Source organism: Humulus lupulus, chromosome 2 (genome assembly GCF_963169125.1).
Source record: "Humulus lupulus chromosome 2, drHumLupu1.1, whole genome shotgun sequence".
Lineage (NCBI taxonomy): Eukaryota > Viridiplantae > Streptophyta > Magnoliopsida > Rosales > Cannabaceae > Humulus > Humulus lupulus.
The window spans coordinates 132734025-132806113 of NC_084794.1; the positions used below are offsets into that span (position 1 = coordinate 132734025).

The 72089-nt window shown below is 42.1% G+C and overlaps 1 protein-coding gene across 1 annotated transcript; it reads left to right on the plus strand.

Moving 5' to 3' along the window:
- Nucleotides 1-1564: 1564 nt before the first annotated feature.
- LOC133814739 (LEAF RUST 10 DISEASE-RESISTANCE LOCUS RECEPTOR-LIKE PROTEIN KINASE-like 2.4) lies at nt 1565-1975 on the plus strand. The gene has a single exon (XM_062247663.1). It carries the CDS (start codon nt 1565-1567, stop codon nt 1973-1975), a length of 411 nt encoding a protein of 136 aa, XP_062103647.1.
- Nucleotides 1976-72089: the final 70114 nt, after the last annotated feature.

Consider the following 72089-nt stretch of genomic DNA (forward strand, 5'->3'; position numbering starts at 1 on the left):
CACCTTGGTCCGAGGAGAAGGCAAGAAGAGGATGCCTCGGACTACCTTGGTCCGAGGAGAAGGCCACAAGGTCCGATCGGACCTTGGTTGGAGGAGGTAGGCTCAGACCTTCCCGAGGTGAAAGGCCAAGGGAGTTGACTCGGACCACCTTGGTCCGAGGAGAGCCAAGCATGCATGGCTTGGGTCCGAGGAGAGCCATGCATGCATCACTTTGAGCCAAGGAAAGCTTGAAGGAGTAACCAACATGCATGTGAGACTACGTCAAAATTCCAGGAACGACTTTAGCAAGAATTGGTCTAGGCACCCGGGAATCTCTCATTCCTCACTCAAATTGAGGAATTAGTTGTATTTTAAACATTTATTGTAATATAAATATAAGATGAATAATAAAATATCCCTATTGAAAGGGGATGTCAGTTGAGGATCCCAGGCCTATAAATGGAGGGCTTATGGGATGAGAGGGGGGCTTCTTCTGCTTCTTCTTTCTAGAGAGAGAAAATTGGGTCTGAGTATTCTAGAGAGAGAAAATGCTGAAATAAGAGAGAATTCTTGTATTTTTGCAATCTGTACTGAAGAAACTCAGTTGGCTCAGTCCATCTGATCTTGAGTACGGATCTATAAATCACAACTCTAAGTGGATTAGGCTATTACCGACAATCGGGGCTGAACCACTATAAAAATCTCCTGTGTTATTTACTTTTCTTGTTTAAACCGTGTGTGTCGTTTTTATTTCTCTTGAAGGCTTGTCGTATTTGACGTTCTCACGTCGTTGGTTAAAAACGCAGTCAACAAAATTAAAATACAAATTTTTAGGATATGCAACACAATATTAGTTATTTTCTTCTTTGCACAGGTTCTTCTCCTAAACACAAAAGGATAACAAGTATGATGATGACATTTTGAGTTAATTTTAGTATAAATTAAGTATCAATTTTCTTGAACTATTTTACCGGCTAGGATGGATGTACTTATGAATAATCCTTAAAAAGTAAATAAATAACAAAGCTATAAAGACTTTGAAAGACATAAAAGATTTTAATTAATATAATTGATATGAATTTTCTCGCTATAAACACCTGGCTTTAAGAATTTACTATAATGCACAAGGATATTGGTGGCACTGTGTAGCTTGATCATAATATCATCTGTGATTGTGTTTTCTTATAAAAGAGGATATTTGTCAAGTAAATTTTTTTGGAAGAAAGACCAACTAAACGATTTTGACGTGGAAATATTTATAAGAAGTTATGAGTCATTTTCCCCTAAGAGATATATAGTTATTCAGACTTGAAGAAAATGACGAATTTATTTGCTGAAAAAATTGGCAGAGGAGGATATGGTTCAGTATATAAAGGAATCCTTCTTGATTAAAATGGAAAGTACTATATGAAATTGCAGTTGGTATTGCACGTGGGCTGGAGTACTTACACCGAGGTTGTAAAACGAGGATTTTATATTTGGATATAAAACCTCATAACATTCTTTTGGATAACAACTTTTCTCATAAATATCAGATTTTGGCCTTGCAAAACTTTGGATGAATAAAGAGAGTAGTATGTCGATGATGGAAACACGTGGTACAATTGGGTACATTGCACCTGAATTCTTCAATAGGACTTTTGGCGGAGTGTCCCACAAATTAGACGTGTATAGTTATGGCATGTTAATTCTTGAAATGGTTGGAGGAAGAAAGAATTTTGATTCCGGTGTCTCTCGTGCTAGTAAATTGTATTATCCAAATTGGATTTATAAGAATAGCAAATTGGACAATATTGATTTTGGTATAATGGGAGTCACAACAGAGGATGAAAAAGAAATATCAGTGAACATGATATTAGTAGCGATTTGGTATATTCAAACGAGTCAGTTAGATTGTCCCTCGATGAGTAAGGTGGTTGAGATGTTGAATGCAAGTCTTCAGTCCTTGGAGATTCCACCAAAGCCATTCTTGGTTTCTCCTACCACGTCTCCTTAACATTCTACGTCACGTAAGGAAGTGTTGTATTATACATATGTTGGTTTTGAATTTTGATAGACATAAATTATGTACACAAGTACATAATGAGCTATGAAAATAAGTTGCTTTTTCAAGATATTTCAATTCCTTTTTAAGTGCCTACTTAAGCTAGTATTTCTTTTTTCTTCAAGAGATTCTTCATTTTGAGATTGATTTAATGCATAACACGCAACACGATCTTCTTATTTTGAAAAAAACTAACTTTACTTTGTCATTATGAGAAACACTTTATGATCATGATACTTTATTGCTTTCCTTTGATATTGCATTAGATGAAATTTAATGGATGGCAGCTCCAAATAGTTACCTAGTCTTTCCTCTACTGGTGGTCGTTTCTGCAATGTTAGAGAATTTGTTTTGGGTTGTTTTTCAGCACTTATTTTCTTTTAAAGCATAATTGATAACAGGTAGTGTTGCTATTGAGGTGGCAGCTCCTCATGATTGGAATTATCGATCTCTGAATTGAATCAGACTCCTATGTTGTGGTTATCCTCTCCACACGTGCTTAGGCAATTCTTTGAAATCTGTTGAGCCATCAGTTAAATTATCTTTGCTTTTTATAGGCAATGAACTTTCAAATTTTCACACATATATATATCCACCGTTAATGCAATCAGGAATAACTTTTTAAAGTAAATTATGCTTCATTGAAATTATGTGATGCTCTCAATGTTTTTAATTTTTGTCACCTCTTGTATCCACATATGTTTTTGGTCCAAGTTAGTTATTTTCATTTAAGATGAGTTATACATCTTGGTTTTGAATTTTGAAAATTTGATAGGAAATTGCTTCCAAAACACTTTTTTCTATTTTCTCTTTTTTTCACATTGTTTCTAAAACACTTTTTCTATTTTATCTTTTTTTCACATTTTTTTCTTCTATTTTAAATTTAAGATTATTAATTAATAACGGAAGAAAACTGATTATAAAATTTATAGTAGAAGTAAATTAATTTTAGCAATTATAATTATTCAAAAAAATATTTTATTTTATTTTTTATATTAAATACTAATGATAATAATAATTTAAAAAAACGTGTAAATCACTTTTTAAATTAATTAATAATATTAATAATACTAATAATATCATTAATTAATAATATAAAAAACGATAAGAGCAAAAAAAAATTAAAAATATATTTATGATTAATTAATAATTAAAAAAAAACAAAAAATATCCATCTAATTTTTTATAATTAATAATTAAAGAAAAAACACAAAATATCTATCTAATTTTTTTATGAAAAAAATTATAAAAACTTTTGTACCTGAATAACACGAGCTGATGTATCATGTTCGTGGTACAGTTGGCACGCATTTAATGAAGATTATTCATAGTCCCGAGAGCATGGTACAAATTCCCAAATAGGTAGCTCGAGTCAAGCATAGGTCGACAAGACATCAAGGAGATCGTCTAACCTGATCTTCAGGTCGCATAAGAACAGCTCGAGCATCTCAATGTTCAGATTAGTCAAACATAGAATCCTCAAGCTCACGTAGAGTGCATTTAGCTCGACGTCGACAGCTATAATACGAAGACTTGAATTCCTGAAGGCTCCGGAACTCTATATGCATAATTAATATATTGTAACTCTTGCCCAATAAACATATGATATCATGCAATCAATGTATTTAATGTATTTATTTGTACATTGTGAAATATACCCAAGCTCATATGTTACAAAATGTTAAACCGCTACCCAAATATGTTGATTGAACCCCTATCAATAGAGAGATAATGGATACAAAAAGGGATCGAAGCTTTGTATGCCAAAGCTCTACAAAAATTGTCATAAACAATTTTCTAAGAGATAAACAAGAAATAATATAAACTCTTGGACTATGTGGATTTTAACCACTGAACCACGTAAAGTTCTTGGTGTTTTCTTTATACGGTTTGACTAAAGCCTAATTTCAACCTCAATTTTCTTAATTCACTGTTGGTGAACAACTGTGTCAACAGATTGGTACTTTCATTGAGAGGCTAATTAGGCTTGCAAATTTTCATCTCTGAAACATTCCCTGCAACCATGGTGGTAACCCAAAAGTCAGTATGTGAAGGTGAGTCAGAAAAGGATGGAGACCAAAGGGAGTTTCGAGCGATTAGCCCAGTTGAAGAAGGCACCTCGGTGCCCAGGCATCCTGGAAAACATCACCAGGCTCAGACGGGTTAGGATACAGGCAGTTCATCATCACGTCCCCACCCTAAAATTCCACATTTTGCCTATTGTTATGATTGGTTAACTACATGGTGAAATTGGTTAGGCACGAAGAGATGCAAAAATCATAATGATTTCACAAAATTCAACATGTAAGAATTGACTTTCTGTATAGGCATTTATAAATCATCTTTTTGGGTCCAAAGTATTTCTTTGGAGTATATGAGAGTGCCCAAAAAGTTTTGGAGCATTTGGGGATACTTTGAGACAAATTTTGGAGTGCCAAGTCAGAGGCATCATCGATCTGTTTCCTCTAGGAAGCGACGCGTCGCTCGTTTGTGAAACAAGCACCCAGGCGGCATGTCGCCTGGCATCGCCTGGTGCCAAGCAATGTGTTGCCTGGGCTGTCCGTACGAGTCCATACAGTGACGTGCTTTTTGCTCCAAAATTAAAATTAAAATGTTATGATCTCATTGTTTGAGTCTAATGAGATTCCTATACAATTTAAAGGGTTCATTCGAGTTAATTGGTGACTGATCACTTATCTCTCTCTCTAGCATTCAAGATTAGTAGTGTTGACGTGGTTCTTCGCCAACAGGTAATTAAGAGAATAAGAGAGTGATCAGTGCTTAACAATGAACCGAAATAGATAAATGATTTTTAAATGGACTGATGACCCAACTACGTTTTTAGGTGGTTCAAAGGTTAAAATCCTTCTACTCCACCAGCCAATATTATTGCTATATTTCTGGTATTCTTTACAGGGTATTTCATTACATAATAGAATCCAACCCTTTGCAACTCCCAAGGTCTCCATATTTATAGGAGAGGGCACCTGGGAGTTGGTAAAGGGGGGTCATCCCGTGACCCCCTTACCCATCATGTTACTCCTGTGACATTCATGATTAATTCCTAAAACCTGACACATGAAGTGTGGTCTAATCAATAGGAAAGGGGGATAATGGGCCACACGGCCCAACCCAGTCGTGGGTGCCTGAATACGCACGTTCATGCTGCGTGTCCAAGAATTTAGGGATATATCAAACACGTGATGTCTGATATATCCACGTTTACATTGCGTGGTTGACTTTATAAAAGGTCATAGCTTCCAACTCCAGATCGTATCCCGAACTGGATGCCTTATCGACCTGTGGCCTTCAAAGTCCTGACTCAGCCCTTAAGTAATCTTTGGCTACCTCGAGCTAAAGAGGTAGGACCTGAAGACAGCAGCTCCGGTCATGGGAGTATCCACGTGGCTGATATAATTAGGCCATATCTCAGCTCGCTAATAGCTCGTTGGAAAATCAGGGCGTACATTTTCCCCCCAAGCCCTTGCTCGTGGTACACGGCATCGTGTAGGGCCACAGTAGGGGCTTTTAGGCTTCTCCATGGACTCTCCATATTCCACCTTTTACGCAGACGCCAAATACGTGGAACATCGAGGTTGGTGACGGTACGTCTTCCGAGAATCGCATTAAATGGCCTAGCCTATACTCAGCTGTCGTTTCACCTTTCGAGTGGGGAGCCTCGGATCCCACATCAGGGCAATCCAACGGACCTCCTCACGTGGCCCTTCACGTATATAAAATGGGTGGCCACCTTACGCATGGGCCACCCGTTTATTCAAAAAATTTCTAAATTTCCCATCTTCTTCTCTCTTCTCACCCTCAAAAAACCCTCTTTTTCTCCCGGTCACCGTTCCCAGCACTCCAGAAGATCAGGTGCAAGGACTCCTTTGAGGTCTTGGAACCAGTCATTCCGGCGAGGACACAACTCAGACAACCCCTTCATCTCCCCCACAGCAAAACACTTTGTAAGTTCTCTGACTGTGCACGCTTTAAATTTTCTTTTCACTGTAGCTTAGGTAAATAGTTCTTATAGCTGCATGCAATATTCTGTTGGTTTTCGTGGGTATGAAAGGCGTAGGTTTTTATTTTAGGGCATCGATTGTAGAAGAAAACCATTTAGGAGCATGGTTCAGTAGGGTGCGTTTTCTGGGGAAATCTTCTGGGTAGATTTTTGGGTATGCTTGTTCAAAATATCCAGTACTTTGGGTGCAAAATCGGGTAACTTAGGGGACACGCTTCACCGGCGGTTTCACACCTCTTGCCTACTGAAACTTTCCTTCCAAGGAAAACTTTTACCCTGACCCCCCTGACACACGAATTCCGAGTAATCGGGGATCTGTTGGGAGCACATGCGCATGTTCATAGAACCACGTGGTCTCACTCTCCACGGGCTGAGATTACCTCAGCCCGTGCAAAGGAAACACTTCTCTTTAGATTCTCCCTTATGTTTAGGTCGCCCTTTTTAAAATTACTTCTTTTGTTCGCTAGGCAACCAGATGGGACCCAAGAAGAACGCTCCTAAGAGGATCGCAGGCAGCTCGTCATCCCAACAATCCAAAGGAAAGGAGGTGATGACAGACTCCCCAATCCCCGTCTTCGGGCCGGCCTTGGAGCAGGAGCTCGAGGTGGTGCCCAATGCTTTTTTCGAGGCCGAGAGGATCGTCTCGAAGATCACTGATCAGGGGAAAGTGAATAGAATATTCCTTTCCCACAACATGGAGCTGGGGAGGGGTGCCCTGGTCGCCCAACCTCCCGCAGAAGGTGAGCGGAGCTGCGCGCCGCTCGACGAAGAGTATGCAGCTTGGAGTGACGAGCACTTCAAGACTGGGGTCTTCCTCCCGCTGGACCAATACTTCGCCGACTTCCTCAATTACGTGAAGTTTTCCCCTTTCCAGTTCCCCCCCCCCCCCAACTCCTACTGTTTGTTGGCGGGGTTGAGATACCTGTTCCTGAAACAGGAATGGGAGGTCCCCACTCCGGCGGATATCTTGTACTTTTTCTACCTCAAGGCCAGCCCGGAGCAGCGGGGGCGAGGCGATGGGTTCTATTACTTGACCCGATTTACAAATACGACTGCGGTCATCGAGCTGCCCAGCCACCCCAACGACTTCAAAGACCAGTTATTTATGTCCAAGGGGTTTCGCAACTGCGAACTGCACTACTTCAACCGTCCTCGTAAGTACCTTTTATTCTTAGCTCGTAAGTTAAGTATTGGTTAGCTCCCCCCTTTTATCCATTCCTGACTTAGAATAATTCTGCAGCCATTTTCGCAAGGACAGACAAGTCTGTGATCCTCGGGAGTCAGTACGAGACACTGGCTGGCTTGCCCCCCAGTGAAAAGGACTATCGCCAGCTCGTGACAGACGAGACGATGTTGGCGTGCAAACTGATCTCTCCGGGCCAGACTTTGGCCCTGAGGAGACCCCGGGGGCTTCCCCCAGCTCGCGAGATGAGGCCCATCCCCAAGGAAGAGGCCGCGGGGGAAGGAGAGGATGAGGACGAGGAGGACGAGGTGCCCCTCATAAGGACGAGGAAGCGGGCGCTGGAGGTCGCCCAAAGAACGGACGAGTAGAGGATCCTGTCTGGAGCAGCCGCAGGTCCCTCTGGACAAGGTAATCCTTACATGTTCAGGGGCTTAGATAGGGCCACCGCCGATCCTCGATTAGCTAGGTTTAATCCTAACCAGCCCATCCAACGCCATCGAAACAACCTCGACCTCGACGTAACCCTACTCTAGTGTGTCGACCGGCTCGTGCTGGATTATGAGAGTAGTCGCCCTAGGGGTACTATATTCGTAGACAACATCTTAGCCTTTATGTCGGCCTTATTCGAGGAGTATAGAACCAACCTTCGGTCATGGCCCTCTCCCTGGGAGGGTACCGTAGCTCCAGGTCTTAGGCAGTACGTAGAAGAGTCTAGTCCTGAGCCTGTTTCGGACCCAGAACCCGTGCCAGCCCGCGAAGTCATTGTCTTAGATTCCCCCGCAGAAGCTCCGGGGCCGATGGTCATGACCATAGATTCCTCTTTTAGCTCGGGGGGTAGGATCCCTTATGATATATGTTTTTGAATTATGTTTTCTCTTTATTCTTGTTGTTCTTGCATAAATGTTAACTTGTATACTAATGTTGCCTTTGTTTTGCCAGAAGAGATGTCTCAGCCCGGGAACAAGGATTTGTGAGCTAGGTTCACCGGAGGGAACTCCTCCGCCGGGACCTCCGGGCCCATGGTGAAGAAGCTTCGGGTGGCAAAGAAGGCCACTGGGACACCAACCAAGTACCCTACAAAGGGGAAAGACCAGACCCCAGCTGCCCTGGCCAATGTACCTCCACCTCCTACAGCAATGGAGAAGATGCACCCGCCCCCTCCCCGAGCTCCCACCTTCGTTCGGGACAGGAGACAGAGCTCGGGACTTTGGCAGCTGCCGCCACCGAGGTGCGCATTCCGGTAGACCCCCAGGCCCTGGAGAAGATTCTTGACGTCTTTCGGGGGATGGTGTACGAGATGGCGACCTACACCGTTGACCACTACTACGGGGCCACCGAAAGGGACATGCGGGCAATCGAGACAAGGAGCCCGGAGAGCGTGATGGAGTCTTCACTGGGAATGGCTTTAACGGTAAGCTGGCTTTGCTCTTTTATATTTTGGTTACCATGATCTATCTTGTCTCTTTCTTTTTCTAAGGTAGTTGCCTCTTTGCTTTGCAGGGTGCCTTAGCTCTTCATCGGAGCATATCCAGGTCCAAGGCTCGCCTCGAGGACCCTGCAAAGCAAAGAGGCACCCTGCAAAGAATATGGGGCCTAGGGCATTTCTTTGTTGAACACTTTTATTATTATTTTTTTTGTAACTTTTGTATGAGGTTTTTCCACCTCGAGATAATTGGCTTTATCCATTTTTGCTTCTATACACTTTTCTTTTTGTTGGTGCTATGATTGATGCTTTTATGCTTTTCTTAGAGAACATGTTAACCAATCTTGACCCAACTTCTAAGATAAGTCCCGGTTGCACTCCGGACATCGCATTAAAAACTTAGTTCGCGTTAACCTCTTATTGGTATCTCGTGCTTTTTGAGAAAAACAACGATTAATCAATTTGAATTAACTTCTAAGTTTTATGACCTGGTTATGTCCAGGACGTTAGTTTGAAAACTTAGTTCGCGTTAATTTTTATCAATATCTTGTGCTTTTTAAGAAAAACAACGATCAATCAATTTGAATTAACTTCTAAGTTTTATGACCTGGTTATGTCCAGGACGTTAGTTTGAAAACTTAGTTCGTGTTAATTCTTGACTAATATCTTGTGCTTTTTAAGAAAAACACCGATTAATCAATTTGAATCAACTTCTAAGTTTTGAGCCGACCTGGTTATATCCAGGGTAGGACTTAGTTCGCGTTAATCCTTTATCAATATCTCGTGTCTTTTAAGAAAAACAACGATCAATCAATTTGAATAAACTTCTAAGCCTTTAAGGCGACCTGGTTATATCCAGGATATGACTTAGTTCGCATTAATCCTTTATTAATATCTCGTGTTTTTTAAGAAAAACAACGATCAATCAATTTGAATCAACTTCTAATCCTTTAAGGCGACCTGGTTATATCCAGGCACCATATGCCCCCCAAGTAACTAGGAAAGGGTCTTTCGTGGTTACTTGAGATTACACCCACAAATATACACAATAATAAACAAAGATTTAATTCTCATTGCTTAAAAAAAAAAGTGGCCTTTAAGCCTTACAAGGGTGCTACTGATAATATTTCTTCAAATGGATGGCGTTCCAAGTTCGTGGGACTGCCCCTCCATTAAGCCGAGCTATTTTATAAGTTCCTTCCTTAATGACCTCGGTGATTTGATATGGCCCTTCCCAGTTCGGTCCCAATACTCCATCTTTGGGATCCTTACTGGCCAAGAAGACTCTTCTGAGGACCAGGTCGCCAATGCTAAAGGCGCGTTTTTTGACCTTCGATTTGAAATAACAAGTGATTTTTTGTTGGTAATGCGCGAGCTGAAGCTGCAAATCTTCTCGTCTTTCATTAACCAGGTCGAGGGAGGCGCGAAGTAGTTCGTGGTTGCGGTCCTGGTCATATGCCTGGACTCGATGCGAAGATACCTTAACCTCGACAGGGAGGACTGCCTCACTCCCAAAAGTCAGTGAGAAAGGAGTATGACCCGTAGGAGTCCAATGCGCGGTCCGGTATGCCCACAGAACCTGGGGGAGCTGTTCTGGCCAGACCCCCTTGGCTTCGTCTAGTCTTTTCTTAAGGCTCGCCTTTAGCGTCTTATTGACAGCCTCGACCTGGCCATTTTCCTGGGGATAGGCTACGGACGAGAAGCTTTTCACAATTCCGTACCTTTCACAAAATTCGGTGAAGAGGTCGCTGTCGAACTGAGTCCCATTTTCGGATACGATTTTCTTTGGCAGCCCGAACCGGCAGATAATGCTCTTGACCACAAAGTCGAGGACTTTCTTGGAAGTGATTGTTGCCAAAGGTTCTGCCTCAGCCCACTTCGTGAAGTATTTGATGGCCACCACAGCGTAGCAGACCCCGCCCTTTCCAGTAGGGAGGGCGCCAACAAAGTCGATTCCCCAGACTGCAAATGGCCATGGGGAGGAGATCATCTTCAGCTCGACTGGGGGAGCTCGAGCAACTGTGGCAAATCGCTGGCACTTGTCGCACTTCTTAACATACGAGATTGAGTCCTTTGACAGAGTGGGCCAGTAATGTCCTTGCCTTAAGACTTTTAGGGCTAGGCTTTGCCCCCTAGTGTGATCCCCGCAAAATCCTTCGTGCACTTCCTGCAGGATGGCCTTTGCTTCGCCTGGTAGAACACATCGTAGGAGAGGTAGGGAATGCCCACGTCGGTACAACATCCCATCTATCACCGTATACCTTGGGGCCTGGTACAGTACCCGCCATGCATCATTACGTCCTTCGGGTAACTTTCCTTCGGTGAGGTACTCGAGGATGGGAGTCATCCAGGTCGGTCTGGCGTCAATCATCTCGACCTCTGCCCTGACCTCTTCTATACTTGGTTTTTCCAGGAATTCCATTAGTACTAACCCCAGCGTCTCCGTCTCCCCGGAGGTAGCGAGCTTGGCGAGGGCGTCTACGTTAGCATTATGCTCTCGAGGAATCTGCTTGATTGTGCCTCGTTCAAATGCGGATAGCTCGGCTTTTACCTTAGCCAGGTAAGCAGCCATCCTGGCTCCTCGTTCTTGATACTTGCCTAGCACCTGGTTTACCACGAGCTGGGAATCGCTGAAGCATTGAACGAAACTGGCCTTCAGCTCCTGGGCTACCCTCAGTCCGACCAGCAAAGCTTCGTATTCGGCCTCGTTGTTGGAGGCCTTGAATCCGAATCTCAAAGCCGAGTGGAATCTATGCCCTTCAAGGGATATTAAAATGATTCCAGCCCCAAAGTCGTTCTCATTGGATGAGCCATCCACAGAGATCTTCCAAGACGTCTGGGCCGAGGTGACCTGGGGTGAGTATTCCACAGGATCCTCCCTGAATCCTATGCACTCTGCCACAAAATCGGCTAGGGCCAGACTTTTTATAGAAGTTCGTGTGGTGTACAAAACCTTGAACTGATTGAGTTCGATGGCCCACTTTAACAGGCGTCCCGATGCCTCAGGTTTTTGCAAAACCTGCCTTAAAGGCTGATTGGTCATGACGTGTATTGAGTGGGATTGGAAATACTGCCTGAGCTTTTGGGAGGCCGTGATAAGACAGAACGCCAATTTTTCCATCAGCGGGTATCGAGATTCAGCCCCGAGAAGTCTCTTGCTGATGTAGTAGACCGGTTTCTGAACCCGGTCTTCTTCTCGGACCAATACGGCACTAGCTGCATCCTTTGTGACAGCTAGGTAGAGGAAAAGGGGCTCTCCTGCCTTTGGTTTGGACAATACGGGCGGCTCGGCCAGATGTGCCTTCAGGTCGAGGAAAGCACTCTCGCACTCCTCTATCCATTCGAATTTCTTATTTCCTCGGAGCAGGTTGTAGGACGGCAGGCACTTGTTGGTGGATTTTGAAATAAACCGATTAAGGGCTGCCACCCTTCCTGTCAGGCCTTGAATGTCTTTACACGTCCTGGGTGAGGGAAGCTCGAGCAATGACCTGATCTTATCGGGGTTCGCCTCGATTCCTCTAGTGTTGACAATGAAACCCAGGAATTTTCCAGACGCGACCCCGAAAGTGCACTTCTGAGGGTTAAGCCTCATGACGTATTCTCTTAGTATCTTGAAGCATTCTTCCAGGTCGGAAACATGGTTATCGACAATCTTTGACTTGACCAGCATTTCATCAATGTACACTTCCATGTTCTTCCTGATCTGTTTAGCGAACATTCTATTCATTAATCTCTGGTATGTAGCACCGGCGTTCTTCAACCCGAATGGCATGACCTTGTAACAATAGACGTTAGTCGGGGTCATGAAGCTGGTGTGCTCCTGGTCCGCCGGATTCATGGCGATCTGATTATAGCCCGAGTACGCGTCCATAAAGGACATGAGCTCGTGCCCCACCGTGGCATCCACCAATTGATCAATCCTTGGCAAGGGAAAACAATCTTTGGGGCAGGCTTTATTCAGGTCGGAGAAGTCGATGCAGGTCTGCCATTTCCCGTTGGGCTTCGGGACTAGCATGGGGTTGGCGACCCAAACTGGAAACTTGGCTTCATGGATAAAGCCACATTTCTTGAGCCGGGCTACTTCTTCTTCTAAGGCCTCAGCCCGAGTTGCTCCCAGGCGCCTCTGCTTCTGGGACTTTGCAGGAACGCTCTTATCCAAATGAAGGGTGTGCATGATGACATTTGGACGGATTTCCACCATGTACTCGTGTGACCATGCAAACACATCTAGGTTATCCTGCAGAAACTTGATCAGCTCTGCTTTCCTCTTGCCACAGAGGTTTTTCCCGAGCTTGACCGTCCGTGAAGGATTTTGTGGACCGATGTTTACTTCCTCGAGCTCTTCAATAGCTTGGAGCTCGGACTTGTCTTCGCCTATTCGGGGGTCAATATCCTCACTTAGGATGATACTTTCCCCCTCGGCGCTCTGAGGTTTTTCAATCTCAGGATTAGTCAAAGGTTCCTGAGATTCCTCTCCTCCACCTTGGATGGCCATCGTTAGCTGCCCGGGTTTCGAATTTCCCTTCATGGAAATGCTGTAGCATTCCCTGGCAGTGAGCTGATCACCACGGACCGTGCATATTCCCGTGGAAGAAGGGAATTTTAGCGTGAGGTGGCGAACGGAGGTGATGGCTTCAAAAGCTATGAGTGTGGGTCGGCCCAAAATAGCATTGTATGCGGCGGGGCAGTCGATGACCATGAACTTAAGGAGCTTTGAGACTGTCTGAGATCCCTCTCCTAAGGTGATCACGAGCTCGATCATCCCTATAGCCGCTGATCCTTCTCCCAAAAAACCATACAACATCATGGAGGTCGCCTTCAGCTCGGCGACAGTCAAACCCATCTTCTCCAGCGTGGACCGGAATAGAAGGTTTACCGAGCTCCCATTATCGATCAGCAGTCTCCTAACCCTCCGATTAGTGAGCTGCACTGCTACGACCAGAGGGTCATTATGAGGGAATTGAACATGGGCAGCATCTTCCTCCGTAAAAATGATTGGTTGCCTCTCCAATCGCTGTTGCTTTGGCAGATGCTGCTCCGGGATGAACTCTACTCCATTATGCGCCTTGAGTTCGTTTACGTACCTCTTTTGGGCACCCCTGCTCGTGCCAGCCAAATGCGGACCTCCTGAGATTGTGGATATCTCTCCTCCTATCACTGGAGGAGGGACGTCTTGATCGACCCGAGACCCGGGCTGATTGACAGGGACTTCCGGAGCAGGTTCCGCGCGTACTGAGCCAAGGGGCCGACTCTGATGAGAGTTTCGATTTCATCTTTCAAATGCCTACAATCATCAGTATTGTGGCCAACGTCGTTATGGAAACGGCAAAACTTGGAGGTGTCTCTCTTCCCCTTCTGGTGCTTTAACGGCTCCGACTTCTTCCAGGGGAGGCGAGTAGAGTTCGCTAGGAAGATGTTCTCCCTAGAGTGGGTGAGCTCTGTATAAGTCGCGTAGACTGGCTTAAATTTTTCTATAGACTTATTCTTCTTTGGGCTGTGCTGGTTGCCCTCGTCGTTCCCCTTTCTTTTGCCTCCACCGAACTGGTTATTCTGCGTAACGTTCTGGGTCGCTGCCACAACCTCCGTTCCCACTCCAGTGGGCTGCTCAGGGACCTGGCTGGTTCCTGCAGCTGAGGCTTGGGCCTCCTCCAAGTTGATCCACCCTTGGGCCCTATTTAGGAATTTGTTTACTGAGCTGACTCCCTTCCTTTGTATTTCATTCCAGAGTCCCCCTCCGACGAGGATTCCAGTTCTCAAAGCCATGAGCTTGGAGCTGTCATCTGCGTCTCTGGCCCGAGCAGCGACGTTCGCGAACCTGCTCAGGTAAGCCTTCAAAGGCTTGTCAGGTTGTTGCCTCACGTTAGCAGGGAGTCGGCCTTGACGCGGGCAGCCTGGGAAGCTCGGAATGCCCTTTTGAAGTCAGCAGAGAAAGTTTTCCAGGAGCTGATTGATTGTTTCTTACTTTGTTTGAACCACTGTTTGGCTGGTCCAGTCAGTGTGGAGGGAAATATCAAACACCTCAGCTCAGGGCCAATGTTGTGGGCCATCATCAGGGTATTGAAAATCCCAGATGATCCGACGGATCTCCATCTCCGTTGAATTTGGATAGGTGCGGCATACGGAAACCGGGTGGGTATGCCGTTGCTGCTATGCTGGGGGCGAAGAGCTCAAGCTCGTCCCCCGAATCGTATTCGTCTTTCTCTTTCTCCGATAGGAGCTTCCTCATTAGCTCCTCCATCTGAGCCAGGCGCTCAAGGGTTTTGTCCTGATTTCCTTGGTTATTCCGGGGCTGTTCAACAGCTCCGGATCCATTGTATACGTGTGGTGGGTTATTTCCCCTCCTCTCTTGAGATAGGTTATTTGGGACATTCCCGCCGTTACGTACCTCGGACAGGTCCCCCCGTGAGCGAGCATGGCTGCCACCTCCTACCGGGTCCCCCCTGTGAGAGTTGAGGCGATCTCGTAGGTCGCCCCTTGGGGTGGCTCGAGGACTCTGCGCCGAGCTTAAGCGTTGACGCAGGTCTCCGCCAGAAAGGTCACTCCAGCGACTGCCGGTCCAGTAGATCCCGATAGAGAAGCTCAGAGTTCGCCTCTGGGGGTGAGGATCCGGGCTCCCTCTGGGCGCCCTGCTACGACGGGAAGGTCCTGCAGATGGCGGGTTTCTCCTACTGCTTCCATAAACTGGAATATCTCGGATAGGCCGAGGAGGAGACATATATCTTATTGGTGACGGAGGATGTCTGACCGGGGATGCGATCCTGGTTCCATCTGGGCGGATCAAGTTTGGTGGGGGCCTTTCGGCCCTGCCAACTTGCGGGCCTTGCGCCTGGCGATCTGGACGAGGCGCAGGACGGTTGGCCGGGACGGGCTGGTGTTGTGAGCCCTCCCCAGATCTCCTTCTAGAATTCCCTCGAGCCCTCCTGGGCGCGCTCGAGGCTGGCTGTGAGCTGGGAGTTGAAGTTCAGACCGAGCGGCTATACTGTTGTTCGGCTCTAGGTATTTCTTCGAAGTTTGCCTCTCAACGGTGCGATGAGGGCGTAGAGTTGGACGTCGAAGGTCTGACCGAGCGCCTGGGCCTGGACTGATTACCCCGGCGGGACTTACGAGTCTCGCCTTGCCTCTTTCCGATGCTAGCGTCGGTTGTAAGAGGGGGTAGCCGGGCCAACACCTCCTTAATCTGCTGACTAGCTTTCGCCAGTTGACTCCTTAGCTGAGCGTTCTCCATCTCTACCGCCGTGTAAAAATCTGGGTTTGGATTAGGTGGCCGGGGTGCCGAACTTCCAGTGTCATCCTGGCCTACCGGCTGCTTGCCTGGCCACTGCTGGACTTCAAGATTCTGCTCACCGGAGATGTCAGCGTGATGAGCCTCCTGCCCATCATGTTGTTCCGCCTCGTTACCGTGTCTTAACCGAGTGGTCACCATAGTTGGATATTCGCGATAGCACCATTCTAACAAGCTCTCAATGAAAGCACCAAACTGTTGACGCAGTTCTTCGCCAACAGGTAATTAAGAGAATAAGAGAGAGATCAGTGCTTAACAATGAACCGAAATAGATAAATGATTTTTAAATGGATTGATGACCCAACTACGTTTTTAGGTGGTTCAAAGGTTAAAATCCTTCTACTCCACCAGCCAATATTATTGCTATATTTCAAGTATTCTTTACAGGGTATTTCATTACATAATAGAATCCAACCCTTTGCAACTCCCAGGGTATCCATATTTATAGGAGAGGGCACCTGGGAGGTTGTAAAGGGGAGTCATCCCATGACCCCCTTACCCATCATGTTACTCCTGTGACATTCATGATTAATTCCTAAAACCTGACACATGAAGTGTGATCTAATCAACAGGGAAGGGGGATAATGGGTCGCACGGCCCAACCCAGTCGTGGGTGCCTGAATACGCACGTTCATGCTGCGTGTCCGAGAATTCAGGGATATATCAGACACGTGATGTCTGATATATCCACGTTTACATTGCGTGGTTGACTTTATAAAAGGTCATAGCTTCCAACTCCAGATCGTATCCCGAGCTGGATGCCTTCTCGACCTGCGGCCTTCAAAGTCCTGACTCGTCCCTTAAGTAATCTTTGGCGAACCTTTGGCTACCTTGAGCTAAAGAGGTAGGACCTGACGACAGCAGCTTCGGTCATGGGGGTATCCACGTGGCTGATATAATTAGGCCATATCTCAGCTCGCTAATAGCCCGTTGGAAAATCGGGGCGTACAAGTAGTTTTCTCCAAGATCTACATCAAGAAAGCTTGACTTGTATGAAGATTCAAGGCTTGTGAATCCCAAACACATTCCATTGTTGTAGCTTCAAGAAATTCTAAGGAGAAGGCTAGGAATAGAGACTTTTTGACAACAAATCTTCATTTGAGTCAAGAAAGGTTCTTTAAGAAAGGTGTACTCTGCACTTTGTTTTTTGTGTTTATGTACTTTGTGATTATCTTCCATTAGAATTTAGATTTCTTGTGATTATTGCTTTGAATTGTAATACAAAACTAAGGTTATAAGCCTCTAACCCCCAACACATATTATATAGGATTGGTCGAGTAGGATAATGATGAGCTCAGGAGTCAGCTCAGCCACACCAACAAGCGTATTGAAAAGATCCTATCCCAACTGCCACCTCCTGTAACCGATCCAAATTTCGGAAGGAGGGCAAGTGGGTCTCAAGGGAATAGATTGCATAGGCGTAGTCACGCCAATGTAATTCGTTCAGTTCGAACTACAACTCCAAACACTGTCCCATCGGGACAAGTTCCTAGAAATGGTCGATTTGCGCTCACTCACAGATATGAGTGACTTGCTCATGTCCATATAAATGAGCAAACTTCTCATGTATCTAAGAAGCAGCTTGATCAACCAGGACAAGCTGGTGCCAAATAAAGGCAAATTAGCAGAAATAGGATTCCCCCGAATCCACCAACTCAGGTTCCTATTAATAACCAGGGTCAGGGACATGGGCAACCACTAGAAAGGGAGATCGGGGTAGATGTTGGGAGACCTCAGGTAGCATGCCCAGATGGACGGCAGGTGGCTTCCCCAATAAGGCATCCATCATCACCAATATGCCATCCATGACCCCCATGAGCTCGAGGGAATAAGTGCCTTTGAGGAAATGACCGAAGGAACTCTGTTCACAGAGAGGTCACCTTCATCACTTGGTCTCACAATACAAGTATTCGAGTCCGCGTTAACAACCAGACTCACCGATCTCATCAACGGATGGTGAGTTGTGCTGAAGAAAGTTATTGGATGGAAAGTCGTCATGAAGACCAGTCAAAGAGTGTTCACAATAGTCACTCTCGAAGGCACAAGCCTGACCTAAGAGACCATCAAAACTCTGCTCATAGTCTCGCACTAATCTTCAGACCGACTTGCGTGAGCACTTAAACTCACACTAGATACAGCAAAGTTGGGACAACGAAATGAGTTACACTCTGCCAAGGGAAAACCCTCTTATGAGGCATGATGATGGGAACGTCCCAATGAATGGAGCTCAAGCTTGGAGGGACAGCAACCCAGATAACGTGCAACCATGGTTGAGAGCTAATAATCAGCTCCCAAACAATTCGGTAGTAAGAGATCCAACCCTAGAACAACTTGCCATGATGGAGGAACAGATGAGGCTTCTTCTGTCACAAAGAAACAAGGATTATTGTGACTTCGATGAGGAGTGAGCCCTTTACTTCTTATATTTTCGCAACTCCATATCCACAGGGCTTCAAAATGCCACATATGGCGACCTATGATGGAACTACCAATCCGTCAATTCACATTGGGACTTTCAACACTTTGATGAGGGCCCATAACATGAACGTCGACCTGCAATGTGTTCTATTCCCAGCCACTTTGACTGGTGCGGCCAAAATGTGGCTCAACAAGTTCAAGAGGCATGCAATCACTTCCTAGAATCAGCTATCATTAGATTTCAAGAAGCAGTTTCGAGCTGCCAAGGAGATACAAGTTGTAACACCCTGGATAGCCAAGACCGCTACACTGTGTACTTATAAAGGTGCAGGACTTGTTGATCAAGTCATTTAGTGAAAAATGTGATACAGAAACCACTAATGAACTAGGGTTAAAAGGTTTTGGTCTCAAAAGGAGAATTTTATATAACTAAATATTTTTACATATGGGATCCCAAAAAGGAACAACGTTCAAAAGCTAGTTTACAAAATTTCCGGAGTTCAAACAACCATTAGCCACTCTAAGGGCAAAACAGACGTTCTAGTTCTCCTGTTCCTATCTTCCTCTCAACCGTTGCGGCTAAGCAGCTGATCATGTACATTGTGCTCTTAGAGCTCTCCAAATCAGGGCTAATCAAGCTTGCCCTTGCCTTTACCTGTACCACGAAGCAACCATGAGCCAAGGCCCAGCAAGAAAACATATCATATTATATAACAAGCAACAATAACATTTGGATAACCCCCTTAAGCATGTTTATACACTTAACATACCACAATAATCACAAAGCATGAAGATTCAACCAAAGATTTAGTTAATTAACACCCAGCTATACATCATAACAATCCACCAATCAAATCACATGATAATCATGGTCGACACCTTAGGTCTCACCCTTTGTTTATCCCGCTGACTTCGGCCCGCTTAAACCAAGCTCAGTGCATAATAATCTGTCCTCAGCTTCCAGTGGTCGAGCCGCGCCCTGTGCGCTAGTGTAAACTATGGCACTCTTAGGCCGCTTGTTTACTATTTACATGGCATAATACCATGCTTCACAAAGCATACAAAATAGGGAACCCTTAGTCCCATTATAAATCCACAACCGGGTGTAGTTTTCTTACCTTTAGTTTCCAAATAAACTGGTTACGCGAGATGCCTCTTGAGCACGATCCGTTCCTCGAGCCCTAGCTTAGTACCTAGTCACAACCAAGATAAGGAATACCATCAATAATTGTAAAGAAGGGCTTCTAGAAAAAGTTCTAATCTTCGGAACATCGAATTCCACCAAGCACGGTAGTACATTCGATCCCGAGAACCCTAGGTTAAATTCCCATGCTTAAAATCCCAAAATTCCAAATTCCCTTAAGGGTCGTGGCTCAAGCCTCCCATGCCACGGCATGGCCTTAACCAGAGGCTCCCCCACGCCCAAAACCAGACACGGGTCGCGACCCTATAAGCCCCATGCCGCGGCTCGCTCTCCTTCCTCAGCATGCATCAGCTTCAGAGGGCCGCGGCTCACCAAGTAATATGTCGCGGCCCGACCCCTTCGAACACAGAAAAACCTCCATTTTTAACTCTCAAACCTCACTCAAAACCATCCAAAACTATCCCAATTCTACAACTCAATTATCACAAAACTTCTAACATGATTCTAGCAACATAATCCAGCAAAAACCTAGCTTAAAAACTCATCAAAATCCCACTTCAATCTCTAAAACCCAAAAGCTCAAGAACACTAAAACCAGCCATGAAAACATCATAATTCAAACATTAAACCATAAATTCAAGCTTACCTTCACTGCAGAATCAATTCTCTAAGCAATTTCTGAGCTAACTCCCAAGTTCCTAGCTTCAATTCAGTCTTCAATTTCAAAACCCAAAAACCTCTTAGAACTCAATCAAAACCACAGAATTTCAACAACAAAAAGTGTGAGTCAATCCTTACCTCAGTCCTGGTTGAATTCCTTTGCTAAAACTTAGCTAATCCCTCAAAACTCTAGCTCAAATCACAGAGTTTCCAACTGAATTTTCCTTAGATTCTAATGGTTTCCTTTGAGAGAGAAAGAGGAAGGGGGAGAAGGTCAGTTCCTAATGTTCCACTGAATTCTATGATTTACTTAGTCTATTCTTAGGTAATTAAGTTAATCCTAAGGCTCGGGGTGTCGTAAACGTCCCCGAGGGAAAAATGGTAAAATTCCCTAGTATTCCCACATAGACTTCCTAACCTCAAATATATCTCCAATTATTTATTTCCATAACTCGATAACCTAAATAACCATCCAATACCTGAAATACCCCTTGACTTGCCCAGAGTCAAGTATTAAACCCCGTTGTGACTTTCCCGCTAACTAGCTCCCTAGGATCGCCTCAAATCTCATGCTGCAGTTTTACCCACATAATAATGTGGTTCTCACAAATATAGCATATAATCACGTTTATATTCATATAAACATACTAGCATGCTTATTATATAATCATGCAAATAAGTTAATAAATTCACACATAAACCAATTATGCCATTCCGACACACTAATCAAGGCCCTTAAGCCTTAATAGTTATTTTGGGTCGTTACAACTATCCCCTTCTACTGAGAATTTCGTCCTCAAAATTTACCTGAATAGCTTGGGATACTGATCCCGCATCACCGTCTCTAGCTCCCAGGTTGCTTCCTCGACCTTGTTATTTCTCTACAACACTTTAACTAATGGAATCGTCTTATTTCGTAGAACTTTATCCATCCGGTCCAAAATCTGAACCGGTCGCTCCTCATAGGACAAATCTGTCTGTAACTCTAAGCCCTCTACTTAAGCACATGGGTCGTATCCGAAACATACTTCCGCAACATAGAAACATGGAACACATCATGAACTCCCGACAATGACGGTGGCAAGGCCAACCTATAAGCCACCTGTCCAATCCTTTCTAGAATCTCAAAAGGTCCAACAAACCGAGGGCTCAGCTTGCCCTTTACTCTAAATCTCCTCACCCCTCGTAGTGGTGAAACTCGCATAAACACGTGGTTCCCAACCTGGAACTCCAAGTCTCTACGCTTAGGGTCAGCGTAGCTTTTTTGTCTACTCTGCGAAGCAAGCATTCTGGCTTGGATCTTCTCGATAGCTTCATTTGTCTTCTGAACCATGTCTGGCCCCATGTATTTCCTCTCACCCATCTTATCCCAATGAATGGGCGATCTACACTTTCTTCCATATAACATCTCATAAGGAGCCATTCCAATCGTGGAATGATAACTGTTGTTATACGAAAATTCGATCAACATGAGATACTTACCCCAAGACCCCTCGAAGTTAATCACACATGCCCTAAGCATATCCTCCAACACCTGAATCGTCCTCTCAGACTGTCCATCAGTCTGAGGATGAAAGGCTGTGCTAAACTTGAACTGAGTCCCCATGGCTCTCTGCAGAGCTCCCCAGAACTTAGAGGTAAAGATAGGGTCTCGATCAGATACAATAGACTTAGGAACCCCATGGAGACGAACTATCTCCTTCACATACAACTCTGCATACTGCTCCACTGTGTAAGTCAACTTCACCGTCAGAAAATGGGCTGGCTTGGTGTATCTGTCCACTATCACCCACACCGAGTCATAAAGTCCCACTGTCCCGGGTAGACCTCCCACAAAATCCATCGTAATGTCTTCCCACTTCCACTCAGGAATACCCAAAGGCTGAAGCAACCCTGCTGGTCGTTCATGCTCAGCTTTCACCTCTTGGCATGTCAAACATCTGGCCACATACTCTATCTCATCCTTCTTCATCCCGGGCCACCAATATAATATCCGTAGATCCTGATACATCTTCGTGGTACCTGGATGAAGCGAGTATGGCACAGTGTGAGACTCATCTAGTATCACTCGTCTGATCTCTTCATCTGCCGGAACAGAAATCTGCCCCAGATATCGAAGCATACCAGTCTCAGAAACAAAAAAATCCTTAGTTGTCCCCACTAATGACATGCTGTCTAACTTCCTGCAACTGTGCGTCTACCAACTGACCCTCCTTGATCCGCTCTAGCAGGGTCGACTGCAAAGTAACATTGGCCAATTGGCCTACCACCAGCTCTATCCTTGCCCTGGTCATCTCATCAGCTAACTCCCTGGAGATCCGAACTGAACTAAATAACTGCCCCGAGCCCCTCAGCTCAATGCATCTGCCACAACATTGGCTTTCCCTGGGTGATAGAGAATGTCACAATCATAATCCTTAACAAACTCCAACCAACGTCTCTATCTCATGTTCAGATCCTTCTGGGTGAAGAAATACTTTAAACTCTTATGATCAGTGTATATAATGCACTTCTCCCCATACAGATAATGCTGCCACACCTTCAGTGCGAAAACCACAGCTGCCAGTTCTAGATCATGGGTAGGATACTGCTGTTCATACTCCTTCAGCTGCCATGATGCATAAGCTATAACTTTCTCATTCTGCATCAACACACAGCCTAAACCCATCCTCGAAGCATCACAGTATACCACAAACTTTCCTTCCTCTGAAGGAAGACTTAGTACAGGTGCAGTAATAAGTCGTCGCTTTAATTCTCAGAAACTGTCCTCACCTTCTCTAACCAAACAAACCTCTGATTCTTCCGTGTCAACTCTGTCATTAGTGAAGCAATCTTCGAGAGTCCCTCTTCAAACCGCCTGTAGTAACCTGCTAACCCAAGGAAACTCCGCACCTTCGAGGCATTCCTTGGCCTCGGCCAATCTCTCACTGCTTCCACCTTGGACGGGTCCACCTTAATCCCCTCTGTGCCAACTATATGCCCAAGGAAATTCACTTCTGACAACAAAAAATCAAACTTCTTAAACTTGGCATATAACTGATGCTCCCTTAACCTTTGTAAAACCTGTCGAAGATGTCGCTCGTGCTCTGCCTCTAAACTGGAGTACACTAAGATGTCGTCGATGAAGAAAATGTCGAACTGATCTAAGAAGTCCTTAAATACCCTATTCATCAGATCCATGAAAGCTTCCGGGGCATTGGTCAAACCAAAAGACATGACCAAGAACTCATAGTGTCCATACCGCATTCGAAAGGCCGTCTTCGGTATGTCCTCATCCTTGATCCTCAGTTGGTGATAACCAAATCGAAGATCAATCTTTGCGAACACCGTCTTTCCCTGCAGCTAATCAAACAAGTCATCAATCCTTGGTAGAGGGTACTTATTCTTAATGGTCAACTTGTTTAATTCCCTTTAGTCTATGCACATTCTCAGAGTCTCGTCCTTCTTCTTAACAAACAAAATTGGAGCGCCCCATGGAGAGTAGCTAGGCCTGATGAATCCCAAATCCAGAAGTTCCTGTAGCTGTATCTTCAACTCCTTCAACTCTGCTGGTGCCATCCTATATGGTGCCCTTGATACTGGTTCTGTCCCCGGTGTTAACTCGATAACAAACAGAATCTCCCTGCGCAGCGGAAACCTGGTAGCTCCTCAAGAAATACATCCAAAAACTCACAAACCACCCTAGTCTCTCTTGGCCCCACTGGAAAAACCATGGTAGTGTCCACCACACTAGCCAGAAAACCTATACATCCACCCTGTAACAAGTCTCTGGCTCTCAATGCTGATATCATGGGTACGCAGGATCCACATACCGCACCCATGAAGACAAAAGGATCCTCGTCCTCAGGCTCAAAAGTCACCATCTTCTTCCTACAATCAATAGTAGCCCCATACCTGACCAACCAATCCATCCCTAAGATCATGTCAAAATCATCCATATCTAGCTCAATCAAGTCAACTGAAAGCTCCCTACTATCAACCATCACTGGCAGTGCCCTAATCCACCTCCTAGAAACTACCAGTTCCCCAGTAGGCAATAAAGTCCCAAACCCCGCAGTCCGATACTCACTAGGTCTACACAATCTATCAATCACTTTACTAGAAACAAAGGAATGTGTAGCACCAGAGTCAATCAATACAGTAAAAGGAGAGCCAGCGCTAGAAAGCTGACCTATCACTACCGAGGGACTAGCCTCGGCCTTTGCTTGTGTCAAGGTGAACACTCGAGCTGGAGTCAAGTTGTCAACCTTTCCTGTTTCCCCTTTCTTCACTGATGGGCAGTCCTTCTTGAGGTGCCCCACCGTTCCACACACATAGCAAGCCTTGGCCCGACATTCACCCTGATGGTGTCTTCTACACCTCAGGCACTCCGGATAACTTCTCCATGGCTTACTGCTGCCCTGACCACCTCGACCCCTCCTATCGAGACCAGCAACGGTCGAAGTGTCAGGAGTCTTTCTCTTGAAATCATTGGGGCCTCCGCCCCTACCTGACCCAGAATAAGGAGGCACCACTCTGCGACTCTCGTGCCTCACTGCACTTTCCTTCCAAATCTTGTTCTCTGCTTCCTCAGCGGTAAGAGCCTTCTCAACGGTCTGGGCATAAGTTGTTCTCCCAGGAACTGTTGTGATCCTAACATCCCAGGCTATCATAGCATTAAGCCCCCTGATAAATCTGTCCTACCTAGCTGCATCTATAGGCACAAGGTCCGGTGCAAATTTCGCAAGTCTATCAAATTTTAGGGCATACTCAGTAACTGTCATGTTGCCCTGCACCAAACCCACAAGCTCATTAACTTTTGCTGTCCTGATGGCAACATTATAGTATTTCTGGTTGAACAAGTCTTTAAACCCCTCCCAACTTAAAGCAGTGACGTCCCTGGTCTGTGATGCCACTTCCCACCAAATGCGGGCATCCTCTCTCAACATATATGTGGCACAGGCCACTCTATCATGTCCCTCTATCCTCATGAATTCTAGGATAGTAGTAATCATAGTCATCCACTATTCGTCCTTTAATGGATCCGGTCCTCCCTCAAAAGTTGGGGGATGCTGTTTCCGGAACCGCTCATACAATGGCTCCCATATATTCCCAACCTCTACTGGTTGAATAACTTGTGCCACTACAGGTGGCACAATAGGGGCAGCACTCCCTGCTGGAGCCTTCTGTCGCAGAAGACGAATCTGTTCATCTTGGTTCTGAAGCCGCACTTACATCTTTGCCATGATCTGCTGCCAGTTCTCAGGAGTTGGCGAAGGAATCTGGCCCTGATCATCACCTCCAGTCTTAGACCTAGTGCCGGCTAGTGGCGTAGATTTTCTTGGACGCATAGCTATCCAAGTCAATTTGCAATCAACAACTCGGCAATCAGACCATGATGACAGGGTAAAAGCTTCTCCAAAATCCACCAAAGGAACATAACCAATCACAACAATCAATTGCTAATAAGCATGCCCCAACATTTCCACACGACGGCTAAGATATAAACACCCATCCATACTCAATATGCAGTTAATCATTCAAATATTCATTTACATGCACGGCGATGCTAATAAGCATGCCTCAACATTTTCACACAGCAGTCAAGGGCCAGGCTCTATCACTATCTCATGCTTCCTAGTAATCCAATAAATAACAACATTCATAATTCATTCCAGGCATACAAGCATATAAGCACATATACACATTACCAAACCCTGAATCGAGCTTGTCTCCAGCAGTGAGTGTACATGTCCAGCCGGTCTTCAAGAACCCTTAAACCTAGGACGCTTTGATACCAAGTTGTAACGCCCTGGATAGCCAAGACCGCTACACTGTGTACTTATAAAGGTGAAGGAATTACTAATTAAGTCATTTAGTGAAAAATGTGATACAAAAACCACTAATGAACTAGGGTTAAAAGGTTTTGGTCTCAAAAGGAGCATTTCATATAACTAAATATTTTTACATATGGGATCCCAAAAAGGAACAACGTTCAAAAGTCAGTTTACAAAATTTCTGGAGTTCAAACAATCATTAGCCACTCTAAGGGCAAAACAGACGTTTCTGGTTCTCCTATTCCTATATTCCTCTCAACCATGGCGGCTGAGCAGCTGATCATGTACATTCTGTTCTCAGAGCTCTCCAAATCAAGGCTGATCAAGCTTGCCCTTGCCTTTACCTACACCACGAAGCACCCATGAGCCAAGGCCCAGCAAGAAAACATATCATATTATATAACAAGCAACAATAACATTTGGATAACCCCCTTAAGCATGTTTATACACTTAACATACCACCATAATCACAAAGCATGAAGATTCAACCAAAGATTCAGTTAATCAACATCCAGCTATACACACCAATCAATAACAACAATCAAATCACATGATAATCAGGGTCGACACCTTAGGTCTCACCCTCTGTTTATCCCACTGACTCTGGCCCGCTTAAACCGAGCTCAGTGCATAATAAGTTGTCCTCAGCTACCAGTGGCCGAGCCGCGCCCTGTACGCTAGTGTAAACTACAACACTGTTAGGCCGCTTGTTTACTATTTAGATGGCATAATACCATGCTTCAAAAAGCATACAATATAGGGAACCCGTAATCCCATTATAAATCCACAACCGGGTGTAGTTTTCTTACCTTTAGTTTCCAAATAAACTGGTTACGCAAGATGCCTCTTGAGCACGATCCGTTCCCCAAGCCCTAGCTTAGTACCTAGTCACAACCAAGATAAGGAATACCATCAATAATTGTAAAGAAAGGCTTCTAGAAAATGTTATAATCTTCGAAACATCGATTCCACCAAGCACGGTAGTAGATTCGATCCCGAGCACCCTAGGTTAAATTCCCATGCTTAAAATCCCAAAATCTCAAATTCCCTTAAGGGCCATAGCTCAAGCCTCCCATGCCACGACATGGCCCCAAATAGAGGCTCCCCCACGCCAAAAACCAGACACGGGCTACGACCCTACAAGCCCCATGCCGCGACCTGCTCCTTCCTCAGCATGCATCTGCTTCAGAGGGCTGCGGCTCACCAAGAACTATGATGCGGCCCGACCCCTTCGAACCCAGAAAAACCTCCATTTTTAACTCTCAAACCTCACTCAAAACCATCCAAAATTATCCAAATTCTACAACTCAATTATCACAAAACTTCTAACATGATTCCAACAACATAATCGAGCAAAAACCTAGCCTAAAAACTCATCAAAATCCCACTTCAATCTCTAAAACCCAAAAGCTCAAGAACACTAAAACCAGCCATGAAAACATTAGAATTCAAACATTAAACCATAAATTCAAGCTTACCTTCACTGCAGAATCAATTCTCTAAGCAATTTATGAGCTAACTCCCAAGTTCCTAGCTTCAATTCAGTCTTCAATTTCAAAACCCAAAAACCTCTTAGAACTCAATCAAAACCACAGAATTTCAACAACAAAAAGTGTGAGTCAATCCTTTCCTCAGTCCTGGTTGAATTCCTTTGCTAAAACTGAGCTAATCCCTCAAAACTCTAGCTCAAATCACAGAGTTTCAAACTGAATTTTCCTTAGATTCTAATGGTTTCCTTTGAGAGAGGAAGAGGAAGGGAGAGAAGGTCAGTTCCTAATGTTCCACCGAATCCTATGATTTACTTAGTCTATCTTAGGCAATTAAGTTAATCCTGAGGCTCGGGGTGCCGAAAACGTCCCCGAGGGCCTAGTATTCCCACCTTGACTTCCTAACCTCAAATATATCTCCAATTATTTATTTCCATAACCCGATAACCTAAATAACCATCCAATACCTGAAATACCCCTTGACTTGCCCAGAGTCAAGTATTAAACCCCGTTGTGACTTTCCCGCTAACTAGCTACCTAGGATCGCCTCAAATCGCATGCTATGGTTTTACCCACATAATAATGTGGTTCTCACAAATATAGCATATAATCACATTTACATTCATATAAGCGTACTAGCATGCTTATCATATAATCATGCAAATAAGTTAATAAATTCACACATAAATCAATTATGCCCTCCTGGCACACTAATCAAGGCCCTTAAGCCATAATAGTGATTTTGGGTCGTTACACAAGTTGAGGACAATTCATTAGCAAACATAAAGCAGTGACCGGGTGTGTCTCTCAAGGCTTACATAAACCGGTTCACCAATATTGCAACTTGAGCAAGAGATGCTGATGACAATGCCAAACTCACGGCAATGCAATCTGGGATCACTTTAGGAAGTGAGTTATGGAAAGAACTCCAAAGAAAAGGGGTTAAGAACACAGATGAATTCTTGGCTCGAGATCAAGAATGGATTAACCTAAAGGAGGCAGAATCCACAATGGTGGGAACTAGTAGTATTCCCGTTCAGCCTGCTGGAGTGGTGACAAAGGATGTGGCATCAGCTCAGCCAGTTACCCATAACAACCAAGCAGGTAATAATAATAATAGAAAATGGAATAATGAAGGTGACTAAGCAGGGTCCAAGAAAAATAAAGTTGTGGATAAATACACCTCAAATTTCACTATGTATATTGATCTAATGGATACACCAAAATATATATACTTGGCTAACTCTGCTCACCTCCACTGGAAGAAGCCCGAGCCCATGAAGAATCTGCAGGCTAAAAGAGATCCAGCGAAGTTTTGTCGTCTCCACAACAACATTGACCACACCACAGACAACTGTCACAAACTAAAGGATGAAATTGAGACGTTCATTCGGGTAGGACCGTTAGCAAAGTATGCCCATAATCAGGTAGCTCCCAACCAGCAAGTCGCACGAAATCTGGGACCAGCTTCTGGTAACCAACCAAACCCACCTGTGGCTCTTCTAGCACCGGAAAATCCACTCATCCCTTCTCCAGTGGAAGGGAAGGACATAGCCACGATCTCAGGTGGGCCACAATTAGCAGGAACAAGCAATGGGGCTCATAAGAGAAACATACAGGAGCTGAAGACCCACAATGGTATGGTATATACTACCGAGTAGCGCCTGCCTAAGCAACAAAGAATAGACAAACATATCATCATTTTTACGAAAGAGGACACTAGTCACGTCTGATTCCCACACAATGATACACTTGTGATAACCGTTCAGCTCGCCAATAGGAGAGCTCAGAGAATTATGATTGACAACGAGAGCTCAATAAACGTGCTATTAAGGTCCACATTAGAAAAAATAAGACTCTCGGCTACAGACCTAAAAGTCACCTCAACTACTCTATATGGGTTCTTAGGAAAAGGGTTGGAAATAGTAGGAACAATCGAGCTTGTAGTAACAATCGATAATGAAGCTCAAGCCATTACAAAGATGCTTAAGTACATTGTTATAGATCGTCCAACTGCTTATAATGCCATTCTAGGGTGACCGTTACAATGTGTGTTTAAAATAGTTCTCAACTCACTAAGCAAGTCATTTGGACTCAAACGTGTAATCAAAATTAATAAAAGGTTAAGTATTAAAAAAATCCAAAGGAGTAATACTTTTCATTAAAAGAGTTTGGTATATACATGAGATCCCATAAAAAATTTTATGAACATATACAACACTAAATAAAGTAATAAGTAGTCATCCTAAGCGGAAAAATAACCCAAAACTCTTTATTCCCAAAAGAAGTCTCAGTCGTGGCGGATGAGCAGTACGCTGATGTACACATCGCCCCCGAAGTTCTCTAACTCATGGTTGGTTCAGTCTCTCTCTAGCCGTTACCTGAACCATAGAGTACTCGTGAGCCGAGGCCCAGCAAGGAAACCTCACAAAGCATAACAATAGTCTCAAATATTCAAAAGTAATAAACACAAGCTTCACAAACATCAAATACATTTATCTCAATCATATAACTTCTAAAAAAATTACACAGTTTACAAAGAGGTCCAAATCATTCTCGTGAATCAATTACACGGCCCAGGAAGACAACCCTATCAAACGGTCCTACCGAGTGAGATGTGTACTCAGGCACTCAGCTCACGGTTTGTGCCGGGTGAGTGGGGACTGCACCCTCACCTAAACTCGCCTTTATGACCTATGTTCCACACACTTGCTAACCAGCCCCATGCTCAATGTGGTGGAAAAATATAGAATGTACCAATCATTCACAGATAATTCAATTCTAATAAGCATATCAATCGATTAGCTTTACACACAAATACCAGTTTTCTTACCTCAAGTATTGAGCAATTTAACAATGCGATCCTAACCACGATCCTTTTCTCCAAAGCCTAGTGGGTAACCCTAGTCACAACACAATAAGGAATTCCATCAAGAACTAAAATCAATAAAGGGTTTCGAGACCAAGCCCTAGCCCTCGGGACCTCATATTCTGCTAAACCAGGTAGTGGAATCGTTCCCAAGCCCTTTGATTGGATTTCCCAAAATCCAAACTCAACACATTAAAAATCCCCATTTAGCACTGCGGAGCCCCGCACCTGTGCCACGACCCTTCACTAGGCCGAGAGGCCAACCTAAATTTCCAAGCACTTTTCGTCGCGCCGCCGCCCACTAAGGGTCACGGCTCCAAGACGGTCCAAGGAAAACCCCAACCTCAAAGATATTCAAACAAGTCGCGGAGCTGGTTAGAGACCCTTTTAGAATCAATATGATCAATCCCCAGCAACACCAAAACACCCTCAATATGCATCAAAACCTTCTAGAATCCCAAGAACCCCATAGCTTACAAAAAACACTAAAAACCAATCACCAAAAAGGAGGCTCATACCTCTGGTTCTAAAATCCCCACTTGAAATGTAGCCTAGAATAGCTTCTACTCCTATTGCCTTCTCCAAGTTCCACCCAAAGCTGCCACCACTTCAAGCTTCAAGACAACATCCCAAGGCTTAAACACTTAGCTAATTTGAGAGAGAAAACCAACTAAGAGATAGATGGAGGGAGAGATACATGTGAGAGTGAGGAAACCCTTTCCATCTTAGCCTTATAACAAATCCCTGGCTAAAGACCTTTTTACCCCCATCCCTTGACCTTGACCTTGACCTTGACCTTGACCCTAAGGTCCTATAGGGGAAAAGTGGTCAACTTGCCTAAATTCCCACTAAACATCAAGTTCCCCTTAAGATTCCCAATTAATGCCACTAATCCTCCCAGTACAAATATTTTTCCCCAAAAAAAACTCACACTCCACTAATTCTCGGTAATTCACCAAATTACCAAAATACCCCTAGGCTCACTCCGAGCTGGGTATTTATCCCTATTATGACTTTTCCGCTACCTTGCTCAAAAGGACCGAATCCTACCAAATATCTCAAATACACCAACATAATAATATGGGCTCAAACATATAGAACATAAAATTACAGATATACCATCAACGGGTAAAAATTACGAGAATGCCATTTTCAACATAAACGTGCCTATAAGCACATTTAATACACTTAAACATGCATAATAAATCATGTTATAATATAATTCATGTAGTTCACATAATCACACAAATATTCAGTAAAATCACATATAATTCCAATTATGCCATTCTGACACCCTAATCAAGGCACTAAGCCTTATTAGGAATTTTGGGACATTACAACTATCCCCTCCTTATAGAAATTTTGACCTCAAAATTTATTTGAACAGTCCCGGATACTTGTCCCGTATATCTGTCTCTAATTTCTAGGTCACTTCCTCGACCTCACTGCTCCTCCATAATATCTTAACCAGAGGGATAATTTTTTCCCTCAAGACTCTCTTTGTTAACCATGATCTGAATCGGTCGTTCCTCATATGATAAATCTACCTGTAGTTCTAGATCCTCTCCAGGATCTTAGAAGGTCTCACAAACCTTAGGCTCAACTTGCCCTTCTTCCTAAACTGCTTCACTTCTCTCAAAGGTGAAACTCGAAGGAAGACATTGTCCCAAACATGGAACTTTATATCCCTAAGCTTAGGATCAACGTAGCTCTTATGTTTACTCTGTCTAGAACACATTCAAGCTCTAATCTTCTCAATGGCTTCATCGGTCCTCTGAACTTTTTCAGGACCCGGATATTTTCTCTCACCCATTTCATCCCAATAAATGGGTGATCAACACTTTCTACCATACAACATCTCATATAGAGCCACTCCAATCGTCGACTAATAGTTGTTGTTGTAGGAAAACTCAATCAAATGTAAATACTTACTCCAGGACCCTTCGAGGTCCAATAGCATGCCCGAAGCATGTATTCCAATATCTGAATCATCCTCTCAGACTAACCATATGTCTGAGGATGATAAGTGGCACTAAATTTCAATTGTATACCTATAGCTTTCCACAGCCTTCCCCAAACTTGGAAGTAAAACTAGGGTTCTCGGTCTGACACAATAGACTTTGGAGCCCCATGAAGGCGTACAATCTCTTTCACATATAATTCAACGTACTGATCCACTGTAAAACCCATTCTCACAAGCCATAAATGAGTTGATTTGGTATACCTATCAACAATTACTCACATTGAATCATGCTGACCCACTGTCCTAGGTAGCTCAACTAAAAAATTCATAGTGATGTCTTCCCATTTCTACTTAGGGATACCCAAAGGCTGTAATAGCCTTGCTGGTCTCTGGTGTTCAGCTTTCACTTGCTAATAAATTAGGCACCTAGCCACATATTAAATCACAAATTTCTTCATCTCATGCCACCAATATAATTATTTCAAATCCTGATCCATCTTCGTGGTGCCTGGATGCAGCGAATACAGTGAAGTGTGAGATTCATCTGAAATCTCTCATCTAATACTAGCGTCCATCAGAATACAGACCCGCTCTTTATATCTCAGTAGACCCATCTCAGATAGAGTATAGTCCTTAGCCACTCCAGCTAGGACGTCCCCTCTGTGCTTCATCAATTGGGGATCACTCGTCTGACCCTCCTTTATCCTTCCCAAAAGAATATACTACAAGGTGATGTTGAATAGTTGGCCCACTACCAACTCTCTTCCCGTTCTATTCAAATTCTTTGCTGATTCTCTAGATATAAGCTTTGAACTGAACTATCTCGGAACCTTCCAACTCAAAGCATCTGCCACCACATTGACTTTCTCTAGATGATAAAGATTTCCACATTCATAATCCTTGTCTTGATGCATCGTAATATACCAAAAACTTCTCCTAATTAGAAGAAAGGCTCAGTACAGGAGCAGTGATCAATCGCCGCTTCAACTCCTGGAAGTTGTTCTCACATCTGTCTGACCACACCAACTTCAGTTTCTTGCGTGTCAACTCTGTCAATGGTGTAGAACTTCTTGAGAACCCTTCTACGACATGCCGATAATACCCTGCAGATTCGAGAAAACTTCTGATCTCTGAAGTGTTCTATAATGACCCAAATTTCCTAATAAGGTTTAGGACCTTTGATTAGGAGGCCGGGAGGGCCATAATTGATTTATTGTGCCATTATATGATTATATGCATGATTATGTGGGTCATATTATTATATGATGATAAAAGCATGCATGGGATTATATACTCTGTTGGGAGAGTATTTTGGTAATTTGGCTCATTGAGAGCGTAAGTGCGTACTTGTGTATATATTGGTAAGCTAATGTTGAGACCACATTATTATGTGGATATATATATGTGTGTGATTTGTGACTCGAGACGATCCTAGTGAGCAGATTAGCGAAAAGTCATGGCGGGGATTTATACCTGGCTCGCGGTGAGTCTGGGGGTATAAATGGGAATTTAGTGAGTATACTGGATTCTATTATGATATCGAGGAATATTATAGGTGATTAATTAGGTATTGGGTAGTAAGCGGTAAATATTAGAGACACTCGAGGAGTTAGCGAGAATTGGGGTGAAATGACTAAAATGACCCTAAGTGGACTAAAGGGTTTAGAATTAATAGGGAGGGCATTTTGGTCAATTGGCTTTTTAAAGATAGATACTATTGAGGCTTTATGTTAGTGGAGGTGGTAGAATGTAACAGAAGTCTGAAGAGAAGGAAAAGAAAGGAAGGGAAAATAGAGTAGTTTTCCTAGAGTCGGTTTGTGGTTTTTCTCACCATTTCTCTTCATTCTTCTTGGAGCAAAATTCAAAGGAGAGCTAGGTCAACTAAGCCATAAGGTTTCTAAGATAAGCATGAAGATTTGGCAAGGGTTTATCAAGGATAGGCCATCTACTTGAGGTAAGACCTTGAAGTTTCTTCAGTTCTGGTTTTGGTTTTTAACTAAAGTATCTAAGCTGAGTTGATGGGGAAATTCTAGGGAAGTTGGAGCCAAGAGTTGAGGAGGAGCAGGCTAAGGAAGTCTAGAGGCAACTTGAGTTCGAATTTCCATCAAAGGTATAAGTTCTAAGCTTTTAACTTTGATGTTTTGACTGGTTTCTGCTGAGTTTTGAAGTCTAGAAGTGGCTATGGTGAATTTTGAGATTAGGGATGCATGTGCTTGGGTTTTGAGTATTTGGGATGCTTGGGATGAGTGGAGTGTGTTAATAAGCTTGTTTTTTAGTTTGGTGAAGGTTTGGAGAAGTTTTGGTTAAGTTTGGTTCGAGGAAATCGCAGGAAGGAAAATTGGGGTATTGCCTGTATGTGACTAGCGCTACAACGCTAGCCCTTGGGCACTGTAACGCTAGGCCAAGCTTTCTGGGGGAATTTGGTTATGCTTGTAGCGCTGTAGCGCCCTCCTTAGAGCGCTGTAGCGCTGCCCTGTTTCCAGAAAGGGATTTTAGGGTTATTTGCAAGGGTTTTTGACAAAGGGTTTGGGGTTTGGTTCCACCACCTTGTTTGGTGGAACTAGGACTTCCCGGGGGCTCGGGATTGGTCCCAAGGCTAGGTTTTGGACTTGAGGTTTGGTGATGACTTTTACCTATGATTGTGTTTAGGTGAGCGCTAGGGTTCGAGAGGGATCGTGCTCAAGGAGTCAAGTGATCAAAGCTAGCGAATTGAAAGGTAAGAAAGCTGCACCTGATTATTTGGCTAGGTTGGGACCAAGTGTTCCTTATGTTTGTATGCATTGTTATGTGAATGTGATTAACCATGTGGACACGATGGGCATAAGAGCTCCCTACATTTGTATATCGTGTCATGAGGTGGTATTATTATGCCATGGGACATGCGATAACCGGCCTAAGAGTGTCGGAATCAATATTTGCGCACAGGGCGCGGCTCGGCCACTGGTAGCTGAGGCAGCTTATTTATCACTGAGCTCGGTTAAGCTGGCCGGAGTCAGTGAATATTACAATGGGGGCGGCCCAAGAGAGCCGAAGACAGTGTGTTAAATAGAGGGTGTGACTAAGGGCGCTGACCCTGAACATCATTTGATGATGTGATAAATTGTTGATTATGATAGTGAATATCGTGTTATGAACATGATTTGTTGGCTGTTTGGATGACAAACTGTTAATCTATTTTGTGTTATCACTGATTGGATAAATGTTATGAAATGTTAAATTCCTGGTTGTGCATTGTGGGATATTTGATAAATGATGTTGATCTTGCTATGTTATCATGCTTCCTTGCTGGGCCTCGGCTCACGGGTGCTACATGGTGCAGGTAAAGGCAGGGGTAGGCTGAATCAACCATGAGTTGGAGAGCTCTGGGGGCGAGGTGTACATTGTCAGCTGCTCGACCGCCACGGTCGAGGAATTGTACAGGGACGGAAACCTAAAATGTATATTTTTCCATTAGAGTGGCTTGAATTATTTGTAACTCTTGTAATTTGTGGTAACTAAGACGTCTAAACCCTGTTTTGAGTTTCCATGTGTTAAACTGTCATTTTTAATGAAAATAGCCTGTTTGTGACCAAAATCTTTTATTCCTAATCTGTTGATGACATTGAATACGCACTTTGTTTAAATGACTTGATTAGCAACTCTTGCACTATTTTAAACACACAGTGTAACGATCTTGGTTATCCAGGGCGTTACAACTTGGTATCAGAGTCGTCTGGGTTTATGGGTTCCTGAAGATTAGCTAGACATGTACACTCGCTGCTAAAGACAAGCTCGACTCAAGGGTTTGTAGTGGAATACATGAAATTGTATGCATAAGTGCTTGAATAAAATATGAGTGTATTAATTGGTATGATTAATAGGGAGCATGAGATACTGATAGGGTCTAGCCCTTGACTGCTGTGTGATGATATTAAGGCATGCTGATTAGCATTGTTCTTGCATGTGGATGAATACATGGATAATGATGATATATGGATTGCGGGTTATTATATGTTTAAATTGAACTTATATGCTATACCTGTTTGTTGGCATGGAGGGCATAATAGGTATGAACGCATCTAGTGATAAAGAAATTTGATAATTTATGCATAATATGGGTGTTTGACATGCTTTATGTGTGTTTGATTGTGATGATTACTTGGATCTGCCCTTGAGATGGTTTTGGGTATAAACGTCAGGGCTGAGAGGTTTAGTCGGTGAAGACAGGTTAATGCAAGGTGTATGTGTTGAGAATGGTTAATTGGACGCAATTTTGGTTTTGATAAGGATGGAAGATGACAGTTGGGGGTTGGAATCCTTCACCTGCCCCTGAGATTCGCAACAAATGTTTGCTGATATATGAGTCAGGCTGTGGGGTCTGATAGAAGGGATTGGATAGATGAAAAAGGCAGGTTACTGAGGAGGAACAGACAAGAATTATTGTATGGAAGTATTATTCTCTAGTCTCGAGGAAAGTTTGAGTTTATTCAGGAATCGATTAATGAATGAGTGTGGCTAATCCCGTTCTTAGTGATATGAGAAGGATAAATTGGGACAGAGTAGTCGTACTAGGCATTTGTGGTAAAAGGATGTCAAAAGTGGCAAGATAGCGGTAGTATATTGTCGAGTTTGGTGGGTTGGTCGATCCACTTTGGGTTATGGTACAAATGGATGTAGCTGGAGACGATAAGTCATTTGTGAGTTAAACTCTGAGATGGTTGTCTATGCTTGGGCAGTAGAGAGAGGGCCTCATTATCTAAGATGAAAGGAATACAGGTAATGATATTTTCGTTCGTGGAAATTTAGTAAGTGTGGCTACTCAGTGATCGGAAGAATGAGAACCTCTGGTGGTTTTATGGCTCCTGGTTTGGACAGGAAGGGGGTTCAGTTTACAGATTGGCCATCAAGACGGGGAAGACTGGGATATTTTACTCATTTAGATCCCAAGGTTAGTTTCTCATAAGTGACCAGTGGATTGGATAGCCTTTGCTTTGGTTAGGAAAAAGAGTTGTAAGGATTTGGTGCTATGCGTCTATTAGGAAGGATTCAGATGAGTATTTGTTGAGGAAAGTTAATATGTTATACAAGGGACAACCCTGGACAGTCATGAGTATCTCTTGAAGTATATTGATTGGACTGAATGGGAATTCAATTAGTTAGTAAGGATGTAGATGAGAGTGCACCTTTCGGGTACAGTCTAGAACTTGGGTATGGAAGGATTTGGTATCAGGGACGCTATGAGGAATGATATTAGGTTGGCTTAAGGAATTATTGAATCACCTGACAGGTATGCGACTTATAAGTGTATTGGGCAGAATATTGTGTCGTGGGACTCGTGGATATTGCCTGCTAGGGATGAAGAGTTTAAATGCCTCGTTACAAGACCGGATGATGTCTTCAGGAGTTGGTCATCGATCTGGTTATTACTAGATAAGGATCAAGGAAAGAGACATCCCAGGAATTATTACTTGTAACGAGAGGGGTGTGATGTATAAATAGTAAGGATTCCTAATCACTTGGTACTTCAATGACATGGGCAAGTCTGACAAGCAGAGAATAGAGAAATGACATGGATGGGTTGCATTCAGATTCACTGGTGATGAGGTAAACTATTCCCCAGCTAAAGGTAGAACGTGAACGACTACTATACTGATGATATCGCGACTGAAGCAACAGGGTCAGAGGTAAGGTTTCAGAGGGTATCAACTTCATTCTTCAAAGGTATTCAAGGTTAAGCTACAGGAAGGGAAGAGAACAGGTACGAAAAGATTTGATCAGAAGCACATTAAGACCGATGAATATAGCAGCTACTACTTCAAGTATCCTTGAAGACAGTTACAACGTAAGGATTTTGAATATGAAGAGTTGGTCAAGTGTGGGAAACAATGATGGGTTGTAATACCAACTGAAGATGCTTCTCATGCTTTGCTTCTGACTGAGAATAAACCAAGATGTCGTCGATGAAGAAAACCACGAATATGTCCAAATAATTCTTACACACTCTATTCATCAGATCCATAAAAGTGTATGGGCATAGTCAAACCCAATGACATGACTAAAACTCATAATACCCATACTTCGTGCAAAAAGTTGTTTTCAAAATATCCTTATCTTTGATCTCAGCTGGTGATAACCAGATCAAAGATCAATCCTTGAGAACACTGTCTTACCATGTAGCTGGTCAAATAAATTATCAATCCTCGACAGAGGATAATTGTTCATGATAGTCAGCTTATTTAGCTATCTATAATTAGTACATTTTCTAAGTGACTCATCCTTCTTCTTCACGAACAAGACTGGCGCACCCCACGGTGAAAAGTTAGGCCTGATAAACTCCAAATCAAGTAGCTCTTGTAACTGTACCTTCAATTCTGCTGGGGCCATTCTATACGGTGCCCTGGACATTGGTTTCATCCCTAGTGCCAATTCAATAACAAATTCAATCTCCCGGTGTGGCGGAAACCCTGGTAAATCCTCTGGGAATTCATCTAGAAACTCACAGACTAATCTAGTCTCTGTAAGTCCAACTGGTATAACCGTAGTGTTATCCACCACGCTGGCTAGGAATCCTATGCAACAACCATGCAATAGGTCTCTAGCCCCCAATGTTTATATCATAGAAATGGAGGGTTCGTTCATAGTATCCACAAATACAAATGGGTCCTCACCCTCAGGCTCAAAAGTCACCATCTCTTACAATCTATGGTTGCCCCATACTTGGCTAACCAGTCCATACCCAAGATCATATGAAAATCCTCCATGGCAAACTCAATCAAGTCCAGTAATAACTCTCTACTATCCACCTCTACTAGTAAGAATCTAATCCATCACCTAGAGACTACCAGCTCCCCCATAGGTAATAAGGTTCCAAACCCCATAACACAATAATCACATGGTCTACACAATCTGTATATCACTATACTAGAAACAAAATAATGTGTAGCACCAAAATCAATTAACACATTGTAAGAAGAACCAGTACTAAAGAGTTGATCTATCACTACTAAGGGACTAGCCTTAGCCTCTGACTACGTCAAGGTGTACACTCGATCTAGAGTCAAACTGTCTTCCTCCTTCAGTTCTTCCTTCTTTAGTCTAGGGCAGTCCTTCCTGAGGTGCCCAACCACTGTATATAGATTACCTGCCTTCGCTCGGAATTCTCCCAGATGTCTCCTCCTACACTGAGCGCACTCTGGGTAAGTCTTCCAATTTTCACCTCTGCCCTGTCAGCTAATCTGAATTCCTCAGAACCCCTTCTCTAACCCCGGGGTGCTAAATGTGTCTATAGCCTTTCTTTTCTGATCGTTGGGGCCTCCACCCCCGCCTGACCCAATAAACGAAGGTACTACTCTCCGAACATCATGCCCTATGGTGCTTTTTCTCCATATCTCATTCTTTGTGACCTCAACCGTAAGGGCCCTCTCTACTGCCTGAGCATAGGTAGAAATCTCATGTACTAGGGTGATCATGACACCCTAGGATACTGAAAATTTCAATCCTCAAATGAATGGCTCCTTACGAGCCACATCTGTCAGCACCAATTAAAATTTTTTTTGGCCAACTCATAAAATTCATTGACATACTCTGCCACTGTCATGTTACCCTAAACCAAATTCATAAACTCTTCCTCTTCGCAATTCGAACTGCATCACTGTAATACCTCTCATTCAACAACTTTTTGAATTCTTCCCAACCCATTGTAACGACATTCCAGGTCTGGGATACCACTTCCCACCAAGTCCGAGCATCTTCCTGTAACATATGCGTAGCACATATCACCTATCATTGTTTACCACCTTCATAAAGTAAAGGATGGAGCTAATCATGCCCATCCTTTATTCCGCTCTGAATGGATCTAGGCCTCTCTCAAAAGCTGGAGGGTGATGTTTCTGGAATCTCTCGTACAATGGTTCTCATCTGTTCTCAACCCTAGGATGAGCCAAAACTAGTGCCACTATCGGCAGAACAATCGGAGCAGCATTCTCTGGCAGAACATGTTGTCTCAACCACCTGATCTCTTACCTCTACAATCTGGCTTGCATATATGTAAACACCTACTGCCAATTCAAAGGAACAGGTGGAGGGTTATGGCCCTGATTATCATTTCCGGCCCTGATATTAACATCGCCTGATCCAATCGACTGTCTTGGATGCATAACTTCCAAATTCATCTGCAATCAATGACTCAGCCTATCAGGCCTCATAATCGTATCTAGAAACCTTCCCACGGGCAAAACCAAACAACACAACATCCACGTGCAAGAGTAGTGCAAAAACACATGATTATATCATTCATGCATCAATTAATAGATCTTGCTCTAAATGTATATATATATATATATCATGCTCTCTATTCTAGCATGTAGATAAGGCATATATACTTCATTTAAATAATCATTATTTACCAAACCCTGAGTCGAGCTTATCTTTAGCAGCGAGTGTACTTGCCCAGCCAATCTTCTGGAACCATTTGTTGAGAATAATGCCCTTGAATTATTATATATATATAGGTTATGTCCAATATTATGTTGATAATATTAAGTAAATATCATAAAATTGCAAAGTTTATCTATGTGGTCTTAATCTCATATTGGTATGAGAGGATCGAGATTAAGATAATAAACTTGAAACAATTCCCAGTAAAATAAAGTTATGATATCTTTAGATTAATTACTGCTAGTACGGTTCGCTAGTATTATGAATACAAGTGATCTAGATCTGGGTCAGTAGAGTAGTAAGACACTTTAGTGAAGGTACTTTATATATAGTGATATATATAACTGGACAAGATGTGATTTGTTAATACTTGTTTAAAAATTGTTTCATAGTATTAATCAAACACATCAAACGATGATCATATACATGGCGATCTTAATCCTAAGGTTACTATGAACTCCTATATATATCATCTTATCCTTTGATTCATGCATTAAGGTTTGTCAGAATGATTAGGCTAAGAACAATTGTTTTGGGGACTCAATGATATATATGGCTGGGGACATAGTTTAACAGATATGAAATCTATACCTTCTTATAGATTGAATAATGGTTCCCTATTGGGTTGACTTTTGGAATTGAAAAGGTTATGAGCGCTCACGACGCAAACTTGTTGTGACACAACCTTCACTAGTAAAGTCAATGGTACACTAGGAACACGATATAGTTTAAAGGGTAAAGCGGTAAAAGGGAATATGGGTTGCGGCACCCCACTTGGCAGAGAGATGACCCATAATTTTTCCTCATTTTCCGTTGCAGCACTTCCCACTAAGGGCCGCGGAGCCAAGGCGGTCCAAGGAAAACCCCAACATCGAAGATATTCTGTAAAACACCCTAATCTAATACTTTGTAAAACTTTTACATACTCATAAACTTATAGAAGAAAAGCCACTTATTATATGAAAATCCCAGTGGGGCCTTGCTAAAACATGCAACTTGGGCCCAATAGTTAAAAATAAAATAATAGTTTTCATGCAACGTTTTTAAAAATAATTTAAGTTCAAGTCCCATTGATAAGTTCTAAAAAGTTAAAATAAAATAACATTATTCTTTAGAAATTGGCGTTAAACTGATCGTTTCTCATCCATAGGATGCCCCTACGCCATACACATCCTAACGTTGGAACTCCCCACATCACCAAAAGAATAATGCAAATTATACCTATGTTACATGCATGACTTTTAAATAAAAATCATATGGTTGAATAACAAACACATTGTTGAACGTAAAAGTGCAGTTGCATGCGACATGAATACGTGGGAACATTGTTAAAAAGTGACATTAAAAATGATAATTCCTACGTGCTTATTTTTATTGTTTTCAAAATAAGGATTTAGAAACATACTTTTCTTACCATTATTTTTCTCCTTAAAAACCACTAAGTTGATTAAACCTCTAAAACATTATTTTTATTTCATAAAATAACTTATTTAGCCATTTAAAAATATAATAATTCCATTTATTATTTTTAAATTACATAGAAATAATAAAGGCTAGAAATTATTTAAAATACTTGTAATTAGCATGCTTCCTTAGAAAATAACAATTTTATCCAAATTAATAAAATTACAAATTTGATGTGAGAAAAATATAATTTTTTAGGTGTGGGAAAAATATATTTTACTTGTATTATTTTAAGACTTAATTTTAAGTAGAATAAGTTCATAAGTGATAATCCAATAATTATTTTAAATTATTAAACTAAACTTTCAGCTATCATTTAATTTATTTAAAAATCACAAGAGAATTAATCTCAATATTTTTTTTAATTAAAATAAAGAAAAATCATATCTATTAAAATGAACACTCATGGTTACATTTTAAAAATACAATTTTTAATATTTACATAGTTTAGGGTATTAATTTATTTCAACATACGCACAAAATTCCTTTCATTTAAAAGACAACTTCTCATTTTACCGAAAATTCCAGCAACAATATATACTTTCAAAAATCACCATCTTGATTTTAAAAACTCATATTTTCTCTAAATATATATATATATATAATTGTAGGTATTTATTTGAGTAAAAATATCATTTTAATGTATATTAAAATCCCATTTAATTTCTTATAAACATCATAGCACTTGCAAAATCATTGAACCATGCAAAATTATTATTTTCATCATATTCTAAACCATTTAAACACAAAAATTGGCAAGTATATAAAGTCATGAAATTCATCCTTTTCATCATGCCTCACCAAAATTCATACATTATTCATACATGTTAAATCAACAAAATTTAACACAAACCCTAACATGTTTCTATCATTCAAGTAATCCAAAAGAAAACAAAATTATCATAGACCCATTAAAAATCTCACAAACAACCTATCATGTTTCTAAGATTACAATGACATGAACACATAAAGGTGAACTAACAAGCTTGAATATCCACCCCTAGGCCGAAACACACCTAGGATTCACAACAAAATATATCACAAAATTCTCACAATCATATTCATCAACTTTCATGGACCCAAACAAGAAATCCAAATAAATTATCATGCCAATATTTACATAGGATCCTAGAACATGGATCTAACCAAATTGAAATAACAACCTTACAAGAAAGATCCCTAACATCACATAGACATTTAGATCATAGGCACATCTCAAGACCAAACATGCATAAACATGCTACAAGATACCCTAGAGATGAAACCCACATGCCACACGCCTAGGTCAAATCTTCCATGCATCCAATCAACACAACCCTTCAACCCAACATCACTAGAGTCAAAATCAACATACCACCATTCATATAAGCCAATAAAACATAAAACAAAAGGGCTAAGGATTCATTACCTCTCTTGATTGTAAAATCAAGAACACCCAAAGTGACCAATACTCAAACTATAATCACCCTTGTTCAAGCCTAGGGTTTTTGAAAACCCACACGAAGAGAAGAAGAAAACCAACAACAAAAACAAACTCTAGTAAAAAATACTAGAATAAAAAGAAGAGAATTTATAAACCATAAGCATAAAGAGACATGCCCTAGGATTGAACCCTTTTTCTTCTTCTTTTTCTCCTCCTTCTTCTCTTTCTCTCTCTAACTCGTCCACTCTCTCCCTCCTTCTATAAATAGGAGCCTAATGCTCACTTGTAAGACACACCATGTTCCATCCACAAAGCACTTGGCTGGAAAAGCACTTGGCTTGATAATTCCAAAGAGCTATTTCCTAGAGAGATCCCTTAGTGCTTAGAGAATAGGGGGAAATAAGCTTTTGGACAAAGGTTTTGAACCTTGTTCAAGTTGGTGATCCCCACTACTCTACACTTTGTTTGTGTGAGAGTTTGTTCTTTTTATTGGTTTTATTTTCATTCTTTTGATATTGTTGATCTTATTTACTTGTATTATTATTGTTTTGAATTTGTAATCTTCTTCTTCTACATCTTTCTATTTACTTGTATTTTGAGCAATTGAGTTGTAATATTTCTTTAATCGATATTATCTTGTCTATTGTATTTTTGCATAGATTTGTATTATGGTTTTTCCAAGTTTCCATTGAGTATAAATATATTTTCTCTAACATTATGTGTTTCGGCTAGTGCTGGGGGCAGTGCTAAACAGTACGCAACTTGCCCTACTCTGTCCAAAATCTCAAATGGACCTATATATCTAGGGCTTAACATCCCTTTCTTTCCAAAATGCATAACACCCTTCATCGGTGAGACTTTCAAGAATACAAACTCGCCCACTGAAAACTCGGTGTCCCTTCTCTTCAGGTCAGTGTAGCTCTTTTGCCTACTCTGCGCGGTAAGCATCCTTTGCCGAATCTTCTCGATTGTCTCACTGGCTTCCCTACCTGCCTCAGGGCCTAAAATATGTTTCTCCCCAACTTCATCCCAGTGTAAAGGAGATCTACACTTGCACCCATAAAGTATCTCATAAGGAGTCATCCCAATAGTTCCTCGCTAACTGTTATTATAGATGAATTCCATTTGAGGTAAGTATCATTTCCAAGACTCTGAAAAGTCCAAAGCACATCATCTCAACATGTCCTCTAGAATTTGTATTGTTCTCTTCGACTACCCGTTGGTCTAGGGATGAAACACGGTGCTAAACTTTAGCCTTGATCCCATAGCTCTTTGTAGCCCCTTCCAAAAGTTTGATGTGAAAACTGACCGTCGATAAAAAACTATCAACTTTGGCACCCCATGAAGTCTCACCATCTCACTTGCATACAATTTTGCATATTGGTCTGATGAGTATGTGGTCTTAACTGGCAGAAAATGGGAGGACTTAGTGAGCCTATCCCTTATTACCAACATAGAATTATGCTGCTTGGTGGTTATGGGTAACCTTACCACAAAATCCATTGCTATATCCTCCCATTTCCATTCCAGAATGTAGAGCGGTTGAATTAACCCTGCTGGCCTTTGGTGTTCTGCTTTGACTTGCTGGCATGTGAAACATCTGGCGAAAAACTCAGCAATATCCTTTTCCATTCCATGCCACCAATATAGCGCTTTAAGGTCTTGGTACATCTTTGTGGACCCTGGGTGTAAGGAATAGGGGTTGTATGCGCCTCTTTCATAATATTTTCCTTAATCTCAACATTATCAGGCACACAAATCCTATCCTTGTATCTCAGAAATCCACCGTTGGACATTGTGAAGTCACTGCTACCACTTTCTTGTACCAAAGCCTCTTGCTTCATTAGGGCTTCATCCACTTTTTTCCCTTCTCAAATTTGTTCCAGTAGGGAGGATTGTAATGTGAGGTTTGATAGGCTTCCTGTCACAAGTTTGATGCTGACATTTATAATCTCCTTCTGAAGAGGCATCTCTATTGTATGTAGTGCTGAGACACTCCCATGTCCCCGCCTACTCAATGCATCTGCAACCACATTGGCCTTGCCTAGGTGGTATAGAATTTCAGTCATAGTCCTTCACTATTTTCAACCACCGTCACTGCCTCATATTCCATTCCTTTAGAGTGAAGAAGTATTTTAGACTTTTGTGGTCAGTGTATATTTCGCACTTGTCCCCATATAGGTGATGTCTCCATATTTTCAGTGCGAGCACCACTGTTGCCAACTCAAGATCATGAGTGGGATATCGCTGCTCATAATCCTTAAGTTGTCTGGAAGCATAAGCTACCACCTTCCCATCCTACATCAACACACACCCTAAGTCGTTCTTTAATGCATCACAATACACCACAAATTTCCCGCCCTCTGTGGGAACACAAAGGATAGGTGCAGAAATCAACTTATCCTTCATGGTTTGAAAGCTTTCTTCACATTTCTCAGTCCATGCAAACTTCTGATGTTTGCGGGTTAAGTTGGTCAATGGTGTGGCGATCTTTGAGAAACCCTCGACAAACTTCCTATAGTAACCTGCCAATCCTAAGAAACTTCGAACTTCTGAGGCATTCTTCGGCTGGGGCCAGTCTATAATGGCCTCGATCTTTGATGGGTCTACTGTTATTCCATTCTTGGACACTATATGCCCTAGGAAAGTTACTTGTTCTAGCAAAAACTCACACTTAGAGAACTTAACGTATATCTGATGTTCTCCAAGTCTTTTCAGGGTCAACCTCAAATGCTCCTCATGCTCCTCCTGGGTCTTCGAGTAAATAAGGATATCATCTATGAACACTACCACAAACTTGTCCAAATAGTCCTTAAATACCCTATTCATCATGTCCATAAATGTTGGTGGGGCGTTAGTGAGTCCAAAAGACATCACTAGGAATTCATAGTGCCCGTAGCGAGTTTTGAAAGTCGTTTTCGGAATGTCTCCCTCTTTCACTTTCTACTGATGGTACCCGGATTGCAGATCAATATTTGAGAATACTGCTGCCCCTTGAAGTTGATCAAAAAGGTCATCTATCCTAGGCAAAGGATATTTTTTATTAATGGTGACCTTATTGAGTTCTCGGTAATCGATGCACATTCTCATGCTCCCGTCCTTCTTTTTCACAAATAAGACTGGTGCTCTCCATGGAAAATGAGTAAGTCTTATGAACCCCTTGTCCAACAACTCCTGTAGCTGGTTCTTAAGTTTCTTCAACTCCGCAAGTGCCATTCGATAGGGCGCTTTAAAGATTGGTTCTGTTTCTGGTGCAAGCTCGATCAAAAACATGATTTCTTTGTCCAAGGGTAATCCTTGTAATTCCTCGGGAAACACCTCCGGAAACTCACAAACAATATGAACATTTCCCAGTTTTAACTCTGACTCCTTGGATTTATCCCCCACACTATCCAGAAACGCCGAACAACCATATTGCATCATATTATGTGCTTCTAGTGCCGATATTATGGGTGTTCGAAAACCCGCAACTTATCCTCTAAAGGAAAAGAACTCTCCCTCTTTTGGTCCACAGTCTTCCTCCATATCAAGAACAATAAAATCAGCGGGAAAAAAGAATTTTTCCACTTTGACAAGAACGTCTTCAATGATACCTCGGGGGTGTGTCAATGAACAGTCGGCCAGTTGTAGAGTTATCGTAGTGGGTCTAGCTTCCCCCAAACCGAGTCTTCTAAATATGGGCAGTGGCATTAGATTAATGCTTGCACCTAGATCATATAAAGCCCTCTCACAATGAAAATTCCCAATGGTGCAAGGTATAGTGAAGCTGCCCAGATCTCTCAACTTTTGAGGAAGTTTCTTTTGAATTATTGCACTACACTCTTCTGTCAAAGCCACGGTTTCATAATCCTCAATTTTTCTCTTATTAGACAATATCTCCTTCATAAACTTCACATAACTAGGCATTTGTTCAAGAGCTTTCGCAAGGGGAATGTTAATGTGAAGTTTCTTAAATACTTCAAGAAATTTGGAGAATTGCTTGTTAAAATTGGCCATTCAAAACCGCTGAGGATAAGGAATCTTTGGTGTAAACTCGGTGTGTTTTGGCTTTTTTTTATCTTTAGAAGGTCTTCAGTAACCTCCTCTTGTGCTGAACTAGTTATAGGTTGATCTTCATTCTTCATACCCTTGTTTTCTACTGTAGGCCCCTCATACTTAGTCCCACTCCTCAAAGTGACAGCTTGACATTGCTCCTTGGGATTCACCACAGTTGAACTAGGTAAAGCCCCTTGATTACGATCCTCCGTTAACTTTGCAAGTTGGCCAACTTGTGTTTCTAAGCTCTGAATAGAGGATCTGGTTTCTGTCATAAATTGACTCAATGAATCAGCGGATACCTCTGGTTTCTGTCATTTGAGGCGGTGGTTGTTGATGTTGCGGCATTTGTGGCCTTTGAGTATCATAAAAAGGTCTTGGATTTGGCCCATATGATGGTCTATGTGGAGGATATTGAGGTGGATTTGGATGATACTGTGGTTGGTGCCCTTTATTATTACTCCACGACAAATTCAGATGGTTCTTATATGGTGGGGTATAAGTGTTAGGGTATGGGTTGTTATTCGATTGCCTTAGGAAATTACCAATGGCTTGAATCTATTCAAGTGGAATATCATATACCGAATAAGAACTCATTGCTGGACATTGCTGAAATTGATGAGGGCCTCCACATGTCTCACAACTGATAGGAGCAGGTTGCAGTTGCATCGCTTGGCCTGAAATGTTGTTTTATTGTTGCATTTGTTTCGTTAGTGAAGCAATTTAAGCAGTAAGCATAGCAATAGGATCAACTTCTAGAACTCCTGCCACCTTCTTATTTTCTCGCTCAGATGTCCAAGTATAATTATTCATGGCCATCTCCTCTAAAAGCTCATAAGCTTCGTTAGCGTTTTTGCTCATAAATGCTCCACCTACTGTTGCATCTCTTATAGTCCTTGTGTTTCCCCTCAGTCCATTATAGAAAGTGTGCACCAACATCAATTTCAATATACCATGACGTGGACATTTTTGAAGTAGCTCTTTAAACCTTTCCCAAGCGTCAGATAACGATTCCCCCTCAAATTGACAAAAATTATTTATTTCACCTATAATCCGTGCTGATTTAGCGGGAGGAAAATACTTAGCGAGAAATTTTTTAAGCAAGATCTTCCCATGTCACAATGGAATTGGCTTGCATTGAAATCAACCAAATTTTAGTCTGTCTCTCAATGAAAACAAAAATAGCCGCAAACGGATTGCATCATTACTTACTCCGTTCATTTTGAAAGTATCACGTAACTCCAAAAAGTTGGTAATATGGAGGTTCAGATCCGCATTAGGTAGCCCCCCAAACTGAATGCAATTTTAAACCATTTGGATAATCGAAGGCTTGATCTCAAAATTGTTCACCTCCACAGTAGGTGGGCAAATACTAGAATGTACCTGTTGACCCAGATTTTTGCCAACTGACACGGAGTCAAAATACGCTTGACGTAGAAGATTTTGTTGAAAAGAATGTGATGACGAAAATAATAAGAACACAAGATTTTATAGTGGTTCGGTCCCAGGATGTGGTAATAACCTACGTCCACTTAGATTGTTATTGATATAAGATCCAAAGGATTGCTGCCTACTGCTTGTAATTTGTCTTCTGGTCGATACCCTAGCAGAGTTCCGCCAAGTGTCAGCTACGTGTCCGAGAATCATTTGTCACATCATTCGTACCAGTTTTTTGGATAACATTTGCCCCCCAAGTTTATTTATTATGAGCAATAAATAAACTTTTGAGGAAATGACTCTTCGGGGACCCCGCCATTCCTGTCAGAACCCTTCGTGTGTTCTTGGAAAAAGCAACCTACTCTTGTCTAATCACAGCTTTTCTCTTCTCCAGTAATATTTCGACGGCTATCACTCTTCCCCATACTTTGAAAAAGGGGAAGCTGATGATTACTCCCTTTTAATGCCTCAGACAAAAAGATATATATAGCATCTCTGAAATCTTCCTTTTATTTTTATGCACGCCATTACTCTTTCAAGAAACCCTAAAACCAAAGCTTCCATTTTCTTCTGGAGATCGTCCTTCTGCGTTTTCAAGGCTTAGTTCGTGAGTTCCCTGATCTCTGAAAACTCTTACTAACCTCCACGATCTTCTTTCTGGTAAGTTTTGGAACTTTTATGCTTCATATTTTTGTAGTGCATGTTTCTGTATATTTGACTGTTGAGTTCATCTATTTCTGGGTTGAGATGTTTGTCAGTAGAGGGTTTTGTGGGTGAAAAAAGTTACGAGTTAGTTTGATAGTCGAGATCATACTTTTTAGGACGTAAAACCGAAGTAAAGGTTCGATTTTTATGCCAGCCGAAAAAATATGTTTTTCTCACCCTAAAAGGAGTTGAAAAAGCTTTTACAAAAAAAAAACTTTTTACTTTCACTTCTGATCTGTTTCTCAAACTGTTCGCATGAAATTTTTTAGCTTTTTGTTAGAATGTTGTTGTATAAAGGCTTAACTTTTATACTCGACCAGCGTTATTCTAAAAGCTTTCAAAATTCTCTATCCTCACCTCCCCATTCTTCTGTTTGCAGACTTTAATGCCAGATTTGTGGGGAGGTGAACGGCCCATCGACGACGATCTTCTTGCCCAGCTGCTCGAAGGCGAAGAACAAACGACCGACCGAATTCACGAGATTCCCTTTTCGCAATCTTCTCCCAGACCTCGTCCATCACCTCCTCAAATGGCTCATCTTAAGTCTTTAAGCAAGAAAAGACCTGACTCTGAAAATAGCCCAAACTCTCCTGCCCAACCTGATCCACAGGCTAGGGTTCCCTCGACTAGTGGTCGAGAAAATGCCGCCCCAGACCCTCATATCCAAGCCAGGGCCTACCCTCGGCATCAAAACCTTCCTGATGTTGAGTGGTATCTCTCCCCGACCAGCCAGGTGACTCCTTGGATGCTTGCCAACTATCGTAGGAAGTATCCTCTTACAAGGGTTAATCTCAAAATTCTAGCCGCAGACCAAAGGGCTAACCTTCTCGGAGGTGTATATAGTGCTTGGTCCAAATATCATATAGAGGCGGGGGCTATCCTCCCTCTACATCCTTTTTATCAGGGGGTGGCCAACTATTTTGGTGTCGCCCCCTTTCAAATTACCCCGAATGGATATAGAATGCTGGCCACACTCTATATCCTGTACAAACTTAAAAAATGGCCAGAACCTACCCCTCATGGGGTCAACTTCCTTTTTGACCTCAAGTTCAACCCTCAACAGTATGGGACGAGCTTCTTCCACCTTTGTCACCAGGAGACGAGCCGGATGTTCCTGAGTGACACCACTCATATTTCCAACGTGGGGCAGTACAGTAGGGAGTACTTCCTCACACCGGACATGACCACCAACAATCTGGCCTTCGCTCGAGGAGGTAAGTGCTGCTTTTACTGGTCGATACCTTTCCTCAGCAAATTTTTCTGCATTTTTCTTAAGGTACACTTTGCCTTTCAGGACCATGGCTACGTCCGACCCCAACACCAGACATGGTGTTGAGGTCCACCGCACTGGCCAGGATGACAAACACAGAAAAAAGCCTCAAGTCCCTGGTTACCGATGAAAATCTGAGGCTATCTGGTCTCCTAGCTCCTCGCCATGAAACAAGAGGACCTGTGGTAGCAGATGCCACGGTCGAGGGGGATCCCGAGCAGCAACCCCCAGTGTCTCCTCCCCAAAGGAGGCCGACGAGGGTTATAATCAGGGAACCCACTGGCGATCCTACCACAGAGAGGCCTTCTGCGCCCCAAGGCAAGGGGAAACAAAAGGCAACAGAGTCTGTTGTGGACCTAGATGAATCCTCCAAAGAAAACGGTACTGTTATTTCGCTTTTAAAACTTTCCAATTCCCTATCACTTGTTTGATGGGGAGGGCAATTTTACGTATACTCCAAATCTAGGGCCAGACTTCTTCGTGCCAGATAGTGAGTGTGTGACTAATAGAGTTAGTAGTATAGCGACCAGTAGTTGTAGCTCGGGTACTAAACTTTGTGACCTCCTTTCTGTTTTATCAAGAGTTTTTATATGCCTTTATCTTACCTTTTGCATATTTTTCTTTGTACGCAGATATGGCCACTCCCAACGTCTTCGATTTGTACCAGACTGAGGAGGAGGTAGAAGTTCCCCTGGTTCGGCGAAAGACGTCCAGGAGGCACAATGGTGAATCAAGCCAAGGACCTCCTGCCAAAAAGGGTCGAACAGAAGATCCTTCCAAGGATGTGCCAACTGGGCAAGCTTGTGCTCAGCCTTCGGTTCCTATTGAAAAGGAAACCTCGCCTGCTACTACGAATCCCACGCCTGCAGCCACGAAAGAATAGTCCCAGCCGGCTGAAGCTCCTGGGGTCAAACTTTCACACCGCACCTTGCGAGTAGCCAAGGATTGTCTTGCACACATCGTGAAGTACGACCGCTGCAAGGATGCGATGGCTGAGGCGGAGAACATGGGGGTCGATCAAATCCTGAACAGGGCCCTAAACGAAATTGCCAGCGTAAGCATTTTCCATCTCTTTGGCCTTTGTTTTTTCTTCCTTGTAACAGACTCTAACTTTATCCTTTGACCATAGGCCTTGCTGACTGCAACTGTTGCTCGTACCCGTGCCCAGGCTCAGGCAAAGGCTATTGAGAGGTATCAGGTGAAATCCAAGGAGGAGCTTCAGGCTGCAGAAGCCAGGCACGTTGGGGAGTTGGAGGTGGTCACCCAACAGAAGGATGCTGCAGTGGCAAAGCTGGCAGAGGCTGAGTCTTCTAAGGCAGCCATAAGGAAGCAGAGGGATGACTTTCAAGAGTTCAGTCGGATCCAATACCATGAAGTTAAGAGGCTTAAGGAGGAGCTTCTTGCTAAGGACAAGGCCATAGCCATTTTTGAGAGCCAAGTAGAGCAGCTTAAGCTTACCAATGCCAAAGATCTGGAAAGGTACAAGAATGCTACGCTTCGGTGCTTTTACGATTTCTGGAAACACAACCAGGGTGCCAACTTTTACTACCTTCCAGAAGATACCAGGAATGTTGAGTTGGCCCACTGTACTGCTCGATTGGCTGAAGAAGAAGAAAGAGCAAGGATCCCCGCTTCTCCAAGCATCCAGCTGGCCGCAGCCGAAGAGGAAGGAGGAGTCGCTGATGATGTAACCAACCAAAATGTTGAGGAAGATCCTCCTGCTCCTTAAACTTATTTTTCTCCTTTTTATTTTTCTTCATTTACACGACCCACAGGTCGTACTGTAAAGACAATTTTTATTTTTAAATTTAAATTTGCTGCATGGGCAGCAAACTTTCCTTTTATTTTGAATAATTACATCCAAGCAGTGATGCTCGCAGTGTAAAAGACTGCATCTTGATATTATAATATTTTCATTTACTATACCATTTGTTCGTATGACCAAACTTAGCATAGTACTTTGGTTTGATTTAACAAAATATATATTTTGAAAAATACTCTAAGTACCGTAGCATGCTTTCACTCATTTTGTTCATGTGTTTACACACCTTTTGGTATGCTTTGCTATCGATGTACCTTATATGCCCCCAAGTGATCGAGGAGCTTTAGGTCCTGGGTCACTTGCCTTGACCACGACCTGTGCGAACATTTCTGCTCGGTAGAAAACATAACACTTATAATACAGCAAAACAACACACGTAATGAACAAATACTTGTAAAAATAAATTCACAAAGGTTGGCAAGAATGACTGGCTGCGCACAGTCCCTTATAACCTCGTATTAAAAATGGACTAAACATGTCTTTACGAGTGATCTTAAAAAAGATCTTACACTTATAAGCGATTAGCCATACAATGTGGCTAACCCTTTTTCGAAACTTGTAAAAAGTAAAAATTAATACAAGCCAGTCCTTTAAAAAGGACTGTTTATTAGTAGTACTTGCGCAGGTGTTCTCCATTCCAATAGTGTGGAACGATATCTCCATTTAGACGTGCAAGTTTGTAGGTGCCAGGGTGAAGGATTTCTTCAATCTGGTAAGGTCCTTCCCAATTAGGCCCGAGTACTCCAGCAGTGGGGTCGCGGGTGTTCAAGAAAACTCGTCGTAGCACCAGGTCACCGACGTTGAATTTTCTTTCTTTTACTTTCGAGTTCAAGTATCGGGCGACCTTTTACTGGTACGCAGCAACTCGGAGTTTGGCTTTTTCTCGTATTTCGTCAATTGAGTCTAGGGACTCCATTATCAGTTGGCTGTTCTATCCCTGGTCATATGTAATGCGTCGATGTGAGGGGGGATCTAATTCGATAGGTAACATGGCCTCATATCCGTAGGCTAAGGAGAATGGGGTATGACCCATCGCTGTTCGGTGAGAAGTTCTATACGACCAGAGGACTTCAGGCAGCTGTTTTGGCCATGCTCCCTTAGCATCTTCGAGCCTTTTCTTCAGGGTGTCTTTAAGCATTTTATTCACCGCTTCGTCCTGCCCGTTCGCTTGAGGATGTGCAACTGAAGAAAAGCTTTTAATGATCCCATGTCTTTTGCAGAAGTCAGTAAATAAGTCACTGTCAAATTGGGTTCCGTTGTCTGAGACAATCTTTTGGGGCAAACCATACCGACAAACAATGTTCTTGATGACAAAGTCAAGAACTTTCTTGGTTGTTATGGTAGCGAGTGGTTCAGCTTCGGCCCATTTGGTGAAGTAATCAACTACCACAACTGCGTACTTCACTCTGCCTTTTCCCGTTGGCAGGGATCCAATCAGGTCTATACCCCATACTGCGAAAGGCCAAGGACTCTGCATCTGTTTTAACTCGTTTGGAGCTGCTCGTGGAATTTTGGAAAACCTTTGACATTTATCGCATTTTTGTACAAATTCCATCGAATCTTCGTTCATAGTCGGCCAGAAGTAGCCTTGCCTTAGAATCTTTTTTGCCAAACTTTTCCCCCCAGCGTGATCCCCGCAGAAGCCTTCATGTACCTCCTTCATCAGCTCCTTAGCTTTTTCTGGCGTAATGCACCTGAGTAGTGGCATGGAATATCCTCTTCGATACATAACACCATCGACCAGTATGTACCTAGCAGCTTGTCTTTGTAGAGTTCTAGCCTTGTTCCTATCTGTTGGTAGCACACCATTTGTCAGATACTCCAAGTAAGGTGCCATCCATGTATCTTCCATTCGGATTTCCATACTGGCTTCAATTGCTCGTATCCTTGGCTCACTCAATCTTTCTACCGGCACAATGTTCAAAGTGTCAGCAACTTTCGCGCTAGTGAGTTTGGCTAAGGCGTCTGCATTCGAATTCTGATCCCGCAGTATTTGCTAGAGGGTATACTTCATGAACTGGGCTAACAGGTCTTTAGTTTTATTCAAGTAGGCCACCATTTTTAGGCCTCGTGCTTGATATTCCCCTAGAACTTGATTCACTACCAGCTGGGAATCACTGTAAATATCAAGTGTCTTTTGCCATTCTCAATCCAGCGAGGAGTGCTTTGTATTCGGCTTCATTATTTGACGCGGTGAAGTCAAACCTGATGGCGCAGTGAAATCGATGCCCTTCTGGCGTTATTAAGATCACTCCTGCTCCTGCGTGAGATTTGTTTGACGAGCCGTCTGTGAATAACTTCCACGAAGGAGCTTCATCATGAGGCTCAGCCGCACTAGGCTTTTTGCACTGCTCACTATCCGGGAGTTCGGTGAACTCTGCGATGAGATCAGCCAAGACTTGTCCCTTTACCGCTGCTCACGGTGAATATGTGATATCAAACTGCCCTAGTTCGACTGCCCATTTTAATAGACGCCCAGCCGCTTCTGGTTTTTGGAGGACTTGCCGAAGGGGATGGTCGGTTAAGACTGTGATAGGATGGGCTTGGAAGTAAGGGCACAGCTTCCTTGAGGCCAGGATTAAGCAATATGCTAACCTTTCGATGGGTTGATATCTCAGTTCTGCCCCGATCAGCCTCTTGCTTACATAGTAAACCGCTTTTTGTACGCCTTCTTCCTCTCGTACTAGTACCGCACTAGCAGCAACTTCAATGATCGCTAGGAAAATGAACAAAGTTTCTCCTTCCATTGGCTTTGATAAAATGGGAGGCTATGCCATATGGGCTTTCAAGGCCTGGAAAGCTTGCTCGCAGTCTCCTGTCCATTCAAATTTCTTGTTGCCCCTAAGTAGATTGAAAAAAGGGACGCATTTGTCTATTGATTTCGAAATAAATCTACTTAGGGTTGCAATCCTCCCATTAAACTTTGTACATCTTTTATCTTTTCTGGCGATTTCATGTTGATCAGGGCTTTTATCTTGTCGGGGTTGGCCTCGATTCCTCTTGAATTTACAATGAACCCCAAAAACTTCCCTGATCCAACTCCGAAGGAACATTTGAGAGGATTTAGTTTCATCTGGTACTTGTTCAATACATCAAAACATTCTTGTAAATCCTTCACATGTCCTTCTGCCTTTTTAGACTTTACCAGCATGTCGTCCATGTATACCTCCATGTTTACTCCGATCAATTCTTTAAACATGTGGTTAACTAACCGCTGGTAAGTCACACCTGCGTTTTTCAGTCTGAAGGGCATTACTTTATAACAGTATAGGCCCGTATCGGTCCGAAAGCTAGTGTGATCCTCATTAGGGGGATGCATGCTAATCTGATTGTAGCCCGAATATGCATCCATGAAGGAGAGGATCTCGTGTCCTGCAGTGGCATCGACCAACTGGTCGATTCTTGGGAGTGGGAAGCAATCCTTTGGGCAGGCTTTATTGAGGTCTGTAAAATCCACACAGGTTCGCCATTTGCCGTTAGGCTTGGGAACTAGCACTGGACTGGAGACCCACGATGGATAAAATGCCACCCTGATGAACCCATTCTCCATTAATCTCTCAACTTCTTCTTTTAAGGCTCTCAATCGATCCTTATCGAGCAGCCTTCTTTTTTGTTGCACGGGTGGAAAAGTCTTGTCTATGTTCAGGACGTGGCTGATAACTGTAGGGTCTATCCCAGTCATGTCTTTGTGCGACCAGGCAAAGACTTCCTGTTTCTTCTGCAAAAATTCCACCAGTGCATGCTTCGTGGTTAGTTCTAGGTTTTCCCGACCTTCACGACTCTGGTCGGGTCTCTTTCGTCAAGTTGGACCTCTTCCAGGTCCTCGACGGGTCCAACGTTTTCTTCAAAATCCCCAAAGCGAGGATCTAAATCTCTATCCTCACTTTGGGCAATACCCTATTTGGTGACTACATCACCGGATTGGGCTTGTGCATCAATTGCCATCTGCAACTTATCTGAGGTAGTGCTTTTTGACGTTCCCTTTTTCGCCTTTGTGACTGAGGCGTTGTAGCACTCTCTGGCCTCCCTCTGGTTTCCCAACACACGTCCTACCCCTGCGTCTATCGGTAATTTCATGGCTAAGTGCCACATAGAGGTGACGGCCCGTAGATCAACCTGTATAGGCCTCCCAATGATGGCATTGTACGCCGAAGGAAAATCGACTACTATAAAAGTAGCGAGTAATGTCCTGGTTGCAGGCGATGTACCTGCTGTCACTGGTAGTCTGATTGACCCTGCGGGGGCGAGTCCCTCACCAGAGAAGTCGTATATCGTTTGGTTACAGGGCTCCAGGTCCTTAACGGACAACTTCATGCGTTCCAGCGAAGATTTATACAGGATATTCACTGAACTTCCTGTATCGACCAGCACCCTTTTCACCATCATGTTGGCCATTTGGATATCCACGGCCAGTGGATCAGAATGTGGGAACCGAACATGTTAGTCATCGCTATCAGAGAAGGTTATCTCGCCTTCATCCAACCAAGCCTTCTTCGGCGCGCGGTCATCCACGGCCATCATCTCGATGTCCTGGTCGTGGAGTAGAGTCCGAGCGTATCATTCTCTGGCTTTTCCGCTGTTTCCCGTGAGGTGCGGGCCTCCGCAGATGGTTAAAAATGCGCCAGTCATGGGAGTAGGCTGCAAAGGTGGCGAGCGTTGATGCGTGGACGCCTGCTCATTGCCACCTGGAGCTTCTCGTTGGGAATTTCCCGAGGTCCGTACATATCTTCTCAAGTGTCCTTGTCTAATAAGGAACTCGATTTCATCCTTCAGCTGGTTGCATTCGTTGGTATCGTGTCCGTAGTCGTTATGATAACGACAGAACTTGGTGGTGTCTCTTTTCGAAATATCCTTTCAACTGGGGGCAGGTCTCTTATAAGGCACGCTGGAACTCGTGGCCTGATAAACCTCTCCCCGAGACTCAACTAGGGTAGTATAGTTAGTGAACCAAGGTTCATAACGGTTACCCTTGGCTCGTTTATTGTCAAAGGTGGAAGGCTCATTGTGTGGCCGTTTCCCCCCACTCTTGCCATTGCCGTTGTCATTTCCGTTGCCTTTGCCGTTGCCATTGGGCTTGGACCCATTGGCGGCTTTGGCGGTCTCGGCAGTTCCCTTGCCTTTGCTTGGGGGCTTCTCTTCGTCGGCGATGGCATCTTCGAGTTTGATGTAGCGATCAGCTCGGTCTAAGAATTCCTGGGTAGTTCTAACCCCATGTTTTTGGAGGCTTTCCCAGAGAGGCGTGCGGCTCTTAACCCCTGCGGTTATGGCCATCATTTTGCCTTCGTCTCCCACTGTCTTTGCTCCAGCAGCTGCTCACATGAAGCGCTGGACGTAGTCTTTCAGTGGTTCTCCATCCTGCTGGCATATTTCGACCAGCTGATTTGCCTCGGTCAAGTGCACACGACCCGCGTAGAACTGTTCGTAGAACTCCTTTATGAAAATTTCCCAGGAAACTATACTTGCAGGAGGGTATTTAAAAAACCACTCCTGTGCGGCATTAGAAAGTGTTGCAGGGAAGATCCTGCACCGAGCGTCTTCGGACACTTTCTGAATGTCCATTTGTATCTCAAACTTGTTGACGTGAGATACCGGGTCACCATACCCATCGAAGTTTGGAAGCATAGGCATTTTAAACTTGCTAGGAGTTTCTGCCATAGCTATCCTTTGGACGAAAGGAGTGGTCGATGTAAGATGTTCTTCCCCCGACCAGCTGCTGCACTGCCTGGTTGAGGGCATCTATCTAGGCCTGCACAGCGCTAGGAATCGCCGTGGGCTCTGGTGCTGGGGGGACGTACTCGCCGTGCTGTTCGCGGCGATTATTGAGTACATCTCTCAAGTCCTCGTCTCTCCTCCGCTGCTCGCTAGCTCCAAGCCGGTCGAAGATGTTATTTTGTCTGGGCTGCCCCCTAGCATTCTGTTTGTCGGGTTGGTCGTCTTGAGGTGGTTGGCTCCTGCCTCCACCTCTTTCTTCATTCCTCCGACCGGCATTCCCTTTGCCTGAGTCGGCTTCATTATAACCATGGCCATCTATGAATCTTGATTGGCTATGGTGGGATCGACTGTTCCCTCGATTGCCCTCCCGGGCCGGAAACTCCCGAGCATTAGAGGGTGGTCTGCGTTGGTCGCTAGGTCCCCGTGCATTACCATGCCGTTGGGGGCCTCGGACCGCAGAGCCTAACTCTGAGTTCCTCCTGTTGCCAGGAGGATACTGTCCTCTGCTCGGAGGGTTTGGCTCGTCGCCCCTATGGCTTCTAGGACTGCGAGGCTGCTGCCCGGTCCTATTCTGCCTCTGCTGCGGGGGATTGCCGTGACCAGCATGGGATGGAGGCTGTGCCTCAGGGTCTCCTAGCGGGACATCGTCCTGAGACGCCGGTGGCTGCTCGGGCCTTTGCGAGCTCGAGGATTGGATAGGCGGGCTAGGATTGGGACCCCTGTGGGGTGGCCCATTCGTAGGTTGATCAGGCTGCAAGGCAGGTGCAGCCTGATTCCTAGCCAGTTGCAAGGCTGCCTCGAAGGCTTCCATGGCCTCGCTCTGGCGACGGTCCATCTCCGCCTGCCTTTCACTCAGCTCTATGGGTTGCCGTTCAATTTCTTGTTGCTGCTGCGCCATGATTTCGGCAGCACTTTCCTGGCTGGCCCTCAGACTGGCCAGCTCTTCGTGCAGCGCCCCTAGAGTGCTCTTCAACGTTGCGTCATCCATTTCTTCCTCATAAAATTCCAAATGTGGCTCATCCTCAGCCACATTGGGAGGAGGCAGGTTAGATGGTGCAGTGCCGGCCACCTGTCCAGTTTTCCTGGTAGTTTTCGCCATTGGTTTTCTCAACGATGCTATATCAAGCTCTCAATGAAAGCACCAGAATGTTGACCCAGATCTTGGCCAACTGACACGGAGTCAAAATATGCTTGACGTAGAAGATTATGTTGAAAAGAATGTGATGACGAAAATAATAAGGACACAAGATTTTATAGTGGTTCGGTCCCAGGATGTGGTAATAACCTACGTCCACTTAGATTGTTATTGATATAAGATCCAAAGGAGCGATCAAAGAACTAGGGTTCAATGAGTTTCACCAACCTTTGAAGAACAAGACAATATCTCAAATAAAATCACTCTAGTCTTGAATAATTCGAAAGCCAAAAGTCCCCTCCTTGAGATATCTTTCTCTATTTATAGGCTCAAGGGGGATTACATGAATTCGTTACAAATATTCTTTCCTAAATAATCGAATACTCAGGAAATTGTGGGAGTTAATTTCGGGATTTACAAAGATCTTTACAAAAATATCATGAAGCATGCGGAACCTGCAACCATACTGGTCACTAATAAATTTTGGCTGCCTACTGCTTGTAATTTGTCTTCTGGCCGATACCCTAGCAGAGTTCTGCCAAGTGTCAGCCACGTGTCCGAGAATCATTTTCCACATCATCCGTACCAGTTTTTTGGATAACAGTACCCCTATAACAGTAGGGAGTAAATAATCCCTCAGGGGTAGGTCTGCCTCCGCTACAGCGTTACCCGCATTACCCTGATTCAGATTGTTATTGGCAACATTATTGATGTTCTGGGCCATCCTTTCAAGTCTTTGAGGTGAAATAATATATCATGTATGCTTAGGAATGTGATTTAGGCTATCATTTGGATCGTTTAAGCTTTTCTGGCCGACCTAAAATTAATTGATCCTTTGATTAATCCTTTCTGAGCTTAACATTGTATCTTTTTGTTCTAAGCCACTATTTAAGCCTAATATTTGAAACTTAGTTCGATATTTGTCCCTAATATACTATGAGCACATGATTGAAATGATTTTGAAAATATGATACGCAAGTATACGTAGTCATGTCAAGTAATAAATTCTGTAAGAACAGAGATCGTCACACAGAGACTATTAACCAATTACCAATAATTACTTTTCAAATTCTATATGGTGATTAAAATTAAGATGAATAATTCTAAACTATGAACTCAATTTAAATAATTGTAAACAGAATAATAAATCAACGAATTAAAAATCAATAATAAAATGCCTAGGAATTAATTTCATCAACTTTTCATTCTATTAGTTTTACTAATCAGTTCTAAATCTTCTTCCTATTCTAATAGCAAGTTAACATAATCAATTCCTATTCTTTTTCAAGATATAAGATCTCAGCCTATATGCAGGTTTTCTACATTTCTGTGATAAACTTAAACATATAGAAGGCATTAAGCATGAAAACCTAATTACTACACAAGTCATATAGGTACGTTCATCCAATATGCAACCTATGTCTATACAATGATAAATGATATCATATTCAATTCTCATCTTTCGAATTTTGAATCAAAACCATTAAATCAAGTAAATAGTGATCAAGTATTTACTAGCATTAAGCAAACATCATATAAATTAGAATAGTGAAGAAGTATCAATAGAACATCATAGTAAAATTAAATTGAAATTCAAGTGGCTACATTAATCCCTAGATAAAAGATTTACTTCATATATAACATAATGAAAATAAAATTCAAATAATTGTTCATAGAAAATAACCTAAAGAATTCAGATGAAGAAGAAATCTAGAAAGTCATAAACCAGAAAAAGAAATCTAATTACAGTAGTCTTTTCTAGATCTAGGGTTTTTAAAACTCAAACTCCTCCTAAATTCGCAGAATAATGTCCATTAAATAGTTTTCCAATGCTCCCAAGTGAAAAGACCATATTTTCCTTCTAAAAGTGGCTAAAAAATCTTAAAACCATGTCGATAGAGCTGTAGCGCTAGGTTTTGGGCGCTGTAGCGCCATTAACAGAGTCAAATTGCATCAAAAATTTAGGTACTAGCGCTGTAGCACTGGGGCGCTAATCTTCAGACTCATCAAGCATTGTGGCACTTTTTTTGTAGCGCTGGGGCGCTATTGACAGAAACAACCGATTTAAGATCGCCTTTCTAGCGTTGTAGCGCCACCATGATAGCGCTGTAGCGCTATCCACAGAAACAGTACTCGAACCTATTGCTCCCGTAAGACTCGATTTTCTCCAAAATAACTCCATTTTCTTCCACTTTCACTTCATTCCACTCTTTTCACCATCTTAGCATCAAAAACCTGAAACATGAACAAACAAGCATAATTCTGCAATAAAATAGCCCTAAACTAATGAAAACTTTCCTAAAAAGTAGACCATAAACAAGCCTAAAACTCGTTTATCAAACTTCCCAAAAAATAATCCTTTACTCGCCCTCGAGTAAAGATTCTAACTAGACTCAAAGATAAGCCAACCAAGTTGACATAACGAACTAATTCCAACACTCAAGACTGCTATGCACATTTAATTCTCAGGGAAACAACATGCTATTTAAAATATTAATTTAGATTTTCAGTCAAAATACTTCACCCTTTCACTGCAATTTATTAATACCCAAGCTCATTTACTCATAACTCACAAATAAAATAATTGAACCACTTTATGCACATCAAATTCTCACCAACTAACCACATAACCAAGTTGTTTCCATATGCCTGCACTACTTACTATTCTCCATTAATATAAAAAAATTGTACAAATAAGAATCAATAGGACTTTATAGGGGTTATAATAGAAAGCTTAGGTACGGGTAGATAAAAAAAACATTTTTAGGCTAAATCATACCACAAGCATTCCAACTAAACAAACTTTCCCAACAAATTTCAAACCACTCATCCCTTGTTACCCCTTCTTCTGTGCAATGATTGGGATTTTTTTTTTCCTTTCTTTTCAACGATTGAGAAAACTATGCAAAACCAGCTCATTCTTATTTTTCTTTCTCATAATACACTCCCCCAAACTTTGATTTTTCAAGAGATAACTGTTTGATAGTGTAATCACTTTGCATTTTATTTATTTATTTTTCTTTTCTTTCTTTAACTTTTCTCAATCACAAAGAATTTTATGAATAACACATGATACATAACATCCCATTACACATTCACTCCTCTCGCATAATAGTTTTCATGCTCATGGAATGGGTCAAAAGAGTAAATGGTAATCCAATTCATAGCTAGGCTCAAAAGAATGTGTTAACAAGAAAATAGTTATAAGGCTAAAAAAGAGTTAACTAAGGATAAAATTTAATAGGGATAGCTTGAAAGGCACAACCAGTCCAAAAATTGCCTATATCCTTTTCCTAAATGTGCATTGTTTCAAATTTCATCTCAAATAGTAAGCAAACAGGTTCTAGAATTTTTTTTCAATATTTTTCAATCCACAATCCAAATTCGACATGCATAAAATACTCAATTATAACATTTGCAATTTATGAACAATAGATCTCTTATGTCAACAGATCATAGTGAAAAAACAAAGTAATCTAACCAAGCACACAGATTTTTTCAAAAGCACATCAACTTTTCCTTTGGATTATACTACATCACAGTCAATCATATTAAAATGGCAATTATCATCAACTTAATTCACACTATAAAACACAACTCAATACAACTTAAAAAAACAAACAAACAAACTAAAAAAAAAAAGAAAAAAAATGCATCAAACAACATAACCCTAAAAATAAATCTCTCCCCCAAACTTAAAACCTAACATTGTCCCCAATGTTAAAGTGCATAAAGAATGAGAAAAGAGACTTACCTGAACAGTCACATCAGTATGGCGGTTGCGGAGGCTGTGACGAAGGTCCCTCAAATGGTTGAGACGGTGGAGGCTATGGTTGTTGAAATCTAGCAAATGGCAGAGGCAGAGGTGGAGAGAATAGTGGAGAATACAATGGATACGGTGGTGGTGGAGCAAAATAATTCTGATCCACATCATTCAAAGACCATCGACTCACTAAATTATTTAAGCGAGCCACATGGTGTACCTCATACTCGTACCGCTATCCCATATACTGATTCATCATCTGATGTTGCTGAAACATGTATTGATTTTGTTGAACAAGATAATCCAACTTATCATTGACGTTCTGCATTGTAGGGTCAATACTACCCCCCAGCAACACCGATTCGGCATCTTCTTCCACCTCAGTTTCAACACGGCGTTTACCTTTCTTTCTCGTCTGCGGCACATAAAGAGCAGGTGCGGGATAATCCTTCATTAAAGAAATAGATAAAGGATGCTGCAATGACTAATAAATATATGTGACGAACTCAGGCACTCCAGCTTTATAACATAACATAGTGATGATAGACCCATGGCCCAATCCTCCAGTGGTATGGCCTTTTTGATGTACTCAATGTCCTCTTTAATCCACGAGCCCATGTTGACAGTCATACCCATCATCAAAGTATACATCAAAAGTACTCGATCCTTAGTCATGTCAGACACATGACTCACTGGCATAAACCAAGCACATACAAAGAAAGCCCAGAACATGGCCTCAATGTTCAACTGACATGAAGAAATGCTTTTGGGTAAGGAACCAGATAAATTCCACGGAGCTCCTTCAAAACATAACTTCTCAGCCACGGCAACATAATCTATGTATCCTTTCAAAAATCTTGAATATTCCTCATCTTGCTCTCGGATATGTGGCACATTAAACACCTTATTAATGGATTCAACGGTGAAAGGCACCCGCTTGCCTCTAACAAATACTTTATCATTGTGCTTAACTTTCAAATTTGCATAAAATTCATACACCATTGATACGTTCGCTTGGGCCAGTTTAGTAACAAATTTGTCCCACTTCCTAGCCGCTATATTTGCTCTAACCAACTCAAAAATTTGATGATCAAAGGGTTCAGATTGAAATTCCACCTCTCTTTCAAGAATCAAAGCCTTTCTCACACAACTCTCATACCATTCTTGAGCTGAAAAATCAATAAATCTTGTTTCATCCAACTCCTGCTCCAGTATGTCCTCCCTTTGTTGAGATGCATAAGCTTTGCCTTTACATTTATCCTTAGACTTCCCATCCTTACTTTTAGGAGCCATAGTATCTATGCACTCAACACCACAAAACCCAAAAATATTTCGGCAGCACCTCCCCTTAAATTATAAACTTTCCTTCTTCTAAATCACCCTATAAATCCAATATCACAGAACAAAATACCCAAATACCACGGATCACAGTAGCAAAAACCAACGTGTACCCAAAGAAACGCAAAATTTGAACCCACCCCCAAATGTAGAAAGAATCTGAAAATATAAAGAAGTGAAAACACTTACTAGCCTTTGAAATGGCCTTCCACGTGATTGAAGAACCAAAACCCCTTGAAAATTTGAACTTTTTTCAAGAAATTGAATTTTTGAATTTTTAGGGTTCAAAAATTTGATTTTTAAAATAGGGTTTGGTGGAAAGGGATAGATCAGTGGGTAATAGGGCTGAGAAAAGAGAAAAGATGAAGAAGAAAGGTGGGAAAATATGGTGGGATTTCTTGGAGGATGCTATAATGGAAGATAAATGGTGGTTTTAGGGAGTTGGAATAGAGAGAAACAGAATGAGAGAAGAAGAAATGAGGTTTGGGGAAAAAAAATTTGAAACCTTTCCTTTTTAAAAAAAATATGAAGTTTTAGAGCATCGTAGCACTATGGGTAGAGCGTCGTATCGCTAGGTTTTGGGCGCTGTAGCAGCTTTTTGACTCTGGAAGTAGCGCCGTAACGCTGTGGATAGAGCATTGTAGCACTAGGTGCTCTTGAAAAAAATTGAATCCTTTGGAAATAGCGTTGTAGCACTGCTTGGAGAGCGTTGTAGCGCTACAGCTTCGAAAAAAAAATTAGCCTTCACTTATAGCACCCTTGCGTTTTTCACATTTTTCACGGTTCATAAATTACAACAAAAATTTATTCCAAATTAAAACTAAAAATAACTAAATCAAAATCCTTGAAAACATTGTTCCAAACCAAACAAAAAAATGAATAACATAAAATTAAACTAACTAAAAAATATAAACATAGGAATGCCTCCTAAGAGCATTGTCTTTAACGTCGTTTAGCCAGACTCTTATTTTCATTCAATTCAGAGTGGTTCCATAATCACCACAGTCTTGCATTTTCCACTGGGCCTTCCAAATAATGCTTCAATCTCTGACCATTCACCTAAAAGTGTCTCGTTTTCTCACTATGAATTTGCACCGCTCCATAAGGAATGAAACAACAACTGTGTATGGTCTTGACCATCTCGACTTCAATTTTCCCGAAAAGAGCTTAAATCAAGAATTGAATAGCAGTACTTTGTCTCCCGGTTGAAAATCCCTCCTAAGTATCTGCTTATCATGAAAGGCCTTCAACTTGTCTTTATAAATCCTAGCATTCTCATAAGCTTCATTTTGAAATTCATCGAGCTCGTTCAACTCCATAAGCTTATTTTTTCCCACCATAAAGAAGTCAAGGTTTAACTTTTTCACAGCCCAGTAAGCTTTGTGCTCATGTTCCACCGATAAATGACATGCCTTACCAAACACCAATTGATACGGTGACATACTGATTGGAGTTTTGAAGGCTGCACGATAAGCCCAAAGTGAATCATCAAGCTTTTTCGACCAATCCTTCCTTGATGTATTTACAGTCTTTTCCAAGATGCTTTTAATCTCCCGATATGACACTTCGGCTTGACCATTTGCAAGTGGATGGTAGAACAATGCCTTTTAATGATGAACTGTGTAATGAGCACAGAGAGCAGTAAATGACTTGTTGCAAAAATGACTTCCTCTATCACTAATAATTGCTATTGGAGTACCGAACCGGGTAAAAATATTTTTGTGAAGGAATTTAAGTACATCTTTACCATCACAAGTAGGAGTTGCTGCAGCTTCTACCCATTTAGAAATATAGTCCACCGCAAGCAAAATGTACTTATTATTATAAGATGACGTGAAAGGTCCCATAAAGTCTATTCCCCACACATCAAACACTCAACTTCTAGAATACCAGTCATTGGCATTTGATCTCTTCTTGATATATTACCGGTCCTTTGACAACGATCATAAATCTTGACAAAGACATTAGCATCTTTAAATAATACAGGCCAATAAAACCCACAGTGCAGAACTTTTGCGGATGTTCTTGTTCCTCCGAAATGACTGCCACAATGCAAAGTATGACAATGAGTAAGAATGGAAAGCATTTCTTCTTTTGGGACACATCTTCTAATCACTTGGTCAGCACAATGACAAAAAAGAATGGGCTCATCCCAATAATAATGCTTAACTTTCGAATATAAATTTTTAAGTTGCTGCCTTGACATGTCAGGAGGCACAACCTTCGCTACCAAATAATTAACATAATCCGTGAACCATGGTAGTTTTTCTTCTCCGTCAATCACAAATAATTGTTCACCTAGAAAGTTGTCATCAATTTGTACATTTTTCTTATCAGGATCTTCTTCTAATTCCAATCTAGATAAATGGTCTGCAACTAGATTTTATGTCCCCTTTTTGTCACGAATTTCCATATCAAACTCTTGCAATAATAGGACCCATCGAATCAAGCGGGGTTTTGCATCCTTCTTTGTCATAAGGTACTTAATAGCAGAATGTTCTGTATAGATAATAACCTTATTACCAATTAAGTATGGCCCGAACTTATCAAACGCAAAAACGATTGCAAGTAGTTCCTTCTCAGTAGTTGCATAGTTTAATTGAGCATCATTCAAGATCCTACTAGCATAATAAATTGTTCGGAAAACCTTGTCAACTCTCTGCCCCAGAACTGCTCCAACTGCATAATCACTTGCATCGCACATTAATTCAAATGGAAGTTCCTAATTCGGTGGTACCACAATCGGTGCAGTGATCAATTTCTCTTTCAAAGTATTGAAGGCTCTTTGACAAGCATCATCAAAATTAAACTGTGCTCCATTCATTAATAGTGCATATAAGGGTTTAGAAATCTAGGATAAATTTTTAATAAATCTCTAATAAAATCCAGCGTGGCCAAGAAAACTCCGAACACCCTTAACTAAAATTGGAGGAGGTGAGTTCTCAATAGTTAAAACCTTCGCACGATCTACTTCTATGCCTTTGCTTGAAAACTTATGGCCCAAAACAATTCCTTCACTCACCATAAAGTGACATTTTCCCAATTCAGGACCAATTTAGATTCTTCGCATCTCTTTAACACCTTTTCCAAATTCTGTAGACACATATCAAATGAAGGGCGAAAGACCAAGAAATCATCCATAAATATTTCAATCCTCTTCTCCACCATATCAGAAAATAATGACATCATGCACCTCTGAAAAGTAGCAGTAGCATTACATAATCCAAATGGCATTCTATGAAAAGCAAACGTACCATAAGGACAAGTAAAAGTTGTTTTCTCTTGATCTTCGAGAGCAATAAGTATTTGGTGATAACCAGAATACCCATCTAAAAAACAATAGAAGTGATGGACCAACAGTCTATCAAGCATTTGATCAACAAAAGGCAATGGAAAGTGATCTTTCCTTGTTGTCTTGTTTAGTTTCTGGTAGTCAATACAAATTCTCCACCCTGTCATTGTACGAGTTGGAATTAATTCATTGTTCTCATTTTTGACTACTGTCAATCCCCCTTTTTTTGGAACCACTTGTACTGGGATTACCCACTAACTATCCGAGATTGGATAAATAACACTAGCATCTAACCACTTTAAAATTTCTTTATGAACCACCTCCTTTATAATAGGATTTAGCCTCCTTTGAGCATCAATACTAGCCTTACTGTCCTCCACCATGAGAATACAATGCATAACGGTAGAGGGGCTAATTCCCTTTATATCAGCTAAAGTCCAGCCAATGGCCAATTTATGAGCTCGAAGTACTCTTAATAATTTTTCCTCTACAACAGTAGATAATGAAGCAGAAATAATAACAAGGAGAGTATCATTCTTACCCAAATAGGCATATTTAAGATGAACCAATAAAGTTTTCAATTCAAGTACTGGTGGTTTCTTTATAGATGGTAGTGGTCTCTCGGGCCCTTGTCCAAGTTCCTCATATTTCTTCTTATAAATAGGTCCAATGGAGTTTAGCCAATTTACATATTCAAGAACCTCAATGCCATCATAGTCTTCCACTTCTTGCGAAATAAGGCTCATCTCAAGCGGATCTCCAATAAGTTTTCTCTTTGAAAATTGTTCCTCAATTACATTCACACTAAAGCAACTATCACTTGCTCTAGGATACTTCAAAGCCTTGAACACATTATATACAACCTCATCACCCTGCACTCTTAGCCTCAACTCTCCTTTTTGGACATCTATCAAGGCTTGACCGATGGCTATAAATGGTCTTCCCAAAATAACTGGAACCTCTTCATCTTCCTCCATATCAAGAATAATAAAATCAGCGGGAAAAATGAATTTGTCCACTTTGACAAGAACATCTTCAATGATACCCCGAGGGTGTGTCAATGAACAGTTGGCCAGTTGTAGAGTTATCTTAGTGGGTCTAGCTTCCCCCAAACTGAGTCTTCTAAATACAGATAGTGGCATTAGATTAATGCTTGCACCTAGATCACATAAAGCTCTCTCACAATGAAAATTCCCAATGGTGCAAGGTATACTGAAGCTACCCGGATCTCTCTACTTTTGAGGAAGTTTCTTTTGAATTATTGCACTACACTCTTCTGTCAAAGCCACAGTTTCATAATCCTCCATTTTTCTCTTATTAGACAATATCGCCTTCATAAACTTCACATAACTAGGCATTTTTTCAAGAGCTTCCGCAAAGGGAATGTTAATGTGAAGTTTCTTAAATACTTCAAGAAATTTGGAGAATTGCTTGTCAAGATTGGCCTTTCAGAACCGCTGAGGATAAGGAATCTTTGGTGTAGACTCGGTGTGTTTTGGCTTTTTTGTCTTTGGAAGGTCTTTAGAAACCTCCTCTTGTGCTGAACTAGTTACAGGTTGATCTTCAATCTTCATACCCTTGTTTTCTACTATAGGCTCCTCATACTTAGTCCCACTCCTCAAAGTGGTAGCTTGACATTGCTCCTTGGGATTCACCACAGTTGAACTAGGCCAAGCCCCTTGATTACGATCCTCCATTAACTTTCCAAGTTGGCCAACTTATGTTTCTAAGCTCCCAATAAAGGATCTGGTTTCTGTCATAAATTAGCTCAATGAATTAGCGGATACCTCTGGTTTAGTCATTTGAGGCGGTGGTTGTTGATGTTGTGACATTTGTGGCCTTTGAGTATCATAAAACGATCTTGGGTTTAGCCCATAAGATGGTCTATGTGGAATATATTGAGGTGGATTTGGATGATACTGTGGTTGGTGCCCTTGATTATTACTCCATGAAAAATTCAGATGGTTCTTATATGGTGGGGTATAAGTGTTAGGGTATGGGTTGTTATTCAGATGCCTTGGGAAATTACCAATGGCTTCAACCTGCCCAAGTGGAATATCATCTACTGAATAAGAACTCGTTTTTGGACATTGCTGAAATTGATGAGGGCCTCCACATGTCTCACAACTGATAGGAGCAGGTTGTAGTTGCATCGCTTGGCCTGAAATGTTGTTTTCTTGTTGCATTTGTTTCGTTAGCGAAGCAATTTAAGCAGTAAGCATAGCAATAGTATCAACTTCTAGAACTCCTGCCACCTTCTTATTTTCTCGCTCAGATGGCCAATTATAATTATTCAAGTGGAATATCATCTACTGAATAAGAACTCGTTGTTGGACATTGCTGAAATTGATGAGGGCCTCCACATGTCTCACAACTAATAGGAGTAGGTTGTAGTTGCATCGCTTGGCCTGAAATGTTGTTTTCTTGTTGCATTTGTTTTGTTAGCGAAGCAATTTAAGCAGTAAGCATAGCAATAGGATCAACTTCTAGAACTCCTGCCACCTTCTTAATTTCTCGCTCAGATGGCCAATTATAATTATTCATGGCCATCTCCTTTAAAAGCTCATAAGCTTCGTTAGCGCTTTTGCTCATAAATGCTCCACCTACTGCTGCATCTATTATATTCCTTGTGTTTCCCCTCAGTCCATTATAGAAAGTGTGCACCAACATCCATTTCACTATACCATGATGTGGACATTTTCGAAGCAACTCTTTAAACCTTTCCCAAGCGTCAGATAACGATTCCCTCTCAAATTGACAGAAATTATTTATTTCACCTCTAATCCATGCTGATTTAGCGGGAGGAAAATACTTAGCGAGAAATTTTTAAGTAAGATCTTCCCACGCCACAATGGAATTGGCTTGCAGCGAAATCAACCAACTGTTAGCTCTGTCTCTCAATGAAAATGGAAATATCTGCAAACAGATTGCATCATTACTTACTCCGTTCATTTTGAAAGTATCATGTAACTCCAAAAGGTTTGTAATATGGAGCTTCAGATCCTCATTAGGTAGCCCCCCAAACTGAACGCAATTCTGAACCATTTGGACAATCGAAGGCTTGATCTCAAAATTGTTCACCTCCAAAGTAGGTGGGCGAATACTAGAATGTACCCCTGTAACAGTAGGGAGTACATAATCCCTCAGGGGTAGGTATGCCTCTGCTGCAGTGTTGCTCGCATTACCCTGATTCAGATTATTATTGGCAACATTATTGACGTTCTGGGCCATCCTTTCAAGTCTTTGAGGTGACATAATATATCATGTATGCTTAGAAATGTGATTTAGGCTATCATTTGGATCATTTAAGATTTTCTGGCCAACCTGAAATTAATTGATCATATGATTAACCTTTTCTGAGCTTAACATTGTATCTTTTTGTTCTAAGCCACTATTTAAGCCTAATATTTGAAACTTGGTTTGATATTTGTCCCTAATATACTATGAGCACATGATTGAAATGATCTTGAAAATATGATACGCAAGTATACGTAGTCGTGTCAAGTAATAAATTCTGTAAGAACAGAGGTCATCCAACGGAGACTATTAACCAATTACCAATAATTGTTTTTAAAATTCTATTTGGTGATTAAAATTAAGATGAATAATTCTAAACTATGAACTCAATTTAAATAATTATAAACAGAATAATAAATCAACGAATTAAAAATCAATAATAAAAGCCTAGGAATTAATTTCATCAACTTTTCATTCTATTAGTTTTACTAATCAGTTCTAAATCTCTTCTTTCTATTCTAATAGCAAGTTAACATAATCAATTCCTATTCTTTTTCAAGATATAAGATCTCATCCTATATGCAGGTTTTCTACATTTCTGTGAAAAACTTAAACATATAGAAGGCATTAAGTTTGGAAACCTAATTACTACACAAGTCATACAGGTACTTTCGTCCAATATGCAACCAATGTCTATATAATGATAGCATATTTAATTCTCATCTTTTGAATTTTGAATCAAAACCATTAAA

What these genes read in the sequence shown, in the direction of transcription:
- LOC133814739 (XM_062247663.1), top strand. Translation starts at nt 1,565, where the DNA reads ATGGAAACACGTGGTACAATTGGGTACATTGCACCTGAATTCTTCAAT.